Raw genomic sequence first — 59,717 nt, forward strand, 5'->3', positions numbered from 1 at the left:
GTTACTCTACCAATCCATTACAAATTTGATCTCAGGGGGAAGGATTAAAGGGGGGTGGGGGGGGGGGGGGGGGGGGGGGGGGGCGCATCTAGTGTAGATCAAGAAAGGTCGTCGACCATCCTGGAGGTTATAGACCATTTCCCGTCTTTCCTCTTCGATACAATCTCCTTAAAACATCTGACAGTCAGAAATGAACCAGCTGTGGCAAAAAAGACAATCTTAGGTTACCACTGAGACGTCAGTTTCTCCATCGGTTCCTAGCTACTAGCTGACCAGAGTGCGCAAACTCTGCAATATTTCAGACCAAAACGGTCAAAATCTTGCCTTTTTCAGAACAAAACGGTTAGAAAACCGTACCTTTTTGCGTCGACATACCTTTGTAGCCCCCTCTCGGGTGGGGGGCGGGGCACTCCTATATATGATATATATACCTATATGTACCGCTGTGAAGGGTATGGTTTTTAAGCAGTTTATTCTGGAATAGGGTCCCAGGGATAGGGATAGAAATCCGAGAGTTTTGGTCTAGAATAGAGTATCCGGCATTTGCCGGGAAAATGATCAGTGGTATGAAGAATGAAGTCCAGAATAGTAATAGAAACCCGGAAAAGAAAGAGGCTTTCCTAAACGTAAATATAATCATTGAGGCAACGTTGTTGTCAAATGGTTTTCCTTTATTAGTGATACAGTTCTAAAGAAAAGCAAGTCTAGGATAGGGCAGGGATTTTCGGTGTCTAGTTTGGTATAAGGTTGCAAAATCAGCTGAACATGGTCTGAGATACTCCCTGGGGGGAGTACTCCTCCCCCCAGGTGCAGTGATTTCTACGTACCACTGCATGAATTCTCACAACTTTCTTCAAAAGAAATGAATAGTAATCAGTGAGGAGATTTTAAAATTTTAGCGAAACTAAAGCGTCAAGCTAAAGTACAGTGATTTCCATCAATACCCATTAATATTCTTACCTTATTTCACCTCATGCCCAGTTTTTTCTCCGAGTGTACATTTTATGTACTTTTTTCAATTTGTATTCTCCATAACGGTCTTTAAATATTAGCTTAGGTAGTTTCTTTACTGGTTTACAGTATTTAACACTTTATATAAAATTCTCTTTTTTCCGCCTACCCATGTTAATAGCGATAGTATACACAGAAAAGGACACTTCGATTGGAGTTGAATACCTCAAAATGTATATGTAGCGCGCGTCCTTTCTTTCTCTTCGACTGAATATAATCAAGTTTACTGAAGCGTTTTTCCTGTTAGGAATTCATGTGATAAATTTCCTGTCAAACCCTGTGGCCTTACATGATAAAATCTTTTTTTCATGTTTTCCGGAACTTGAAATAAATTGATCGTATAATGACCTAACAAGTGAGGTAAACAACTTTTAAAATAGTCATCTCGTAGGTCAGGTTATACCATGCATATCAGACTGAGACATCGGAAACGAAAATATTTTATATCCCCTTCAAAATGACCCGGGCTCTGACAGCTGCGCGCAGAAAAGGAGACACATGGCAAAGGAAGTAAACCAAGTGGTGCAGACTTCCGCCCTGATCACACCAGGTAAAAAGAGTCAGTTTACTAAGTTAAAAAAGTTTGTAATCTATGACAAACTGATTAACAGATAGTTGAAGCCCAGATTTTGATTTTGATAAGCTGTGCTTAACAGGTTAACAAGTTTGAAACAAGTTTTAGTTTTGTTGTGTGAACGGACTTTGGCGGAAAGCTGAATTAATTTGTTAATTATTGTTCGTGATATAATAACAAAATTTGCGTTTTTGATTGATCCCCTGTACGAAAAAGGCTTAGGTGTCTAAGCCTTTTTCAAGGTTAGCTTATGTACAAGCTTGGACACAAACAGAGAAACATCTCTGTCCTCCTTGGGCTCTTTTAAATCGGTCAGTTTTGAATAGGAGTCGTAAAAATCGTAATAAGATCTTTCTTTTACTCATGCGAACCTGCTCCTAATTAAATTTATACTATTTTTTTTTACAATGAAAGCTTGAAAAGTGTTTTTCTAGTGTTCTTGTCACCTATTCCAATGACTGTGATAAAAATACTTTGCTATTTCTAATCACATCCTTCAACCATAGACAGAAGTAGTTGGAACGCTTACGCTAAAAAGATAAAAATGCGGACACTTGACGCTTAAACTTTCTCAATGACACATGCAAACTTTTTAAAAGTTCCCCCTCCCCCCTTTCAATGTTGAACCCATTGTGGCCAAGGATTGTCTCTGCAATATGTTCGGGAGCTCAACATTGAGAAGGGGAAGGGGGAGACAAGGAATTATTTTGGTAATCGTGCCAACACTTCTGACGATGGTTGTTGGTTCGTCCTCGTGCAACTGGAGTATGCAACGCAAGTATGATCACTTTACTTTAAAGGCGACTAAATGAGTACGAAGACTTGCAACAAAACTTATTATGAAATCCAATTCACTCGCAGCCTATCTAGGTCGTTTGATTAGCTTGGGTCTCAAAGAGATTTTCTAAAATTCTGAAAATCTAGAAAATAGATTTTCTAAATTTTTGTGCCTGAAAGGCTGAAGGACTGATATTTTTACGTTTTTGTTTTTTAATCGAATCAGAGCCATAGTTCTTTTAAGATAAAAGTAAATAAGTTCTATCATTCTTAATTTATATGTAATAGGATACATCCTCATAGTCTTTTTATTCGTTTGGCCATATTTTAGTTAGGAATATTACTATGTTCTGTACATGTAAAAACCTTGTTAATTATACCGATATGTAGTTTCATCCTTCTTAGTCTTAGGTGTAATTGACTATGTAATTGAGTTGAATAAAGAAGGAAAAACGTTTTTATACTAAAAGAGTTGATGGAGCTAAAGATAAAACGATTCTATATTTAATTGGATTGATTTGCAAAAAGCTAACCGTAATTACTTTTATTGGACAGCTACGTCATTCCTGCATTTAAATGGGTTCTTTTTTGCTGTTTCCCTACTGTTTGTACTGATCTCTGACATTTTTATTGGAATAACAAAGCTCAAATTGGATGACCGCCGTCGTATAATACTTAGCACTGAAAATACTCGGTTCTGATTGTTCCAAAGCAGTACAATTTAAATGCGCACCGAACATCTAGCAGCTACGAATGAGTGAAAACTTTATTTAAGTGTCAAAGCCTTATAGCCTGGAAAATAATACCATACTAATTAGGGGACACTGCTAAAAACTAAAAGCTACACTAATACTAAATATAAATACAATAAAAATATATATGAGTCATATAAAAATGTTATTATAATCTATGGTGTAAAAAATGTTAAAATCTAATAATAATGAATTGACTTGAGAGGCACTATGTGCACCATAGGATGCATCCCTTACAGCCGCTGTCCATTAAGGGAGTTATATCTTTTTTGCGAATACGGTTTGTGAAAGCCTGCAGTGTCTTGGCTGATCTGTCAGCCGTAGAAAGTTTTCCCCACATAGTTTGGGTCCTACATAACGCAAAGAGTGCTTTCCATAAGTAACAGTGTTCAAGAAGTCTTCAAGAAGTATCCCCCCCCCCCCCCCTGCATTCATCTAGACTCCGTTTATCACTTCCCGAACGTTTGTTAAGAAAATATGTTGAAAGGTGTGATTCGTTGGACTAAATATCATTACTAGGAAACTAGGACGGTGACTGTGCTGTTTTACGCAGTAAAGGCTTTACTAGTATATAAAGAAAACTTGAAAAGTCTAGCATCCTCGGGTGGATACCTTCAAATAAATTAACAATTCCGTCCAGATCAGCAGGCAAGTTGTACTTGATATGCAAAACCTTTGCAGGTTGCTATAGTAAACAAGCGAAAGCGAGCTTCTGTCTGTTCTTGTTGATGCTGTCTTCAGTTACAATTGTGTACGTAAACCTGCTTCCATTAAAACAACACAACGACACAGAGGGCTAAATGTGCACTATTGCAGTCCAGCATTATGCCTTTATGTCTGACAGATGTAAAAGCTGACTTCTAGTTAATTTATTCTCTTATTGTTAGCGGCTATTAGTTTTAGCGATTTTTTCTACGCAAGATTTAGCGACAGTTTTATTTAGCGATTTCTCGAAAAATTTAAAAGTTAGTAATATAGCAAAGATGGAAATAAAGGGGGGAGGGGGGGTGGGGCTTACTTAAATTTAACAAGTATTAAATTTGACCGAAACGAATTATAGCGTGAACTGAATTTAGCGATTTTCGCCCAATTTGCTAAAAACGCTAAAATAAGTAGCCGCTAAAAATAGTAATCTTAATGGAAAAATATCGTAAATTCGATCCGTTGCGTTTTTCACGTACGGTGCTCGATTTTCTAATTGTACCCTGTTTATTTCAGTATCCGAGCTACGACCTTCCCGATAAAGTTAGCAGTTTCCTGAATTTCCTCAGGGCTATTTAAAAGCTAAAACACCGAAGTTTTGTCTTCTATTGCCTCAATATTGACCTCTCAAAGGGGGTTCGTCCGAACCCCTCGAACACCCCTCCTACGCGCCTGCATTATTTTTATAAAAACTACGTGCACCAATAAATGAGGAGTCTAAACCACAACTCAGAGATTGATATGGGTAATACTGAGCTGACAGCTAAACATATGCTAAAAATAATTTGTGAAGGAGTTAAAATCGCAGCGTGCGACATTTTGGTGGTTATGGTTAACTAAATAGGCAAAGCAAAGTTTATAAAAGCTCACAAACGAATTCCTCCCTAAATACACTTTTATTGACTCTGACTATGCTGATAAATAAGATATCTAAGTCACAAACTAAGCTGACAATAAAAATAGAATTTGTTAAGAAGTTAACATAGCAAATAGGTTAAACGACGAGGCAGGACTAAAACCACTGTCAGAAGTATATGTAGTTTGAAGTGCTGAGAAACTGACGCAGGAATACCGAACTTGACTGTCTGTCGTATAGAGAAATGGTCTCATTGGTAACTATTGTTATAAAAGGTGTCTTGAGGCAAGAAACAGTCGCAAATATATCAGAAACGTTTTACTAGAACCTTCTTAATGACGGAAGCTTATAATTAAGGGATGATCGTAAGACACCTACAGAGTCAATAACACAAAGGCAAATAACTAGAGTATTAATTAAACAACAGCCTGCAAAGTTTACTTTGTGGAGATGCTTATGCTAAATTTAATTCTCGTTTCATGATGAAAGTCAAACACTGCAGTAGGGCTGAAAAATTATTTTTGTTAAAAAGATTTTCCTTTCATAATAGTTAATCTATTACAAAACATCTGTCTGGTGGGCCCTTAATTTGGGCACCATGCGAACTTTCGACTGCCGCCTCTGCTGGAGTCCTTTGTAATATTTCAATATAAATATACATTTTTGTCTTTATTTCACGCTATAAAACGCTCATAAGGAATTTGGACTTCAGGAGTTATTATTTTCTGCCTTAAACACAAATTCAAAGTTTTTAAAAATCTAATGAAAGTTAATGTGTTTTTTTCTTCAATATTTTAACTTGTTTCAGTTATAGATGTGAACAAAATAGTGAACTCTTCCATACGTTTACAGCTGTCTGTGTTAGGTCAATTAGTTTCTGGTAAGCTATACTTACAGCTAATTAAACAAATTTACAAAGTCCATTTTTGGTAAATCCTGTTTGATTTTAGTAAGCTCCCTGCTAACAACGTTGGCTTAAAAAGAAAAAAATTATGTGTTATCAAGATATTGCAGTTTGACTTTGAGTGAAATTGAGACTTTAGCTGGAAAACCTTGCTGATCCTTACGGAGTATTCTAACAGTCAGGAAAGGTAAAGTTTCCTAGTTCTTTATATTAATATATAAAGTTCTAAATTTACTTGTAAAACTAAAATTAATTTCACGGGATTCATTTTTGCTTTGAAATCGAGAACTTAAAATGTTAAACAGTTTGCATTGTTGACAACGCCTGCTATTATTCAAAATATTTACAGAAACTACAAATTTCACAAGCTCGTCGATGTCGAACGAAAGAAATATAAATTTCAGTGAGATGCGAGTTTTATTGAAGATTATTGCAGTGCGTAAATTATTTCTACGAAAAGTTGTGAAAAACTTGGCTATGGGGCAAGATATGGTAGATTTATTCTGACTAAAGACAAAACAGAACTGTAGTAATTTATTTCACTGAAATTAAGAAAAAAATTCAGCCAAGAAACTGAGTGAATTTACAATAAATAAAGTCAAAGGAACTTTTCTTTCTTTTTGTACTAAGAAGTAGTTAAATTCAAATTTAAATTCTCGAAAAGGTTACAATTTAAGAACTACACATTGCAGATTTCATTAATTGTGAAACCATCGAAAATGTCAAGCGCAAATGGTAGATGATAATATTGGTAAATTCTGTACAAAAATTAGAGAAGGACTTTTTTAAGAAGAAAATCTGAAGAGGAGAACAAAGGCATTTAAACGAATAGATGGAGCCGACCAAAAAGTAATAATAGTCTGGATGTGTGTGTATGATGTTAGAGAGAAGATAAACACTCCGAACACAAATTACAAAGATGCTATGGTTTGTAACTGAATGCTGCATTTGCCTTTTTGGAAAATATAGTTGTTGGTGTTTGGTTGTTGGGGGCCCCTCACCCCGGCAGGCTAGGAAAATAACAAAGCTTATAATTCCACTCCGAGCATTTCATTTCTCTTCACAATAGAGGATAATACATGGTTGCTTGGAGATATGAAATTTCTCTTCGGGTGTTTAACACGAGAAGAGAAATGTCATATCTCCAAGCAACCTGCATTATTTTGTTTATTTTATAAACCTACTAATAACGAGGTTTTTGACAATTTTCCGAAAATTTGCGACCATTTTCCGAAGATTTTAAAAATGTTGTCTGAAGGTCGTAGAATGTTTCCGAACATTTTACGAACTCTTCTAAAACATTTCCTAGGATTACCGAAGATTGCCGAGGAAGATCCGAAGATGTTTTGAATTAATATAAATAAACTTTGGCTCATTCAGCATAAACATGGCAAACTTGTCAGCAAACATGTCGAAATCGAAGCCAGACTGGGACAAAAAACTGATACTCTAAATAACAGCGAGAAAAGTACTCAGTTTTGGTCAACATTGCAAAAACCAAATTAATTACTGTAAGTTTCAATTCGAAAGTTAAAGATTGTTTAAAACATTTACTATTTCTGAAGCAGAGAAAAGTCAATTTAATATACATGGCGCCGACAAGCCCCATTTCCCTGTTTTCAAACACTTAGAAATTTTTTTGGTAAAGTTTCAAAACACTTCGTTAATCAGCAAGTTAAGGTTTCAATTCGCAAGTTAAAGATAGCTTAAAACATTTACAATTTCTGAAGCAGAGAAAAGTTAATTTAATATGCACGTATATATTTTTTCTCGTTTGGAATTTTCCGCATCCGAAAAAAGTTGCTTTGAAAAATGGCGCCGACAAGTCCGAATTTCCCTGTTTTGAAACACTTAGAATTTTTTTTGGTAAAGTTTCAAAACACTTCGTAAATCAGCAAGATACTAGTAAAATATTGAACATTGAACAGTGAAAGTTATAATATTATCTTTGACGTACTTCCCTATTTTCGCAAATTTCAATCGGTGCTGTGAGCATGCTTAGAAGCCTTCGTCAGCATCACGAAAAGGAGCAGGGAGGCAACACTTATTATTCTAACCCACTGCTCGCCAGAGCGATAAAGGTACTAATGGCTGTTCCAGACAGATGTGATTCTTTGGTTATCTTTTGTAGTTTATCGGTTTCGAAAGTAATGAAATTTGGTTGTGAAAGAAGTGCAACGGTACCCTTTTTATTTTAATAAAAGTGTTGCCGATGATAGCATCAACCGACGTGGTGTTTGGCAGATGAGTAATGAAAGAATTTCTCAGTTTTGATGAGCGGAAAATCTACCGGGAATATTTACGCCATTAGGGACCTTACGAAACCACGACGGCGACTGCAACGAGAACGTCGCCAAACAAAAGGTTTAATGAGCAGTGCAGTAGCTTAGCACGTGCAGTATCCATGTTGGTACATTTCTTTGTCGTTCTCTGCAAAACAACGACGTGAATAGCCAAATTCTGCGTCGTCTGGAGAAGGTGGACCACAAAGGCGAAATTTTCATGTTTCTAGTTTGAATTTAGTAATTCAGCTTGATATTACTTCTGACACCAACGAACGCACTTAATAAATTAGGATAGTTGCGAGATTGTTAAGTAAAATATAAATGCATTTTTTAGTCGACGTTGTCGTCAGAGTCGCCGTCGTGGTCTCGTAAGGTCCCTATTTTGGGCCTTTGTGGTGAAATGCCACCACATGGATTAAATCTAAATTTCACTCCAGATCATGGTATCATGGTGGGCAGTGGCACGTGCAGTGTAGAGATACTTCAAGGTCTAGAGTTGAAATAACCCTAAGAACGTTCAAATCGGTCTGTAAATTTTGTTGTCTTTGATCTTCACCAACTTCTCAGAACTGAGATAAAATGGAGGTGTGGCATTCTGTTTGAAGAATTCCTTTTTCGAACAGTTATGTAAAGGATTAATACGAAGAATAAGAAATCTTCAGCATTTGAGGACTCAGACTGTGTTCATATCATCGACACAACATGTTGTAAAGAGTTCCTGTATATACATATATATTGAAAACGGTGTCACCTATTTCAATATACCATGCATGGAATGGATTATCAATCTGCCTCAATATTTAATGCTAATTTTGTCACAGATATAGCTAGTAAAAGCTAAATTGCGGCTGAATTTGACGCCACACTATTTTGGAAGAGCGCTTTCAAATCGAATATAGACTGCCAAGTTACTTTGGGTGTGAAATAACGTCATACCACAGAGAATATATCTTGAAATTTGTTTTTCACGGCCGGTCATTATAAATACTTTACAAGGCGTTTTCTCTACGCGACAATTAAAAACACACAGCGTCGCGAACGCACTAGAACTTGTTTCTTATCATTTGGTTACCTTGTTATTTTCAGATCGGAGAAGCACCCCTACGAAGCAATTAAATTAATTTATGGAGTTTATTTTTTAAGCGATTTGCAAAAGATAAATAACCATTAGCTTATTTGAGTAGAATTAGACCCTTAATAGCCCGCGAAACAATTAACCATAAGATAACAGATTATTATTGGGTTTCTTTTATCTTTAAGAACTTATTATACTTTTGTTGTATGGTTTCAAACCGCTGTATCCTGTTAAATAATGCATGAACGATATCGTAGGCGTCTGTTATATACATAAATTGTATTTGAAGCCTAACTAAAGCACTTTCTTTACGATTAGAACCGAGCCAAGACCTGGAAGATCTGTTAATCTGCAGAAAAAGAAGGTTGGTCGAAATATTTTTCGTAGATTACATTCAAACGCACTTTTAAATACCTGGTTTACCCTCAAAGGATGCTGCATTTCCTCTATAACATCTTTAAGTAGTTTAACATGAATTTACTTTGCTTTTTTTTTTTATTGAAACTTCTTTCGGCATTTCTATCGTCAAGACCAAGAGACTGAAGGTCTTCAATGATAAAATCCATTTACTTTTGATTAAGTTTAATTAATAGTCCTTAATTTATAAACAGAAAAAGAGCTTTAAGGCAGCGGGCAAATTTATCAGAAGTATATTTTCATGGTGTTAAAGATCTTTAGCGGCAGATGACGATAAAGAACTAAGAAGAAGGACAAAGAAGGGAAAGTAAGGACGGATCACAACTGGAGTTTCTTTTGATTCGCGCGTTTTTACATAGCTTAAAAGTAACGGAAGTGTGAAAGCTTCTTCCATTACGGAAGTGAAATTCAGCGTGAATGTCTCGTAACAGTTGCCTTCCTGTCACGTTTTTTCACCAACTTATATCATTAAGTTTCCCCGTGAAATATGAATTCATTACAATTTATAAAAACAAAATGCTATTTGGATGTTCGTAGTTTACAATATACTTTTCACAATCGTCTTTTCATATTTTTTGTTTCAGTTGGGATAAACATTACATTTCTAAACACTCCTCTTTTCCCTTTGTGTAACAACGCTTTTGTTTTCGGTTTGAAACATATGGTTACGAACTGTAAACATAAAATTTAATCTGGATTTTTTTTTTAAGCTCGATGTACGGAAATATCCCTCAACAAAAAGCCAAAAACACTGAACTACGAGGCAATTGTCCTTCCGCAAATAATAAAATTAATTATTTATTTTTACAAAGTAAAAATGCTACACATGGGTAGAGATAGCAATCTTACAATAACTTTCGTCCTTCCATAATTAAGAATCGTAGATTTGTTAATTTTTTTTAAAAATATAACAGAATTTTTTTAAAAAATATATATATATAACAGAAAAATACTTTCACATCGTGTAATTCAGTTTATTTTGTTTTTCAACAGCCCGAAATGTGAAACCACAGTCATGTGCGTTACATAATTGAGAGAACAATTAATATTAAGTTTAAGATTAGCATATGATTTCGTTCTAGAATATCAAAGCATTGTCAAGCGGATAGGTGACAAAAATTCTCAATTATGAGAGGTTCCTCCCAGTGGTTTGATCTATCATGAAATTCTCAGAACTAATATTGAAATTTTTCTTGCAATCAGTAACAAAAAGTTATATGTTTGTAGCTCTATTGGGACGGCATGGAGACATCGCTAAAAAACAGAAAAAAAAGAAATTGTTATTATATATTTTTAGATCCATGATTCGAACCGAAGCAGATTATCGATTGTAGATTAACGTAAAACTCTGAGCAATTTTACAAAAAAATGAAATATATTGCTAGAGACTGAATTCCGGCAATTCAAACAGAAGTTAGTGTAGAATTAACCTAAGCCGTGTTCTGTTGGAAATCCGTGAATTTGATATGGTTCTTGCATTGTTTTTTATTCGGCGAAAGAACATAAACGCGCGTGCATTGCTATTTTAAGGTACAAAGTTTCTTTATTTTTGGTCCAAAAATACATAAAATTGTGGGTTTTGGACTGCAATCCCCTGGAGTTTGTACTAAAATGTTAAACTATTTGCCCTGGCTCGTAATTTCTATGAGCGACACAGTCAACGACTAACACCCTGAAATGGGTCCCTCTGCAGCTAACGGTCACATCCGCCATGCTGGAGGGCAAGCTACGCTCTGCGACATTCAAAACAAAGAAAAGTCAAGATTGACTGGTTGAAGTCGCTTTGTTTTGGACCTCCCAGCGCGTAGCCTCCAGCAATTTTTCTCTTGTAGCTGCAAAGGGTCCATTATAGTTGTCAAACTTTTTGCTCTCACCTTTTGCGTCTCTCTCTTTTACTACTGTTCGAGCCTGTAGACTACCACTCTTGCCGTCTATTGCTTATGATAGTAAAATGGCCTCGTGAAACTACAGCTATTTGACGCTATTGTATTGTTTCTCCACCACGCTCACCCCAGATTAACCAGTGCGTGATCAGCTTGTATTATCAACAGACGAAGGGCTCGTGTTGTATAGAACTGGTTCTTTTTGTCTTCTTTTCGCGTTATATTAAAAGAAAAACAACTCTCGCGTAACTCATTTAGCCGGAAAATGTATCGCCTTGAATTCCCTGGACACTGTACAAAATTTACATGTAACCTTTAAGTTACTTACCTGGGTAAATTGAAACTCTAGCTAATTTTACCAAGGTAAAATTCTACTGGGGAATCACGTTGTGTAGCCATGGCAAATGTTTTTCATGGGAGGAAGCTAAGTTGGACAAAACCGTGTTCGATGTAAATCCGATATACTGAAGTAAAATTAATTCAACTGTTGAATTCTTCACAGATGAGTAAACTATTGCTTCTGAGTATCCTGGCCTGCCTTGTGCTCCTGGCCTCCTCCAAGCCCACCCCTGATGAAACACTTGATGATGCAGTCGTCAGCAATGAGCGGCGTTCCCCTTGCGGTGCAGGAGGTTGCCAATTTCTCACAGGCGTCAAGTTTGGTGGAAGAAAATCAGGTGCACGAAGGAGGCCTGGAAAATACTACAACAACCGCTTCAGGAATTCCAGAGAGTAAGTATGAGGCATCTTTTACTTGCTTAGCTGCAAAATCCTAGGAAAAGATGTGTAGAAAAATTTTGTCGAGTGTGGAGTTGATTTGCGTTATTTTGTATATGTGTGCTTTCCGAATGGCTCTCCATTCAATTTCTCCTTATTAATAATTTCACAACCATTAAACAGAGGTGAAAGCAAAAAAGTTTATCAAAAGTGGGTTGACACCAATAGATTGCACTTTTTAGTTACATTTTTAGTTACACTTTTCCCGCACTCATCTTTGAAAGAGAAACGAAAGTTACGAGGAAGGAAAATGGCGGCGCGCGAAAACTGGAGGCGAGGTGGGCGAAGAAGACACTCCAGCTTTCGTGCTGCAGTTTCAGGTTCCTCGCTTTGTAATGCATGACGGGAAAGCAGGACTGGTGACGATTAAGAGATAGAAAAAAGCTAGCGTGTTTACATCTAGCTATGTTAACAAAATGCATTTGTTTTCTAACATTTTATGCAGAAAAACCAGCAAAATACAATGATGCATCATAATTACAATACCAATTGATTGCAAGGTGGGGAGGGAAGATATTGGCCAATATCAGAAGACAGCTCTGCAGTGAATGGCCACGCCCTCCGCCGCCCCTGACTTAGAGTGACGCTGGTACGACTTTCTTGAACAAGAGATCAGAAGGAGAAGCCAAGCAGCTCGTTGCGTGGTCCCCTGCATCCAAACTGTTTTTATAATTACAATGTTTACATAGGCCGGATACAAAACAAAACGACTGCGCAACCATCAGAGCGCGGGTTATACAAAGGAATCAGTCTAATTTCTCGAATCTTCAGGAAAATCCGAAATTAGCTCAAGAAATCGAGGGTAAAATTGCAGTGTTCGATTGAGAAAATAAATCCAAGGGAAAAGACTTTTGGTTCGAGTTATCGGAAGAGTTCGAGAAATAGAAGGTCCGAGAATTCGGATTCCACTGTATGATTTTCAATTTCAGTTCTAATTTGGAATCTTATCGTAATACAAATAATTATCTTATTTTTACCTATTACAAGAAACTTGACCACTCGTTTTTTTTTCCTTTCATATAGCTGGTTCGATCTTCCAGACGATGACTATTATGACAACGAATGAAGGACAACAAAATCCCATATTGCCTGCACGGGTTTCACTGTCACGTATTTAACACTGTAGAGTAGATCACTGTTATCTCACAGGAATAAGTGTACATTAAATATGCTGACTGTTCACTATGGTATTAGATTTCATTTCAAAGATAGAGGTGCTTGTTGTAATAAAAGCCAATAAAGATTGTCTTCAAGCGAGTTGTCCCTTTTTAATTTAACTATTTTCCAAGAGAGAGGAAAGCAATGGTCGTAGTTTTAAAAAAATTAAAAAAGGTTTTGATAAGTTTTAAAAAAATTCAATTTTTTGTGAAAACAAATACCCACCTTAACATTTCTGAATTCCAATTAAATCCGGAATACGAGGACCACACGTTTGTCAGTCGTACGATTAACATGAAAAAGTTGATTAAAACCAGTCTCTTGTCACTATCTGGGCTCCAAACAATAGTTTGTTTGGATCCGATCAGATGATATACTAAAATACGTGAAAATTAACGTTTTAAATCCACTATCTACGATAAAGGGAAATTCATACAAAATACTAAAAATGAAATGAGATTTCAGAAAGCAGTGATAGCAAACAATTTAGTATTATTGGAAGTCGATGAAACCAAAAAATCGATAGGCTTTCGCCATTCTAGGAAATTAAAAAATTTTGTTTGAAATAACTGAAAAGAGAGCGAGAAAATCTCATAAACAGAATATACTCCTTTTGTCCCACCACTTTCTTGCAGCTCATGTACTAATAAATTTCAAAGCATTTAAATTTGTTTTATCTCTAATTCATAACTAGCATTAATTGAGTCAGTGAATTAAAGCAGTGGGATTTTGAAAATAATTTTTGCTAACATGAATTTATAGAAAAAATAAAGAATCTTAACGTGTATTTCTGGAGAGGAAATTTTAGAGCTATTTTTAACCGGAACCGAGATACAACTCAACCTTTGAATATTTCTTGCTTTTCAGCAGACCTGTGTTGGTCTGAGTAAATTAATTATAAAATCGACTTAAAAGTTTGTCTGGAAAATTTCGGAGTTCTTTTATATCTAAACTGGTTTTCTTTGTAAAGATTACTTTTATTGTGAAAGATAAACAAAACGTTTTTCACCACAGAAATTTGAGCCCTTCAAAACGAAAAAGAAAATGCGGGAGAAATTTCAAGAAAATGTCTGTTTCAATTGTTTTTCAAAACTTCCTTTATGGACTTTGACCAACCAAGAGGTGACGCCTTCAAGCACGTTTCAGTTTATACCCTCTCAATATATAGAACATCAATTTTGGAACGATAGGTCCTTTAAATGAAATATACAGCGAATATCTGTCTAAACACGTCACGAATACTCGAGTTAACTTGATATTTATAGAAACGTCTTCCTTATCGAAACTGGAAGTGAATTGTCGATACACCGACAAATTAAGTTCACAGTTCGCAGTTAATGGTGTCATTTCTAATTTCCTGTAGCTTTTAGTTTACGCCTAAGGCACTGTAGTTTGAAATTACAGCCCATTAGAGGCGGTGCACGGATCTGTGGTCACTTCCCATTTTGCTACATATGAACAGGTGAACCACCGCTAAACGAAATTAACTGTTCGCTGTTAACCGATATTTTAGATGTTTATTAAATTAAGTCTTCGTTCGATAAACGTCTTAACATTTGGTTGGGATGTAAAGAGACGGTGAAAACATGCTCTATAAAAATGTGGGATGTGTGGTCACTTCCTATTTTGCTAATATGAACAGGTGAACCACCGCTAAACGAAATTAATTGTTCGCCGTTTTACGCTAATTTAGTTGCTCAATAAAATCTTCGTTCATAAAACGTTTCATCAGTTGTTTGAGATGTGAACAAACTAAGAGAACTTGTCTTATAACTGGCTATATTTATTTTCGCAGCGAGAGCCATATACACGTAAAAATCCCGCCTATAATATAAGTGCGTCATTGTTTTTTTTGTTTTTCGGCAAACATGCGAAAGCGTAGACCGTTGCGTTTATTAATTATGCAACTTGTTTTTCTCTTGTGGGTTGAAGCTCACGCAGATTATCTACTAGAAACAAAAAACAGATTTGCTGTTGGATAGCATAAAATAATACCAGCATCATGCGCCTAAAGTAATAGACGGCGATGGGATATTGTAAATGTTTGCGCATTGCAATCCCGAAATGTTACAATGTGCGTTGAATTAAAACGATTTCAAATATAATAAATTGTCTTTATGTTAAGGCAAAATATTTGTTTATATACCCAAGTAGTTAATCTTTTGAAGAAAGCGAATTTCAGGCTTGGTTGTGTAGTGGTTAGTTACAATACAAACCCGATTTCTCAAACCAACGGTACTCGAAACTTCTGAATTCTCGAGACAGTTTCGTTTCCTTTGGATAGTACTTCTTTGAAATTTTACCTCTTATTTCTCCAAGCAATTTCCTTTCCTCCTGGAAGTTTGAAAAGTCAGGATTCTACTGTACTGTATAAACCTGAACGCCGGTCTTAAGGAATGGCTACTTCCAAAATATTTTTTTGTGGTATCGAGGCTCTTCTCGTTTAACCGTGAAAACCCAACAAAGTGCTTTATACAGTCTGTGCGAATAATCAGGGCGTTTCTGTTATAAACGTGCCCTCCAATAATGATTTTATTCAAGGAGGAATTGGCTCAGTATAGCGAGTGCTCTAATCTAAATTTTACGAAACTGTTATGTTGTATCATTTAATTTTGTATCATTTATAGTTGAGAATTTGAGATAAAATGTTAGGGAAGTACGGCGTGGTGAAAATCGCCTGAAATCTCCATTTTTAAATCTTATATCCACTTTTACTTTTCTACAGGTTCTAAATTCCATTCTCGAAACTTTTGAAATCTTAACTAGTGCTTTGCAGATTTAATTCGACTTGATCAACAATTTATGCTTGATAAACAATTTAAATATTTTAGTATTTAAAGAAGACCCAATCAAAAGAAGCTGAACCAATGATCAATGAAGAAATTTGATGGAGTTATGTCGGCAATATGTAACAATCGTTAGCCACAGATTATACTTCCTTGAAGGGCAAATACTGACCAAATATTCCAAAGCATTATTAGAGTTTAGCGATCAATTAGCAGTAATCAATGAATTTTCGAGAGATCACGGCAGAATAGCGTGGTTCCTTTTCAAATAATTGAGCTGCGTGTCGTTTTAGTAAACAATATCTATATCATTTCATTTCCTGCATTAGCTGTTTTCGCCCGTTTAAGTTTTGCCTGGGGCTGATTAGGAACTTAACGTACCTTTTTACTTAAGATAAGTGTGAGGCAACAATTAAAACAAGTCAAATAATGATGGTTGAAAATATCTTATGAGGAAATCACCTTTGTCGATATTCCATTAAGTTATCCAGCCCCCGTATTGAGTAGATAATTAAATTTTGTAAACCAATGAAAACACACCGATTCGTCGAATCGTTTTAGTTAACATAGTTTACCGGTAAAAAGAGACGCTTCTCCATTTTGTGTCGTCTTCAAAAGCAATAATATAATAAAAAGGTCTTCAATGAAGAGGCGATACTAATTTCCGTTGCTGTAATCTATGCGGGAAGATTGTTTAAAGCCAGCTCAAAATGAACCGACGTTTATTGCTTGTTTTGGCACGCTGCTAGCTGCACCTCGGTTCAGTTTATCTTGGATCGCACATATTAACGTAAGTATGAAATGTAATTTGTTTAAACATAATGACCTTTAGCTTGCTAACTTCAAATGGAATTTAACTTCAATTTGTGTGTGCCGATTGATTTCGCCAAGATAATATTTCTTCAGAAGGTCTCTTAAGAGTTCGTTATACCCTCTTAATTAATTTTCAGACTGGCACTAAAACTGTTCATAAAAATGGCAAGGTCGAAACAGGGAAACAGATACTACATTTAATGTCTATATAGAACGGTTTTGCATTCGAATGACTTTAAAAGAAAACTTTTAAAGAACTTTTAAAGAAGAACTTTTAAAGATCGATGCTATTTCAGACAGGTGATTTAAAGCCATGACACTCGAAAAGGTTGCTTCGGATCAATGAATCTTAAAGATAACCGTGACTAATTTGGTAAAAAGGGTTTTTCTTATTCTAATCAGTAGATCAAGCTCAAAAAAGAAATTTCTAAGAAGAATTGTCGTTTTCATTATCGAAAATACAACGTTTGTGAGTTAAATAAAATAACAAGACGCCTCACCGCTGAGAGTTTCACCGAGCTATTTTGGCTTCTCCACAGGAGTTTACCGAGGTCTCTGGGAAAACTTTGACATAGAAAGATAGATAGAAACTTTATTTAAGTGTCAAAACCTTGTAGCCTTATATTTACATTCTATCTCTTGCCTTTGAAAAGACGTTATTAGTAATCATTTAGATCCCAAGTAATTTTCTGAAGCTTATTTTTTTTATCAAACCGACCAGGAAAAATAATACTGTATGGAGTTGTCGTACGAACAGCCATTTACAAAAAAGTTAAACGATTTAACCACTGAGGTGTACAATTTTCTTCATTTCAAGGCGAAAAACTGTTTTAACTACTTGTAATTGATACAGTAGTGAGTCGATAAATGATCGAGCGAAAATAACAGTTTCTCTTGATAAAGTGAAAAAACCGCCATTTTTCACACAGCTGACTTTTCGAGCATGAGCCCTTGGATGATACGGGACGTCTTTGGGGATTGTGAATTCTGCGAGTGTTAAAGGAGTTTTTCACGGATTTTAACAGGTTTTTGAACAGCCAAAATTTATATCTGTGTCGTAGGAAACCTAAAAATAATTGTGTCTATATTAGAGCATTGAAACTGTTAACAAGCGTCTTTGACTGCTGATGGCTGGGATGGAAATGGATTGCAACTTGAAAATTAAGGCTAAACTGTTCGAGTTGTTTCTGCGAGTCTTCAAAAAAATCCATATTTATAGTCGAAGTTTGATTTTCATCCACAAATTAAGGTTATAACTGCCTTTAGATGTTCAAAGGCTATGTTTTCCTTAGGCTAAGTTGTCTACCACTAATTTCAGAACAGCGTAGGCCAAAAACCCGCGAAATCCCAGTGATGTAGCTTTTTTCAATATACAGCACATGGCTTAATCAAGTTAGTATTTGAAAGCAAGGAGTGCTGGAAACAAGTATGCGACTTGCTAGCATGTCTCGTTTTGTTGAAAATCAGTGAAAATACTAGATGGATCGATAGATGGAGGAACAGTTTGCTACAGAGAATAAAATTTAATTACACTAGCAGGGGGTAAGGTATCTAAATTTATGTTGTAATGCGTCAGAGGTTTGTGATTTGATAAGGAAGGTCAAAACAACCCCGTCATTATGTCTATTTTAAGAAAAAAGCTAACAATTTGAGAACGTGTAGGATTGAGAATGAAATGAGTCTGGCGGATTCTAAACAGCTGAATATCAAGATAACTATATAATTAATGAACACAATTCGATTTCGTAAAACATATTGATTATCTGATTGGGTCTTCTTTAGAAAATTTAGTGGGGATTTTACAACGAAAAGTAGCCGGATGTTGATGACGTAATGACGAATGTGAGCAACATCATGCATTAAGCACAACATCATGCATTAAGCACGTGCGTTGAAGAAACTATACCGGAATAAACAGATAAACACGTTTAGGGCTGGTAGCCATAGCTAAAACTTCGCTTGCAGATTACCGTATTTACTCGAATAAGCGCCGCCTCCGATTAAGCGCCGCCCTCGAATAAGCGCCGCATTTGGGACAAAAAAGTTAATAAGCGTCGCCCCCGAATAAGCGCCGCAGTCCCGATGCGGCGCTTATTTGAGGAAATCCATTTGACGTAAAACAGCACAACAAAGCAACTCTAAAACAAACTTGGGCACTTCTTTTCATCAAAAGCGATGTGTTGCAGCTCAAAGTGATTGTTTTACCGCTTGCTCATTAGTTTTTTCTATCCAACATTCTTACAATACGTAGTCCTGTAAATGTTGTGAAGACCACGATCTTTGCCAGGACAAACAAGGGATAAATACTGACAATCAAAAGACGTTATTTTCAATTACTGTAAAAGATTAGATTCTTTGTGGCGTCCAAATTTAAAATAAGCGCCGCCCTCAAATAAGCGCCGCATTGAGGCAGTGAAAATTTAATAAACGCCGCGGCGCTTATTCGAGTAAATACGGTACTCTCTTAAATTTTAGGTGACCACCACATATTTTGATAACTAATTTTTTTTCTTTTAATTCTTGAAGGAATGTAAAAAAATTAACAAAATAATCAATATGGGAAGTTAAAAAAATTCCAATATTACCGTCCGCGTGGCATCGAACTATGACTCGGAATTCTGCTATATCAGTTCGAATCTTTCGGTAGTTAGTCGAGTACAAATTGATTGTTAAACAATTAGACTTACTTTAAGGAATGTTACCATTTGAATCAATTTAATAAATAGATCCAAATAAACAATATTTGGCAGAGAAAATTGCATTTCAGGGATTTATTTACAGGGGCGTGGCCAGCTTTTTGAAGAGTTGTTGGCCTGGCCATCCCCTTTTAATATGTTAAAAATTGCTGTTCTTTTTCATCTTGAAAGTGCATCAGCTTGATTTCTTTTCTATTATACACTTTCAAAATACAAGTATGCTGAAAATTTGAATGCCCCGGCCTACGGGTCTACAGGATGGCGGCTACGTCTCTGATTTGCAATATATTTCGAAGATTTTCGCGCGAAAGTCCTTAAGCGTAAGTTCAAAGTTTTAATGAGCTGTCATATTTAAGCTATAGGACCACGTTTCTGAAGCAAAGGAACCGACAAACGGAGAAATAAAATAGAAAAAGTCATATTATTGGGCAACTGAAACTCCAAGTTCATAATAAACAAAATGTTTTTACTTTATTATTGACTGTAAAGAAAACGATAAAGTATTTTTACTCGCTAGGAGAGGAGAACGAACGAAGCAATAAGCTATACTTTTCATATTGTTTGTAAGGGTCTGTGCAAACGAAACAGGCGTTTGTACGTATAAAGATACACAAAGATCGTCAAATTATCAAGTAGGCAGGGTAGGTTTTTGACAAAAATGTAGGAAAAAAACATTACTTCTTTTAATTTAAACTGCTTGAAGGCATGTGTCATGCGCGGTGGCCTTCCTAGCTAGCCTCAGGCATGTGTCATGCGCGGTGGCCTTCCTAGCTAGCCTCAGGCATGTGTCATGCGCGGTGGCCTTCCTAGCTAGCCTCAGGCATGTGTGCATGCGCGGTGGCCTTCCTAGCTAGCCTCAAGATTTATCTCAGAGACTTTGACTCAGGTCTGGGTTTAAACTTTGGTCGGGATCAACGTAGTGTGTTCTTGGACAAGACAGAGGAGTAAAAAACGTTACCAAGTATACTGGCTGTATAAGCTTGCCCGAGCAAGGGCAGGTCTGAAGGCAGACTGTACCTTAAAGGCATAGAACGGGGAATAAATCAAGGTAGCTAACTTCTACTTTTTTTCCAGGAAGATAAAATATGGGTGCCTGGCTGTTTGTCCTTCTAAGCATTTCTATAACGGTGGTAATCGTAACAGGGAGGCCGCAAGAAAACGAAAACACAAAACCTTGTTTAACATGGAAGTGTTCAGGAAAACGAGCTTTTGAAGACAGGGAAGAGCGCGAGAGACCATGCCTCGCCTGGGATTGCAAACGAGAAATGTTACTACGCAAAAAGTTTCTGAACGCGTTCAGAGGCGCTGAGTCCGCAAACAAGAAGTCCAGCGTAACTGAAGCAGAGGATAAACTGTGCCTCGCGTGGGAATGCAGGCGGAAGCGACGTGCACTGGTTGCTATGCCAACAGATGTTACACCGGAAGCACCCGCTGATGACATGCCTTGCCTCACAGGAGACTGTCGAGCTGGGAAAAGAAGCAACGAAGATTCCTCTTTGATGAAAAAACTCCGCTTCGCCCGTGCCAACCCTAACTCGAAAAATGACCCTGGCTGCCTCGCTTGGATGTGTAACAAAAAAGGATAAGCAGACTGCGAAATAGGTACGAGTGAAAAATAGCACTTTTAATGGATCTGAAATCACACGATTTGATTGTCATTGCATGGCAGGGCACTCAGTATACTGCAAACAGTCACTCATTTGCTCAAGAATACGTGGGACGAATCTCTTTTGTTTCATACATTCAAACTGTTTAAAAAAAAAACAAATAAGCGCTCCATCCCCAATAAGCGCCGTCCTCGTCCCCCCCCCCCCCCCCTTGAGTTCCCTAAACAAAATGAGCACCCAAGTCGCTAAATAGAATAACGGGCTTTCACTGTAGAAATTAGAAGCCCATCTGCTGTCGGCCTCTTTACATATCTGTTGAGTGTACTGTTTTTTTTTTTATGATCCACAGATATAAAGACAACTGACCTTGCTGACTACACCATTTTCAAATAATTCTGTTAAAATGTCGCTTGCAGACTATCCACCTCCACAAATGAGATTTGAGACCTTATTTACCACATAAGCAAGATATAAAGAGAAGAATGTAACTTCAGAAACCATAATGTAAATTGCTTGTTGTAAATTTGATCTATATTTAGTTTTTAGGTTTAAATTATTGAGAAAAACTTTTACTTGCACTTATATATAAATAAATTTTGAGTATAATAAAAGTCTGCTGGTTTGTTTTTATCAGGGGTTAGCCGTGAAGAAGGCGTGGGACTTGTAGGCGTAGGACTCAAGAAGCTAGAGTTGCTCTCGGCTATCGCCTTGAGCAACTCTTACGCTTCCTTTCGTGCTCTTCAAACTTCCCGCGTGCATCCATAACTCGATATACGCACGCTAAGCATGAACCAATTCTTAATTAGTTTAAAAACTAGCTGGGGGTATTGAGCATTTCTGTGTGTTGTCGTCATCAAAGAAGTATACAAAATAAACAATACTTGTACCAAAACACATGCCAATTGTTTTCCAACAATAGTTTGTGCAACATCAATTACTTGCCCAGGTATTCAGATTCCAGAAATAGTAAGCCAAGAATAATAGACTCATAGACAATCCGGAATAATCATGGTCGAGGTAAGCGTTATCTGGAAGGCTTCGGCTGATAACACTTACCGAGACCTTGATTATTCCGGATATCACAAAAACCGAATCTAATAATTGTTTTATTATACATTGTTTTTCTGGTGAAGATTATAATGACAAACGATTTCAACCGCGCCGGTTTCAAAACTTGTGCTTTTTCCGGTTTGTCGTCCTGCTTAATTCTGAATGCTTTTTCCTCAACAGTATTTCATGGAATAGTTCCTTCCCAATTTGTCAGTCATTTTGTGTTTTCTGAGAATTTATCGTCCAGCAATTTTTCAACTTAGGTCAAATTATTTCTCAGTAGAAGAAGCGAATAGACGAACTAACTATGAATTTCCTTCGCTGTTAGTGCCTGCCACATTGCTCTTGGAAATCATGCATTGCGCGCGCAACCTACAGATTAGTGAATTATCTGCAAGCAGATTATTCACTCATTTGTAGGTTGCGCGGATACCTAGAATTAGCTGTAGGCTCTTAGCCAATCAGAAGACGGATAGTGATTACAATGTATAATAATAGAAGAAATTTGCTTACGTTACGACTGTCATTTGCGAAATGTTTACGACACGACTTGAAAACTAGAGATTACATGTAGACGTAAGCCAGTTCTAGGTGTTGTTTTGAGGTTTTTTTGTTTAATGCGCACAATTGCGACAATCGTATTTTAGCGAACGAGCGCACTTTAATCGGGCGAGGGCCTTTGGTTCGAATCGGGAGAGGGAGAAGAAGTGTGTTGAATGAAAAGGTAGGGGGGGGGGGAGGACCTTTCTTTCCCCCTGCAACCCTCCCTGGCCTAGATCTCCCGTCTCCGCCCTCTACGCTCGCCTAACAAGAACACTTGCATTACAGGCTAGCGTAGTGAGTTTGCCGCATGCGACAAGTTGTAAACTGAAAATCGAGCTATATGACGATCTTATATGTGCACCTCAATCATTGTCTGATTGTTGCACGGACCGTGGAAGGATTAAAAGGCAATACCGCAATATTTTGATTTATGCCCCCTGGCTTACATTTGAAAATTTTTATAAGGCCTTTTTTGTGGACTCATTTCCCGGAGCATATTATGGATTGGGTGGGGAGGGGCTTGTTTGCGTAGGGAATCTTGTGTTTCAAACTGTGTATGGGTCTATGCTAGGAAGGAATGTTTAGGTCTGAAACATCTTAGGAGCATACCAGAATACCGCATGATAAAAGTCTTCCTCGATGTGAAACATAAAACAAGGGTTCTAGAGTTGGGCATACTGTTAGGACCTGAAATATACAAAACAAACTCTACAATAAGGAGCTCGTATTCAGAACAAGTTATATCTTTCTATGCTTAATCGAAATATAAGCCAATTGGAAATTCGCGAATTTGATTGCTTCTCGTACTGGAGACTAAATGCTATTCGCCGACAGACCACTATTGTGCGTGCGTGTGTTCCACAAAAGGAGAATTGACCAGTTATCGGTGATCGGGACTCCGGACAGGAATTGGTAATCAAAATAGTAATGAGTTAGTTCTTTCCAGACTAATGGCATAATTTTTTTATGCTGCGGACTTCCTGAAAGGCAACTGAGCAAAAATGAAACCCACGCGATCTTAGGTACACTTTGCCAGTGTGCAGCGCTGTGTAATCAGTTTGTTTAATTTATCATTTGTTCCTTCTTGGTCGAGATAACGTGTTGATGCCAGCTGTCTATCTAAAAAAGCACCTCTGAGCTGACGACGCACAAGGCAGAGTAATATTCAGCCTCAAACACGAGTAAGTATATTTCATCGCACTTCCAAACACTGAGAGAAAAGTATCTACGTATCACATTCATTCAATTGGATCCCGGAGTTCAGTTTTACAAAGCTCTACCCAAGTTGTATAACTTTTCCTGCGAGTGTTGAATGACGGAACAATACTTTGCCTTTCTAATAAACAGTTCAATTTACATCACTGATATTTAAGAGAAAAGGCTTTATATAAAAATGATAGCAATTGATCTTAACAGCTCATGAACAGAACAACACTGATATAGAAAAAGCGATATTGAAGGTCTTGATTTTACATGTAAAAAATTAAGGTTGGGAACTTGCTATTGAGGCTGCAAAAAGAATAACGAAATCAAAATGTACAATTTTAGATCAACAGGAAAGGAAAAACTCAATAATAAGAAATGTTAATTGAAGAAAATTATGACTTTAATAGAAAACGGATAGGTAGGCTAAACACATTTTCTCACGCTGAGAAATAAGCTCTACGATTTTTTTGTCGATAACAGGCTCTGCAGACCATCAAATTGCTTGATAAATATTCTCTTAGGTGATGTAACCTTTTTAACATTGTTTAAGTTTCACTACCTTTGCTATTATATCTCTCTATACAGTTTTTGACGGGATTAAAATTGCTTTAGCCATTATTAATATTTTAGGTTTTTACCTGCTCAAGAAGATTCGAAGATTTAATCAAAATTTCATGCGTGTGATTTTCAATGGCGATGTTGATGTCGAATTTTAACATGGTTTTATTTCTCATGTATTGTTATTACTAAAAGATGAGCAAATTTATTTTTCTTAATGCAGAAAACGTAATACAGAAAACTGTTTGATATACTATAATGTTAAAGTTTTCGAGAAAAACTTTTTCAACGAGAGAGCATTCCATCTGTACAGACGATATCTACCGGAAAGTGCGAAGATTAAAAATTATATATATCTTTAAAAAATGTTTATATTAAACTACAACCATTTAAAAATAATTTCTCCAAAGTGATTACACATTTCCGTGGAGGTTGGCTTCAATGCAAGCACTTTTACAAACGTTTGTTAAGAAAACGCAAGTTTTCAACTTCCAACATTCACCGTACAAATGACCCTGTTACAATCACACGATCTTTAAGATGTTAAAAACAATATAAATGCATCATTTGTTGCAGTTAAAGAATTAGAATGTTAAACACTGCTCAAAACCCGTTAGGAAATCTATACCTCCAACTGTTTTGTTAAAATCGTCTCTTTTCAATTTGAGGGTTTGGATCACAGCATGAAAATCTACGTCCTTGTTAATATCGACCCTAAATGAAATGTGTGGCCACTTAAATCGTTATAGCAAGCGGCGATTGGCTAATTTCCGTTAGATTAATTATATCTCGTTTAACATAATAAAAGTAGCTTACAAGAGAAAAATCTTGTTCAGAATCCGGCGTCCTGCTTGAAAGGAAGGAGCTAACAGAAGACTGAAGAGGGAAAGATTTTTAGCAACAAAGATAAGGCATGTTTATTTTGTCTAAGGCTATTCATCTGTTTCTTCCTAGAGTTCTTTTCAGTACTTTCTTTTATTCAGCTAACATTCTAAAAACTCTCTAATTGATTTCTTTATCTTTTTACGTACTTTAACACAATCTGGGAGCGGCCATGATGTTCTTTGTTCTTTTTAAAATCCAATGGAAAGAAAATACGCCTCAAATCATAGCATTATCTTATTCTTTTCGTCACGACGCATTCTTACAATTTTGCGACTAAATTTCAGTGCCTAATACATTTATCAACATAAAGAAAACTTAACCAGTTTTGATCCAGAACTACACACATATAGTTAGTTATGTAGGGGTTTCGTTTACACAGTCATCCACATCCACCATCCGGCCGAGATGTTTATTTCAGTAAAGGCCATCGTGAGCGCAGCGAACGAGTGTAATATTGTTCTTGTCACGAGAGCCAACGTGTAATGCTTTTTTTTATTATATAGACCAAAACGAAAGAAGTGGCGAAAGCACAAACCTCTTATATGAATTATATGTAAACTCTTGCACCTCTTGCAAGAAACTCCTTGAGTTCTCTTTAAGTCACTGAGTGATGTGAAGTTTTCCTCTTCATGTTTGTATTTTCCTGCTCCTTGGGGAACGATTTTAAGTCTTCACTCGCCGTCTTTCAACAGGCGTTTGGTAAAGTTTGGCAGCCGTGCAATGGCGCGAAATGACGTCATCGATATCCTCACTAGTGAGGATATGGAAAATACGCCACTACGGTCCTGGATGTAATTTCGTATGAATTTTATCAGTAGTAGTAGTACTCGATTTTCCAGTAAAACACTCGCGTCTCTATAATAAACGTTGCTTTCCATTTATTTAGCTCACCTTCTATAAATAAATATATAAAACTTGTTATCCGTAGATGTCACATCGCAGGCTTCAAGCCCTATTTGTTGCCCTCCTACTTCTGGTGATGATTTCTGCATCCATGTCACTTCCAGCTGATTATGAGCCTGGGTACGACAGTTATCAGCCACGTGATTACAGTAACGATAAAAGAGATCCACCACATGGGGTCCGCCATGGAAAGCGAGGCTACCAAGCTGACTCTGCTTACGTGTACGGCGCGGACAGAGAACAAAGGCGAAAAGTACCAGATAGCTACTATGAACCAATCAGCGCGTAGCATTGACTCTGAGATGAAATTGTGTAGCATGAGTAGGATGTAGATTCATTCAATACAGAAATAAAACTATTATATTAAATGCGTTTTCTTGTCGAGTGATCTTTAGTGTGTTCCGTGATGGTGTCGTAAAAGGTGCGAGGGAGGGGAGGGAGAGGGTGTTGGTTGACAAGCAATAACTATTGGGCTTGATTTACTCCATCCCTAAACAATAACCTATTGCAATCCGACGACGCCTAAACTATGTATCGGAACTCATCCCTTTTTAGCCCCGGTATTGAGTAAACACAGTTTTGTCAATCAGTAAAAGCACAGCAAGATGTTAACTCGTCAATCCAACTAGTTTACCGGTGAAAAGGCGAAGATTTTCTAATCTATATTCAGTAATCGCTGAAATAATAAATGATCTTCAAAGAACTTGCGACATTTGCTGTAGTCAATGTGTGACTACGCCTAGTCTCTCAGTCTTTTACCAAGTTTTTCTCTGGTGCAAAAAGAAAGCGAATCTCAGTAGGGGTCAAAAAAGCTTGAGCCACGCCCAGATTGGTCTCCGTTAGGGGTTTGATTCAAAATTTCCGACGAGCATCCCCGTCAGTTTCATATCGAAGTTCCCCCCCACCCCGCCGACAAGTTCTTGTGGCTGTTTCCGAGGTACCACCTTCTATACATACTCAATGTCATTTAGGGCCTGTTTACAAGCAGGTAGGGTAACCCTAGGTGCTAGGGTTACCCTAGCAAGAGGGTTAGAAGATAGCCCGGTTTACAAGCAAAATTTGCAGGTAGGGTAACCCTACTTACCCGGGTCAACTTACACCGGTTACGCTTCAGTTAACCTTGTAAAATTTTGTCGTTAGAAACTGTTATTCGAAAATAATTCCGTTCCAGTGCAAAAATACGACAAATTGTGAATGAACACGATGTTTCTTGGTCACAATTCGCTGTTTTTGTCGGTATTTTTAAACATATTTAGCTTTTTGGAGCCAAAATAAAGTTGTCCCGGGTAGGCGAGTTATCCCTAGCAGAGCGTTTACAAGGCGCTAGGGTTACCCTAGCAGCGGCAGCTAGGGTACCCTAGCTGCTAGAGTAACCCTAGCGCCTTGTAAACACGTCGATGAAAAAAAGAAGAAATGTGGGAGCGCTAGGGTAACCCTAGGTGCTAGGGTAACCCTATGTGCTAGGGTTACCCGCCTGCTTGTAAACAGGCCCTTAAATCGATAAATGGGCCTTTTGCAGCCACCGATCACATAGCACAAAATCCACCTTGCTTGGAGAGCAAGCTACGCACTGGGACATTCAACACAAAGAATAGTCAAACTTGACTGGTTAAAGTCGCTTTATTCTAAACGTCCCAGCGCGTGGCTTGCTCCCCCGCATGGCGGATTATGTACCATGGGACCGTTAGCTGCAAAGGCCTCATTAATATTCGAAGCCCACAGGGTGTAGGCAGGCACTGAAATGGGAGGTCTAATCTCACCACCCACAACGCGCGAAAAACTGTGGTGTGCTCAATTCAAAATCACTGAGGTCTCCCCTCCAAACAGTAAGGTAAAGGTAAAGTCCGCGCGAGCCTAGTGGCCCATACCGCCGGAGCTTGTCCCGTTTTCTGAAGCATTTAGCGACTAGGAGTGTTTCTACTTCCCCCTAGATGGATTGCTAGTCAATCGTAGGGTTTCCCCCAGCATTACATTCGCCGGTACCCATTTATACACCTGGGTGGAGAGAGGCACTACAGGTACACTCTTTTTTTTTTTATAAGAATACAGTTTTTCCGACCCAGGCTGAATATTCTTATTTTTCTGCCGATTTTAGGCTGAAAATATTCTTATGAACATTCTTAGAAAATACCGTTTGACATTTCCGTTTTAGCAAGTATTGGGTAATCAACTACAACAACAACAATTTATTGAGGTATTTCCATAAAAAAATACATGGCATTACCTACTTACACTTGAGAAATTTCAAAGATATATAACATAGCATCAGAAACAAAACAAAAATGCGATTTTATCATTTGGAAAATAAAGTTTCATGTCTAAGAGACATTGCTTGAAAAAAACAATTAGGGTGTCCAGATCTGTATCGTGTTACATTGTGCACATGTACCATTACTTTTCTTTGCAGCCTGGCCGTTTCGGCTTTAAAAAAAGCATTCCTCACAGAGATAAAATGAAAATACCTGATTTTGTTTCAACTAAAACTATTATTCTTTTCCAAAATCTCAGCCTCGGGTTTATTCTTAAAATATTCTTAAAAATTCGCAAATTTCAGCCTCGATATTCTTATGAACTAGATTCTTATAAAATAAAAAGAGTGTATGGGAGTGAAGTATCTTGCCCAAGAACACAACACAGTGACCCCGGCCAGGGCTCGAACCCGGACCGCTCGATCCGGAGTCCGGCTTGATAACCATTAGGCCATCGCGTCTCCCTCAACAGTTAACATTCACTTTATTTTCCTCTGGGGTTTGCTCTCGTTTGTCGCCAAATGTACTTTGGTTTACGGCGATAATTAACGACAACCAACAAACAAATAACCTGAAACAAATTAGAACCAACAGTCACTTTATTTCGACTTATATTTACATTTCTACTTGAGGAAGTTGGATCGGCTACAAGATACAAAAATAACTCGAAGAAATGTAATATTTACAACCTTGACATTTACGTTCAATAATTATAATACGTTGTAATTCAAATACAGATTACATGTACGACTTGCTTATACATTGTACGTTGCCATAGAAACCAAACATCTCTCCCAATCCCTTGAGGTCCCATACTGATGACCCAACTCTACAAAGATCATTGTGATTGGTTGTTACCTGCACATGACCAATTTTAACGAAAGTAACAGCCAATTACAGACTACAGTGGATGGAGGGAGGGGTGGTCTTTAAATTTTTATCTTTTTAATATTTTCTACGTTTTTGTTGCTTTTTTTTTATTAAAAACGAGAGTTAGTTTATCAGTATGGAATTTTTCAAATCAAATTTAAGTCACCTCCACTCACAACGGGTATGGAATGAAAACCTCACAAGAGATGTTTGCTTTCTCAGACTAGCTAAATAAGTAGACTGGTTTTGAAGTAATTTAACTTAACACTGAGATGCAAAACCCAAGGGTATTTCTGTCGTTTAAGTCCAGTATTGTCTAAAAAAATTACTAATAAAAGCATGAATCCTTTTAGCCCTGGGGATGAATAGAAGCTTTTTAGGATATCTGGACAAAGTAAAGAAGTCAATTTTCGAGAGTAAAGGACACTAGTTTGATTGAGATATCAAATTCTCTAAAACAACCTATGTACAGATTCACAAAGGAGAATTCTGATGTTACACCCAGAGCTGAAAGATGTAAGACTGACCAAGATTACTGTATTTCTTCCGAATTTTACTGTAGCTACAATAGTTACTTAGTTAATTAATTGATTTTAATTTATTTAGTTATTTTGTTTAAATAAAGTTGTAATGTGCAGTTCCGGGAAAAATCCATACCACCTCATGGAAGGTCATTGGAAATTCTAAAGGCCGGGGTGGGGGGCCTCTAAGGCCAAAACTTTTAAATGAAAGTATGGGGCTTAACTGGAATTTTCGAAGGTGGGTGGGGGGGGGGAGGGTTCAAACCAAAAAAAAATTCATGGGAGGGGTATGGAAATTTTATGGAACAACGCAATTTAGTTAGAACAGCGTTTTTGAATACAACATCAATACATATTCAGCCAAGCAGGCTATGAAAGCAAAAACATTGAACACCAAACTAAAACTTGAACTATGAAAAAGTAAGTAAAATTAAAGGCTTTCACAAACAGGTGAGATGTGTTGAACTTTTACGTCCATTGTTAGGCCTATCCAGCAGGCTGGCTTATTTCAATCTACAGCATAATCTTTTGTGATTTTTCATAAACGACTACAACATTGGCTCCATTATTAGACTTAATTGCACTCAACTCAACACCACTATCCATTCAACCACACGCCAATCAGGTTGCACTAAAACCAACCCATCACAAAACTTGATGGATTCATCCATATTAACTAATCAAATACAGTTTCAGATACGACCCGGTTTCAAAGTGTTTACATGAAACATATCCTAGCAAGCGCTGCACTCTGTGCGAGGTTTGTCATGTTTACTCTTTGCGATGCAGTCAATTTGTGGCAAAACACTTGACCGTTTTCAAATCGATGTCTTTTTGCCGTTTACACGGCTAATGAAACCATATCGTTTTGAAAACGCTCCACTTTTGAGAGCGTTTTCAAAATGATCCGGTTTCAGTTGTGTCTCTATCGGTGCCAAAGCGATGCAGTTACAAATTAAACCGCATCCTTGTAAACACCATTTTCATGAGGATGAGTAAACATGAAAAACCAGAACAAGTGATACTTTTCAACTCTGTTTTCCCCTACACAAGCCTCCTACACCATCACCTCCTGTGTGTTGGTTTGACTTTCTATGGGAGGGGTCATGTCAACCTACACTAAGTTGTCACAACTCAGTAGCAACACCCCCCCCCCACACACACACACACACACACCCTCCATGGAAATACATGACAAAAATCACCCATAATTATAAGCATCTTGCCATCATGGCCAACCAGAGTTTCTTTCAGTTTCTTTTACTTTGTACATGACCTGACTTCATGCAACAACCCTCCGACCATCAAGAATGAATAAAATCTAATATTTGTCTTCACAACATCAAACAGGTACTGGTCATACATAGTAAGGAGATTTTTGGATTTACTGGCATAGTTAGTTACACACTTTTAAGTATTACAACACGAAATGCATGTATGATAACCAAAAAAAAAACATGTGACAATTTGCGATGATGTTCAAAAGGTTTAAAATATATAAGCCATGTTTGGCTTACCGGTAATTCTATTTTGGTTAAGTTTTCTTCTAAAAAAATTGTCTAAACAAGGCTGAATGCTAGACCTGTATCTATCATGCCAAGTTAATTTTTCTTCCATTTTTTTCTTTTCAGAAATAAGCTCCTTCTGGGGCCTATGCTGTACAACTTAATTGTTGTATTATTGCAGAATTAAAGTTGGCTTGTTGTGTTTCTTACTCCTCAAATTACACAAAATTAAGATATCTCAGATATCCACTTAAGATTCTAGCTCCTTTTTTTTTTTGCTAAGTTTACATGTACTTTGTACTACAATTCGTACAGGCTTCCAAGCCCAAACTACGTTAAAATTAAAAAGCAAATTCTTGATAACTTGCTGGGAGAGCTCACACTTGCAACTTATACTTTAACTAAAATTTCACACTTACTGTCAGTCACTTGAACTGGACATGCTACTTTAATGCATGATTGATCTGTTATGTACTTAAAACTACCATGCTATTAATTTCATGCATTGCTTTGCACTTGCAACAAGGGTCATAACAACCCTTGTTAAGATAAGCCTTTTAAGACCACTACCAATTTAAGGAGACTGCAGCCCCTTTGTAGTTTAGGGCACTTATTGTATAGGAAACATGACCAATATCATTGTGAGCTTAACTAGCTATAGGGACATATGTAGTGCTTTGGTCCAGAAATCTGCCATTAAAAGACAGACACGAAATGACAGCATGGGGATACCAAAATGGCCCCTCGTCCACTGAGCAGCACTGAGAAACAGCAAGAATCTGCATAAAGCAGAAATGCCATTACATGCTTAGTACTGAAACATCTATTTAAAGTGAAGAGGGGCCATGATTAAATATTCTCTGGGCCTTCTTGTGGAACATCCTTGACTAAGATAATACGATTAAATGCTCTGAGACGTTTCCAGAGCTGTACATACACTTTACACTGTACGTACATGAAGACCAAACCGCCTGTGAATCCAATAGCTACAACCACTAGCTTGGTCCAGAAAGGCCAGTCTAACTGCCCCTCCCTGATTTCCTCTGCAGTTCGCTCTATTAGAACCCACAATGACCACACCACACATGTGATAGCGATCACATGAAATGACACAGAACACAGGATCTTACGGCGCTCACTTCTTGTCATGTCCAGAGCTTTCCACTAAAAGAAACAAGGCAAGCATTGAGCAAATGGCAAACGGCTTTCAAAAAAGGACAACTTGGCTAGGGTCCCAAAACTCATAGATTTTGCTATTAACACCAATGCACATGCAATGAAAGATGGCAAGTTTGGCTCAGTGCTTCTTGGCTTCAGCTTTCTTTAATTGTTTTAACTGGCTTATTTTAAATTTATAGTTTTTCCTACATTTTGCTGCCCAATGGTTCTTACAACGAAACTGTTTTTACAAATAACTTTTTTGAAGTTCTTTAAGATTCTGAAAATTCAGGGAAAACCCCTGAACCTCCAATCTTCTTCAGACAGGTTTGTTTAGTCTTTGTAAGCCCTTTAATAAATTCTTTATTGACCAATTTTTAATTCAAGATGATGGAATATTGGCCTCCTTTTTCTTGTACTCACGTGCCTAACAACTGGGTCTCAATCCATAAACAAGCCGAAAAAGTACTTGGCCAATATCCTGCCACCTTGACCTTGTGCTTGGTCAAAAAATTACTATCAAAATCACTAGAGCACTAAAATGAATTTGCTAAATTTTATCTGGTGTAGCCTCAATGTAAATTTAAAAAAATTATCGCAAGGACACTATTTTTTAATTATGAAAGCCAACAAAAAGCTTCGTGATTTTCGGAAACTTTCTACTGCAAAACAGCATGGAACACTTTAAAATTAAACCTGCTTTTCTTTAAGGTTGAATACATTTCATGAGTTTTCTGACCCTGTTACCTCAATAGTGTTATTTTTGTTCTAACAAATTCTAAAAAAAATGACATGGCCATGGAATGACCGTTAAAAATCACATAAACGCTAACAAGACACTTGCAAACACGAACTACATGACAATTTTTTCAGATCATGTGTTACATGTAAGAATCCTACCGCTTCGAGTTCAAATTTCTTACGGCAGATTTAGCACTCTAGAGGTTTTGATAGTACTGTATGTCCAGAGTAGCGCTAAACCAAGAACTCTTTTCCACAAGCTCTGTAAGATTTTGACCATGACAGAAATAAAAAACGGTAGAACTGGTTCCATTATTCATCCACTATGGACAATTAATTGTAACTGCAAATGGGCTCTCCAATGCTTATGCAGGGCATCAAATTGCACCTAAATAATTGCTTTCTATCTTTGCTCTTTGTTTTGTATTGAAGTTTACAAGGCAAAATGGCTCAGCTCGAGATGTTTAAATCCATAGATGAAGTCAAAAACATCGCCAAACGACTGTGAAACATCGTGTAGTCTTCGATGCATACGTAGCATGTGCCCCTATTTTGATACGGTCAGCTGTGTCCTTTGGTATTTCATGTAATGTCACCAAAAGTCTTCCCAGTTCTTTTGCACAAAAAGTCATTCGAGATTGAAATAAATGCAAATGTGATGAAAATAATTTATTTTAAAGGGTCTATCTAGTAAAATGACAGAATGAGAAGTGTTTTACTTCTTTTTTAAAAAACAAATGGCAACCAAATATACAGTGTACCATTTTGGTATATTATTTAGGAGCCAAGTGGCTACTGGGAAAAAAGTTAATTTTACGCCCTATTGTGCAGTTTGCATACCCTTACCTTTGTGATAGGCTTCATCTTGGATTCCATGCGAAACTCATATTTACACAGTTCACATTTCTTAGTGTCTGAGCTCTTAATCCATCTCTGAAGACAGCTCTGATGTACATACTGCAAAGAGCCAGCACACACGCAAGGAGAAATCAGAGGCTGGTCTGGTTCTGCCTCACAGTGGCATATTCTACAGATTTCCATTGAAGATGTCATTGAAGTCATTGATATGCTCTTCTTGGCTGGTGTTTTAGGCTTGTCGTTGCTGTTTTCCGTGGTTGGTGTTGTTGTCACTTGCCCGTCTGAAGTTTTTGGTTTGGAATTCTGTGAGTTATAAAATATAAAGTATGTAAAATAATCAGCAAATTTTATGATCATTCATATCCTTAAAATTAATTCACCAAAAGGGATTTAAATAAAAAAGCATACTGGAATTGCAAGATACCTATCCAACTAATTTTAACTATGGAACTACATGTACTCTTAACAACTACTTTCATCTCAAGTTATTTTTTCATTGACTCAAAAGAACTTCATGTATCTTAGTTCTTCATGTTCAGCACTCCATACAAAAATAACTGTGCAAATATTAAGTAAAATAATAATTGTAGAAACGTTACCCGTAAAATTCCCAAGCTCCAGGATTATAACACCTTTCAACTATTTTATTCACCTAAATTCCTATGAACAATACTATTTTTTTCTAAATTTGATGCGCAATTCTTTCAGCCAATTCTTTCCTAGCTAGAAAAATCGATCCCTATTAATTTTATGTAATAAAATAATAAAAAATGCCATTCAGTTAAGGTCCACAGAGATGTGTGTAGCTGCATTTGAAATTTGCCAGTCCCTGATTGTTCAAAGGTGGATATAACGCTATCCACTGGATAAATCACTATCCAGTGATACATGTTAACAGAGCTAAACCAACCCTCCAAGTTTATTTTTTTCCTTAGTGGCCATTTGGCCTACTACTCAAGTTTTGGTCGCCAGTGAAAAATTTTAGTCGCCATATTAAGCTGATCCTTTCAATCATTCCTCTCAATTTTAGTCGCCAGGCTGGCGACCTTGGTTCAAATTTAGTCGCCAGCTGCAAAATTTTAGTCGCCATGGCGACTAAAATGGTTTTAACTTGGAGGGTTGTAAACTGTAATATCCACTGGATAATGAATTATCTGTTGGATAACATTATCCACCCTAGGCTGATTAACTGGGCCCAGAGTGAAAGGGTTAAATAAATTTTCACTGCTTTGTATGAAAGTTAGAAAAGGAGTTTTCTTCTTGTTTTGAGCTAATTCTTTTCGAGGAAATAAATCAATTCTGCACTTACAAGATAGAAGGAACTTAGTATTACATTGTGCATCCTTACTGCACATAATTTTATGTTTGATTAACGTGCACACACAAACAAAATGGTAGCTTTTTCTCTAACTAAAGCGGCTTGGCCCATGAGGGAGATAAATTGATGTTTTCTCGTAAAGCATGGTAACTTATATTTTTATTGCATAAGTTAGTTGCACTAATTGTCCTCTTTGAGTTAGAAAATTTAAAAAAATGTTCAGAAGGAAAAAGAGATATGGCTGAAAGCATGCACAAAACTGTTACTCAAGGAAGCGACCTTAAAAACAATGACACGAGGAACGTTTTGATTCAATGTTGTTTGGATGTGTGATTTTTACCCAAAAGTTATAATTATTACATTGTTTCTTATGCTAGGGACTTTCTACCTATCAAGTTTTTTAATAAGTAATTACTTTAATGAAGTTTGCTTTCAGCTACCGTAAAATATAATATGGACCAAATATTAAACTTGCGTGATTAATACCAAAACGGGCATAAATGGGGTGAGATTCGCCCATCATATTTCTTTTGTGAGCATGGCAACATCTTTTTCATTGTATTTTCGAAACAGTTCTTGGTAGGGAACATTCAGGTAAAGTTTCAAAAATTGTTCAACAACTTTTATTTCTGAGGAATCACTATCACCTTAACTTTGATGAATGCTTTTCGTGCAATTTTTGGAATTTGAAATAACTTTTGTTGCCCTCTAACAAAATTGAATCTATATAGGTCCCTGGCAGGGAACAGATTTTCAAAATACTGCAGTTGTCATTGAAGTGTCATTTCTCAGCAACTTCAACACATTAGCGATAGCTGTCTGATACTACTTGAAATGTAAGAATATAATTGAAGAGCGGCGGGAATAAACGGCCCCTGGACTTTCTGACTAAATCGAACATTATCGAAACAGCTCCAAATTGCGCATGCAGGTTTGTTTACGTGTGCTTAACAATGTCCTGTCTTTCATTTCACTGGTCTTTGTTTCGTTTTTGAAAAATTACACATGCAAAAAGACAAGGTTTTTGCTCGCGCGGCTTCTTTTGTCTTTTCTTTTACAAACGATAAACAAAGGAAACCTTTTGTTTCTCAAAACGATGAAGTCAGCTAAAGTTTTGGGATTACAGGCCTAGCCCAAACCCCTTAGCTTAACCCTAGCGAAAAAAGCTTAACCCTTAACCCCAAGGGTTAGGGTTAGGGTCTGACGCTAGGGTTTCATTTCAAATTTAGGGTTAAAAAGCTAAACCCAAGTTTAAGGGTTAGGGTTAGCGTTAGCGTTTCAAGCGGCTAGCTTTCACTGCAGTCTGCTTGCGGTTAGCTTCTTTTTGTTGTTTCGGGCAAGACTATTGCAATCTGTTACCGTTAGCTGTAATTTTGAGGTGAAAGTGAAATAAAGACTGATTGTTGATTGAATACGTTTGCTCGTGTTGTCACATTATACTAGTTTTGCTTTCAGTTAAGTGCCGCCGGCTTGCTCTCACTTCTATCTCCACTCCTTACATCATCACACATCTACAAAATCCCGCGAAAACAAGATAAACTAAGGCACGAATCGATTGATTGATTGATTTATTGATTGATGAATATTTAATGAGGCACAAAAAAGAATTTTTTAAAGTCTAAAACCAGGTCACTTCTCGGCAACTTTGTCGCGGCAGAACCCAAGCGGACCCTGTAAAACTCGCGTTGACGAAGTTCCCGGCAAGAAACCTCTTGTTTTAGGCCTTCTATGCGGCCAGGCTCAAACTACCTTGTTTGCAACGTTTTTTCCGAAGCGCTAAACAGCGCTGTTGTACAAAACAAAGGCAGAAACATCACTCAGTTCTTCGAGCGATGCTGTAAACTTACGGGTATTCAGACTTAATGATGTCCTTCAACCACCTGGCAGCCGCAATCGAGCTAAAACTATAAACTTTTCCGTTTTACTTTCACAGACACGCCATTTCGCTTAATTCAAACTCTTCCGCCTCTAACATGTGACCTTACGTCACAATGCAGTATCCAGTCCTACGCTACTCAAATCAACAAAAGACATGCGCAGCGAGTCAATGATGCTTGTTAAATGGTTTCTCGTCTTCCGTAGACGCTTAGAAAACCCTACAGGGAAAGATGTACACGCGATGCGTTGGAAAACTCAGACTGCTAGCTGACTGGGAGCACGTAAGCTTGCAAAATGCCTTTTTTTTGCATACATAATTTCTGAAAAACGAAGAAAAGACCAGCCGAATGCAACACAGGACAGTGTTTAGCACATGTAAACAAACCTGCATGCGCAATTTGGAGCTGTTTCGATAATGTTCGATTTAGTAAGAAAGTCCAGGGGCCGTTTATTCCCGCCGCTCTTCAATTATTTGCAGTTCAGAGAATACACTGTACTTCTGATTGCATTGTGCCTTGAGCACAGGTGGAGTTTTTAACATGCAAATATTATGGGATTATGGAAAAGATTCAAGGATAATCCACAGAGTAAAAGTTCTACTTCTAATTGTGCTAAAATTTACTGTATAAAATGCATTCAGAAAAGAAAAAAAAAACAATGAACATTGTATTACTGCAGTGTTCTATAACAGCAACACTTTTAAAGACAATTCAAATTGAAATGCAAAAAAAAAATCATTGAATGCTTGGGGCTGGGTTGTATTATTTTACCAGGAACCGAGCAGATAATTTTCTCAAGTATAGGAATATATTTTAACAATCTATGTGTAATATTGTACATTGAAGAAAACCATAGCTTACTGTGAGTGCTTCATCTTAATCAAGGATCATTTCTTGCATCTCATAAAATTGTATCATTAATATAGAGGTTGGTAGAGGATTTATTTTATGATCTGTGAAAGGCCTTGTTTTTCTTTCCATGAATTGTGAAATGGCTATTTCTTTTCTTGTGAAATGTACATGATTCGGTTACATAGCTGTGAACTGTGGATTGCCTTTTTTTTCAGGAGAATTGCAAAATGACTTTTTTTCTCACGAAATGTGACTGCACACCATGATTCTTTCTTCCTTCCAAAAAAAACATCCAGTAAATGTTTAAAAACAGGACTATGTGCGGGAAATTGTGTGACCAGTGCATGACCGTGACTGATCGCCATTTTGGGCCCCACGTCACTCTACACCAATAGGTGATTTAACACCTTTTATTTTGTTTCATGAAATGGCAGACTTATTTTGCGTGAAACGTGAAATGGTCATTTTATTTTTTTGTGAAACATGATCTATTGTAGACCCCCCTTTACGACCCTCAACAGTCCAAGAGGTACTGTACATGTACAAGCTGAAGGTATACATGTAACAAAACTGAGTATGGAGTTAGTACTAACAAGGGAAATTCTTAAATGAATTTGCAGGTGAAGTCCTAAAGACACCTCAAGAGTTATGACACTGGAAAATACTGGACTTATAATATTAATGTCCACCCTAATTCAATTGAATTTGATTGACATCCATGATTTATTTTTTACCACGTTTATATTTGACTAAGTTGCCAAAATCGAAATTTGGATGAGACCTCGGTTGAGACAGAATTAAATTTTGTTTTCAGTGACTTTTGGTGAAAAATTTTAACAAGTTTTGACCAGGCTGGACAAGTGCCAAATTAAAGAGCACGTGAAATACTTGGGAGCCTGAGGTGTGAAATAATTATCTAAAACGTAGCTGATAAAAATATATTTTTTCGTAGTCAAGAAAAAACAAAACAGCATAATTGTCACAGATATAAAAGAGATATTGTTCTTCATTTTTATGTTGCAACAGCAATGTTTGCTACAGATCATGTTTGTAACAATTTGATAGCAAAATTATACAAGACCAGCTCTGGGTTTGCAGTTTATAATTAATTGACTGAACCTCTGTGTTCCAAAGTGCAAACAAAGTGCTATGATCTCTGGATGAATCTGGGAATACGTAACACTTCGTGATTCAACTTCGAACTTTACTCACAATAACAACAACCCAAGCGCAGGGGGGAGAAAGATACTCTACAGGTACACGTATGTACATGTACGTGTTCTAAACTCGTCAACAACAACTAAATACAGCTTTAGAGTAACATATAAGGTAGTGAAAAAGTTCAGGTTTACAAGAAGCACGATGTATTGAGCACTGTAATTATAAATAATGAAGGAAAACCCCAAAGATATTACCCACACGAAAGACAGTCGTGTCGAAACAAATCGCTACAAATTTAAAGTTTTCAGACTTGTAGTCTCAAGATTATTATGATCGCCTTCTACCAAAACATTTGCGACTGAAATAGCGCACGTCAGTTTTTGCGATGTAATTAGAAGCTTTAGAAGACGGCGTTTAAAGCTAATCATCCCCATTCTGAGATTTTCTGAAGCTACGAAATCATTTACTTTTTTCCTGAAAATCGCCCGGAAACTTGGTGCGAGACTGTCTAAGCTCATTTCTACACGAACTTTCTGTGAAATTCGGTCGTCCACGGAAGACGTTCTTGTCAAAGGATATAGCAACCACGACGGAAAGAATATTACTTTTGCTTTGACACGAGCAAAATAAGAACAAGGAAAAAAATCAGAGGGCTTTATATGTAAAAACAAACGAAGGTCGAAGAAACTAATTTTAATAACGCTCGTAGCTTGCTGTGAAAAATAAATTGTGCCATGTACATGTAGTTTAACTTTAAATAAGTGAAACAACGAGACTACTTCAGCTGAAAGTGAAATTCGCACTGTCTGGTAATATGCACCTTAATCCATGTGCTCCTAATGAAAAGCAATTTTTATAGTAATGGCTGCGAAAACGCCATTTTCCAGCATATTCTTTGGAAATTTAATCGTGCTATCTGTAGTGTCCTACTAGATAAACAAATGCCAAACGCGTAAAAAGGTCGAGGCAAATTTTGGCCGCTGAAAATCTGACAATCCGCCTTTCCAAACTCGATTTAATATCTAAAGCTGCGTTTTAATTAAGGTGAACTTACTTTTCTATCCTTGTTGTTCGTCTGTTGAAGAGTCACTGGGTTCACGACTATCTGCTGTACGGGCATCGTTTTCGGGTCTCGGAACACCAACATTGAACGTTCAGTTCAACCTTCCCTTCACCCAAGACACCATAAATTTCTTCGCCTGCACTCCATTGAACCTACAGCTCTTTTTTGTTGCGAAATAAAGCGTAGAACCTAGAAGGAGAAGCGTATACAGAACAGTAGAGTCTACGACGACTTAGGTGAAACAAGATGGCGGATATGTGGAACCCAAGAAAAGCTGTCAGGAGCGACTGAAATAACATTGTGACGTCGAGTAATATCTGCGACCTGATTGGTCAATTTGCTGATATGTTTAGAAATGAGATTCGGCTCAGCATTCGAGCCAACGCAAACAGGGAAAATATTTGACGAACATCCTGTCTGCAAAGCTTGAGACACGCTTTTAATATTCAAAGGCTGCCAAGCTTGACAAATCTGTCTCTGTGAGATGTTCTTGTTGCTCAGAACGCTCAAATTTTCGCAACAATCGAGATTTGTCGATGGAAAGTTCGATTCGTTTATCGTGACCGTCCGTTGAATACGCCTCGATATTGCACCTGTTCGGACCTTTTCCGTAATATTTCAAAGGTCCTGTCAATTTCAAAGCCTTTGACCGACAATTTTCAATAATTTTAATATCTCGCAGTCTCATTCATTTTTTCACCTATCGATACAAAGGAAAAATTGAAAACAAAAACAAAACAAAACTTTGCAATTCAATCGAACAGGAAAAGTTTTTACGACTTCTGAAATCGGCTCGAAATCATTAAGAGTAATAATAACAAATACGTATTCATACCTAAAATTATTATAAAATATGGATTCAATTTCACTGCGCACCATGCTTGTCAGTTTGAAAAAACATTTTAAACACGGAAATTGTATTTGGTTTTAAGTGAGAGCCAAGCATGATGCAGCATAGTATAATTAGTTGCGATATTGTACATGTAGTGCAGTGCATGTCTAAACTATTCCCTCCCGACCCCTTACAGAGTCGAAAAACAGAAGAATTTATAATATCACGGAAAACTAAATATAAGCCATTCAAATATAAGCCATTCTGAGCAATTGCTGGGCTATAAAAATTAACATTACACACAGAGATAAACAGAAATTGTTTTGCATGTCCTGCGAAAGCGAAAATGCAATTGCAGACGAACAGGAACAATATATAAATGTTTGACAAAGCCAGCACAAAACACAATGTTTTGTGGTTTAGTGGTTTAGCGTATTCACACTAAAAAAAGTTAACCGTGAATTCAATTAAGTTTTCCTCGGCCTTTGGGAAATACTTAACTCTACAAACAAAGAGAACTAAAGCCTAAACTCCGCACTGAGGGTTAAAGTAACACCCCACTTAGCGTTTGATTATGAAAATTGTGAAATTAATAAACCTCGGCAGGCGTTTCATAAAACAATTTTAAACCACGTTTGAAACAAATTTGAAACAATTTAAACCTTGCATGGTTCTTTTATATGGTCCGTGGCAAACCAAACGAGTACAAGAGAAGGAAAGGGTCGTCTTTAATTCTTTTTCTTTAATTCTAGAAAGTTAGATAACCGCTAGTGGCTATTTGGAGCCAATTACGTGTTTTTATTCCAATCTTGTAGCTCTCTTTCATCGTTTTACCGTAATAAATTGAACAGGCGCCGGAAAAATTTGATTTTCACCAGGGGTTAGCACTTGAAATTAACAATCAGCCAAGTTTTTCCCATTTACTCATACTTTCAAGACAACATGATAAAGAGATTCCTTTGGATGTCGTTTGCATACTAATTAGAAACTGAAAGGCATTCAGCCCACTTTCACGCCCACAGCTTGTCTAACGACTTTTTAAAACGCTTCTTTGCAAAACGTCAGCCATCATTTAGCTTTATTCCTTAGAGCATATTCATGGATATTGGAACCTCCTTCATAAATGTTTGCAGCATACCAAAAGTTAAACCGCAATTCATTCGTAACTGGTCGATGCAAGACACAACTCCTTTCATTCATTCGTTCCGGCGTATTCATGTATCAAGCCCCGCGTGTTTCCCACGTGAGGACGAGAAAATAATGAATTAATAATGTTAAGCAGACTTCTGACAAGAACAAGAAAGCTATCAACTGGAGAATATGACATTCAAAGAAATTTAAGGCAATCATTACGGACAATTCATGAATGAGAACCAATCAGAATGCGGCATTCGTATGAGGACGGAAATAACTAGGGGAAATATTTGAATATTTGCTCGGTCAATAAACTTGCAATGGTGAAAATATTAAAGTCGCCAATTATTTCTCTGATTACCCACTATTCTCCCAAAAATATCCATCTTTATGGAACATTCACAATCAATTTCTAAATATTTTTTTCCAATTTTAGCCGGACTTCAGAGTATTTTCGGAAAATGTCCAAAGATTTTCCACCATTTTCCTTGCTGTAGCTTTTTTATTATTTTTTGTACAAAATAACAGATAGTATGTTAAACAAATGAACATCAATGTGCCACTTTCTATGTTAAGAGGTAGTTTTAGTCCAATCAGGGCCAGCGTTTTATGTTGATTTTTTCATTACAATAAATTATTAGTTGCTTTATGACGTGAGTAAGAACGCTGTTTATTTGGTTAGAAGTGTTTGATTCAAACGAATACCTCGTCTATATTACTCTTTCCCGGGTAACTTAAAAATCTATGTTAAAAATTGTTAAAATATCTCACACTGCTGCTTTATGTAATGTTCTTGCCATTTTATGTTCCTTTGTTAGGGCCTTATTATAAAATCACTCCTCGTATTTAACTGAATGTGACAAGTTCCCCTCGAAACATGGACAAATAAAAAACAAAATTTTGACGCATGAAGTTAAAAACACCCCTCTGTAACAGACCTGGTGACACCTGATTTTCCACCAGGTTTTCAACACAAAATCGACCAGGGCAGTCAAAAATCCACCAGGTTGATTACTTTTTTTCACCAGGGAGGGCGATGATATATTAAATCTAACTAATTATTGATGCAAACTCTGTGAGCCAGTATGCAATAAACTTAGCGGAGTTATCGTGCACAATTTTCCGCACCGATGTCGTCTAAGGGCTGTAGATGACACCGTCGTTTTTTTTTTCGCATTGTACGCCGGCAAACAACTGAAGTAACATACTCTTTGTATCCTGCTCTTACACGGAGAAAAGTGGCGAAGGAGAAACGGCAAACGGGCCGTTTTGAGATCCCCGTGAGTTCTTTGTATCGAACAGTGAATTTCCGCCACTAGATCCGCAATGAGTCAAATTTAGCAAATAATTGTCGCAATGAGCCAACGAGTCGCCCTACTATTGACATGGTTAGTTCACCCTTGGACTAGACTTGCCTACAAGTCGAGCTCAGCAAGCGCAAAGAGAGAAGAGCACGCAGAGCGCGGAAACGAGAAACGAGAAGCGAACGACTTTTAAAAAGTCTACCCTTGGGCTTGAAGCAGTCGCCGGGGTTATATTCCTAAAATCCTCTGAAATTCTCACATGCACGTTTTTGTCCATCAGGGTATCAAACAAGGCACGCAATGCTCGCAGAAGCGATGACGAACAGAAGAACAAATTCCGCCAATAACCTTATGATATAAGGTTAGGTGATGGACTGACATCATCGCCTGAAAATAATTACACTTCCTTTTGATGCATGTTACTTTTTCAGTTCTTAGCAGGCCTGCAGGCAGGATTTGAAACGACGGTTCTGAAAGATGCAAACGACGAAACGACGGATCTGAAAGATGCAATCGTGTGAACGCCGAAGATGTAAGCTACTATGGGAGCTCTTCCGCTCACTTCCCTCGCGTGATCCTTCTCGAGAGCCTATTCACAGGCTAGCTACTCGGGTTCCAGGAGACATGCCTCCCCGTGAAATTTTGAAAAAAATAGACAGGCTGAAATCACATTTCGTGCGTTTTAAAGGGAGTTTCATATGCAAATAGGCACCTAAACGTAAACTTAAAAAACCACGATTATTTCTAGACCTTTTCAGTTAAAATCAAAGCGTCTTATTTTTGGAAGGGAAACTGGACGCGCTTCACCAGGCAATCAACCTTACACTCGACGAATTACACCTGCCAAAACATACATTAACGACTAAAAATTCCTAAACTGCGCGTCGAAGGACTTTTAGGCCTAGTTCAGACATCGTGCTCCTGCCGTGCCGAACTAAATTCAAGGAATTAAGTTCGACAAAAGCACGGCAGAAGCACGGCGTCTGAATCAAACTTTTGAATTGAGTTCGGCAAAGCAATTTAGTTCGACACGGCATGTCGTGCCGCACGACTCTGGCACGGCAGCGGTTCAAACGTCGTGCTTTTGCCGCACCAAACCAAATTCATAAATTATATTAATGTATTTTGGCGGGATTACGTTCCCGCGAGGAGTTACGAGGAGACCCGAGAATAATTCTCCATTACGGAGTATGCGCACAACCTCGTTCCCAGGGTCTTCTCCGTTTTAACCGCCATTTTGAAAACGGAGAAGACCCTGGTGACGATGTTTTAACATCGTCACCAGTTGCATACTTAAAAGTATGCAAATTGAATTTTATTCTTGCCAGACGGCAAAAACCATGGCGGCCAGCCAAAGGAATACAATGAATATTTTTCTGCTAAAAAGCACGTCGAGGATGTTTCATTCAACAAAGTAGAAGACACTAATGACAGGGAGCAGGGCGAAGAAGAAGCCAGCGGGTCTGAATCCGAAATAAGCAAGGTTTCGAAAACTAGTCGGGCAAACAAACAAACATTCGTCGTACTCGCTAAAGGAATTTTTTTTTTCTGTTGCTTTTCTTTGAGTTTTTGCTGCAATTTGGAAAACGGCGCCATTTTTGTTGGATCACCGCTGACTAAATGTTACGTAGATTCAGTACTCCTGAATTTGGCACGACTCTGGCACGACGTCTGAATCAGAGTCGTGCTTTTGCCGTGCTACAGTCGAACCTAATTACAATTTAGTTCGGCACGGCAGGAGCACGATGTCTGAACTAGGCCTTAGAAAGTCTAGGTAAGCGTTAATTCAGCCAGATATTCGATAGTTTTTCAAAGAAATTGGGAGATTTTTTCGTGGGATTATAATATTTTCTCGACTCCCTAGTTTGAACGTATATCTAGCCCTGCTAATCTGAATACAAGTTAAATTACTTTTCCAGAAGGTAAATGGCATAAATATTTATTATCAAAAGAGCTAGCATCAAGAGACAGAATCAGCGCCTCTCCACTCGCGAGTGCACCAAGATATATTCGCGCGTTCCCCAAGGTGAGCCTGCTCGCAGGCTAAAGACAGGTCCAGAGGCTGCCTAGCACGGGCGCACCTAAATTTAAACTGTGGCATCCGTTTACTTTTTAAGTTGAAAAATGTTCAATATGACGGCCCTTATTCGTTGATCCATTTTTAGAAGGTCAAAGCATAAAAAATCTAGTCCTTCGTCTTGTTTATTATGGCGCGCCGGGACGAAGGTCGACCTCTCGCGACTTCGTCACTCGATCTCGCGACTTCGTCGCTCGCACAAAAAAGCGGCCTAAAAGGCTCGCTTCGCTCGCTTATTCACTGTGAAAACTCGTAAGGTCGACTTGTGGCAAGTCTACCTCTCAAACTGCTCGAGGCTGCTTAATCGAAGGGAAAAAGCCGCTTAATACTCACCAAGAATTATGTGGGTCAGGCTGATTATGCTCTGCGTAGTTATTCGATAAAACGCTGTAAAAAGCCGGGTCAAAAATACTTCCACACATTTATCTTGGGCCGCGCGCGCTGTTCAAATCGCTCAGCTCTGAATCATTCACAAGCTCGTAATACATACAGTAAAAGAAACATATCTGTTTTGTCTCTTCAGTGACGTGCATGTCAGCAGAACAAGCGACGAAAAACAATAGTAAAAGTTAACAATTACTTTTTGCTATATTTACATCGAGTTATAGTCAATTATTAAATTATCTTTTTGCTGCGCGTCGTTTTTTTTTGTTTGTTTATTTAAGCCAGCAGAAAGATTTTGGTTGATTTTTTCCTGACCAGGTAAACAAAATTCTTCACCGGGGAGAAAAAAATCGACCAGGGATTTTTCAGATAATCACCAGGTACCAGGGAGGTCAAATTTCCACCAGGGAGGGCTAAATAACCCACCAGGTCGGGTTCCACCAGGTCTGTTACAGAGGGGTGTTTAAAATTTTATTAGCTCAGCTGTAAAAGCGATTTCTTGTAATCATCGAAAGATGATAAAAAACTTATAATTTACACACAACCACTCAAAGCTTTTAAAAAGCTTGTAACATTAACTGGATTCGTTGACTATTTTGAGGCCTGTTTTTAGCTGTTCAAAAGTTCCTTCCATCTTCAATGATTTGTTGGTAAATCGCTGGACACAATGAAGTGTCATGGACAAATGAAAATCATTTACACTGGGATGTGTATCATCATGGTGTTAAAATTTGTCAGTCCAACTCCACTTTTTATCTCAAGGACGGAGCAGATGGAAAGCAGTAGCATTGATTGTAAGAATACCGATTATTAACTTAGATCTGGGCTAGGCTAAGTGGCAGAGGGCAGGAAAGGGGGACAGGGGGGAGGGGGTTTTGGTAACAAGATCCTTTGTTTTTGTGCCCTCCACGAAGGATACATCTACGCCTGCCCACTTTTGATCTTGCTAGGCTAGAGATGTATGAATTTGGGGGAGTAAGAATTTGGTGCGTAGTTGTATTCTGTAAGCACTATAATCGATCCTCACAGAGCATTATGTAGCCTTTAAAGAAACCGGAGCGGGGGGGGGGGGGGGGCGTGGGGGTTTAAAATAAAGTCAAGCCAGGTTCAAAGTTTAATTAGTCACTCGAATATAAGGTGAGGGGAGGGGGAAGGTAGACTTTTTATTTCAAATGTAATGTAGCTTTCATAAGCTGGTACTTAAACCGACGTACAAAAAAGCACACTTAAAGTGTCTATCCAGCCTACAGGTTTTCTGTGGTTTTCGTATCTCTTTAATGCATAAACAAGTATCCTAAAAGAAATTTTTGGATTCCGCCACTTTTTCGCTGCAAAATCGAGCTTTAAAGTTCCCGCTTCGGCCACGCCCAAAGAAGTTGACCGCGTGATCGAGGATTGGTGATGAGTGACGTCATATCAGGAACCGCTCGAAGCGTTTGCATTTGTTTATTTGCTTGACAGCCACAACATAAGGTTTGTTTTTCCCAAGAATTCTTCGAGTTTGGATGGAATACTCACAAGACAGCGATTTCTTATCTGAAGAAGACGTGACTAGCAGTTCATCTGATTCGAACGAAGAGATCGAGTCCGAAGAACTCGAATCGTTCGCTTGCACTGCAGTAGAAGATAAGAGTAACAAAGAAGAACGCGCTTACTCTCAAGAACCTCTAGCGGACGATGCATGGATAGAAGAATATAATCGAGAGAAGCAACTTATTGAAGAGAGGGAACGAAAATTACAAAACCAGCTTAACAGAGTCGTGGAATTAGACACATACCGGTATATAGATACTTTTTCCTAACACTCACTCCGCGCGTTAAATTTGCATTTTGTACGCAAATTCACTCCAGAAAGCGTCGCGAAACCTACAATGACGGACGGAAATCGATCTGCATTCTCAGGCTGTATACCTTTTAATTTTCATTACAGATGTGAAACGAAAATGGAAACAATATAACGAATAGACTGTAAGCACTCTTATTCCCGAAAATTGCCCTTGACACTCACACAACGCATTGACTTGAAAGTGGTATGCTTGTTAGTTTTGAATCGCGTCGCGTCGGTAGATTTGCGTATGTTGCAAATAAATGTGCCCTTAGTTGATACGCAAAAGATTAATATTAATAAACATGTTTATTACTTTTATTAGTCCTTCTTATAACAGCTTATAAAAATACGAGCTACTTTAGTCCTTCTTGTTACAGCCTAATAAAAAAAAACAAGCGACTTTTCACGCGTTTAGGAATGCCGACAACACGCGCTTATGATAAGTGCGACTGATTGTCTCAAAAACGATTAACAGACAGTCATAACCTATCGATTTTTTTTAACTTTTATAACTTAGAAAAACTTTTCTTTTCATCGTGACAATGCTTACTTTAGGCTGTGAAAGCTTTGATAGACTTTTCAAAGCACGTTGAAGAACTGTCTGGACACTATTCCAAAACTCAAAAATTTACTGTGCACAAATTCGCACGCGTACTACGTATACCCTAGGGAAATGTCACGTGGCAGTAGTACGGATGTAACAATTAGAAATCATTCCGACTAGATGCACTCTCTCTCTACTGAGAGCATGCACTGAATGGATTTCCCTGCTAAAAGATACACCGTAATACATCTCACCATAGACCCTTTGCATTAATGGCGCCCAAATTTGAATAACAATACTATGTACATCCTTAGCCTCGTGTGGGTGTTTTTAGACAAAGGATTTTTTACGTGAACGTGTTATTCAAATGAAGACGCCATTTATGCAAAGGGTCTATTGACCAAGTAAATAACTCTTCAAATACATAACAGAAGGGGGAGGGGAGGGGACGGGTGGCAGGGTTTAAGAGGTCTACCCTTTTTTGTGCCCTCCATGAAGGATTGATCTTCGCCAGCCGACATCTGATCTTGTTAGGCTCGAGATTGGATCTAGTTGAGGAAAAAGCGTTTAGTACACAAATGTGTTCTGTGAGGTGTAACCTCCTTTCAGAGCACCGTAAAACCTTAAATAGAAAATAAATTGTAAACAAGAAAATTGAGAAGCTTGAGAAGCTTAAAATCGGGCGCTTTGCCTTGAAAGGCAGGGTTCAGTACAGCAGAAACCACGAAGCAGTTACTTAAGTAGCACTCAGTCCGATTGTGTTTGTGTAAGTCACAGGGCTTGCATGAGCTGTATTAGTGTGCATAATATAATATCTAGAACGTTGTCGAGATTGCATTATTACTTAATGACATGATGGTTTCAATTTATAAATGTATCTCACACAATACAAATAAACGATTGAAGTAGACGACTAGACAATGTAAAGTTTTAAGACTTAGCAAAGTGCAGTGTATTGGTAATACTGTAAGGTGCGGTTTCACCTGAAGGCCGTGTGCTTTTCGGTATTTTCCAGGCATTGCACTTTGATGGGACAGTACTACAACTGTTTACCGGGGAACTACTATTGTCAAGAAAATGATCACAACTTGTTGATGAATGATTGAACATTTGTTTCATACCATTACTGTAATAGCAATTGATGAAGGCTTTTAGTCCTGAACCAAAGTATAAGGACTGGGAAATACTGAAACCCATTATCAGCCACCTTAAACGGAAATATCTTGTTGGTGTTTCAAGGAATCCAAGGAAACTTCACTCATCCCATGTATCTATGTATTGCGGTATTTTGTAATTTTTTGAGTGATTTTTGGGGATGTTTGGCAGGTTTTAAAAGAATTAGTAAAATTTAGACAACTAAGAAATATTGAAAATTTAATGTGAATTTAACCTTGGAATTTGAAGTTAGAAATTGGCAGACGGACACCAAACAGTCCCGTGACATCCTGGAGTGTTTTTGCATGGGGGTCAACTGTGTGATGATGTTTCCATTTTTTTCTTCAATCCCCACTGATAAAGAACTGATGTTGGTGTTATGTTGGTGTTATCACATGTCAAGCCTTTAACAAGGTATGAAAGAACACAAGAATTTAAATTATTCTGGTGCGCGCTCAATTTTTGCGTAACTCAAATTTTTGTTACTCAAATTCCTGATGGATTCTGTCTTAAACTGTTACGAGCTTAGTATTTCCAAATTATTGCATGTCAATGTAAGGCAAGACAAGACATGCCTTGGTTCTTATGTAATTCTCTTAAAAACACATAAGATATTGACTATAATTTTGTCTGTGCGATGGCAATTCACAGTGGGGTGGTCTTGATGTGTCTTTAACTTGTAGACTGGACTGGACTAGTAAAACGCGGACTAGTAAAACGCGGACTTGTAAAACGCCTCTAGACACTTCGAGTTCCTTGGCCACAATCATCTTACGGCTCTCTTCAATACATAATGTCTCAAAAAAACAGTAACCTCAGAAAGAAGTCAGAAGCAAATAAGGTCGAAAGACCGAATTTTAACATATATATAACGGCAAATGTTCTAATGTCACGAACGTAGGAGTCGTGTAGGCCCGTCACCTTTATTTACCACATACTGCCCCCAAATTAAAACAGTACCCTCAGAAAGAAGTCAGAAGCAAATAAGGTCGAAAGACCGAATTTAAACATTTAACGGCAAATATTCTAATGTCACGAACGTAGGAGTCGTGTAGGCCCGTCACCTTTATTTACGATTGACTGTTGATTTCTGGACGGGCCCCGTTCTACCTCGTGCGAGCAATACAAACGACTGCACTCAACAGACGTCAAGAAGTGGAAAGAAAGAAACATATGCACACAACTCATAGCATCAATCCCGTTGTTTTAGTAGGGGTTTGCAGAACGAACATGTGCTATACTGCAAAAACATCTCCACGCTAAAACAGACCATAGAGTGCTCAAAAAAGCTAGAAATATGCCGTCGAAGAAACACACAAGAGCTTCAAACACAAATTGTTTCGCTCGCTAAACCGTTTAGTTTTATCCGATTTACAAGCGCTTGTTTTACAAGTCCGCGTTCTACAAGTCCGTGCTTAACAAGCCCTCGTTTTACAAGTCCGCGTTTTACAAGTCCGCGTTTTACTAGTCCTCGTTTTACAAGTCCGCGTTTTACTAGTCCGCGTTTTACTAGTCCTCCTTTTACAAGTCCGCGTTTTACCTGAGTCCGCGTTTTACTAGTCCGCGTTTTACAAGTCCGCGTTTTACTAGTCCGCGTTATACTAGTCCGCGTTTTACAAGTCCGCGTTTTACTAGTCCGCGTTTTACTAGTCCGCGTTTTACTAGTCCAGTCCAGTCCTCGAAATACAGTATGCCAAAACTCCCCGCCCTCTAAAGATAAGTCCTTGACGGTTCTTGTCGTTTTTCGGTGCCTATTCATCTTCGGCATCTTTCTCATTCACCTCTCGTTCTGTCCTGTGTCTGTCATCACACGAAAGAAAAGCTGATTCTCAAAAAATCTGCCACAAAAGGAAATTGACAAAAACAATATGAAAACCATATATCGAAAGTTTCTTATTCTAAAATTTTATCATACGTCTTAATTCAGAGCTACAAAGAAGTTCCTCCTTTTGAGTTATTGATACTGTTCTTACAGTACCTCTTTCCACTAGCGAAATTTTACAAAATTCCTTCGCGGCGAAAAGGTAGCGCGAATCCAGAACAGACTCCAATCGAGAGTGGGTTAATTCTAGATTACTATTAATTAATTATTACAACATTCATTTTTAAAATAGTTTCCCAAGCCGACTAAGCTAACTAAACGTCGAGTGTATCTTTCAGTAAACAAAACATGCCGTTATGACGCCGGAAATCCAGCTCACGCATACTATACCCCGTGACTCACGCAAACCTCCGACTTACGTGCTACTACAGTCATTCCTTTCTAAACATTTTTTTTTACCACCACCGTACCTTTCTACCCAAAAAACTCATGAAACCGCCCGGTTTTAACCTGTTTTAACCTTTCAAAAATTAGAGCGTTCGAAACTAAATAAGATCCGTAATCACAAACAACATACAGCCGTTTACCAGCACTCTTTAAAACTCCTGAAACCCTTCAAAATCAGGCAAAATAAATCTTTGAAATAACCTTTTTATTCAGTTCTATAAAATGCCTTTCATACACTACTGTCAAACAAAAATTTCAATTTCCTCAAAGTTTCAAGACAAAAGAATAACAAATATTTCGTGCACAATGTAATTTGATTAAGCCAACATTATCACGTCTAAAAATACTTCAAGCAATTCAGTGAAAACCCGTTTTTTTTTCGTATCAACGAAAACCACTTTCGAATAATCAATACATGAAAATAACAATAAGATCAAAAGGAAGAAAGGAACCTTTCTAATTATTTGAAGACTTTCAAAGCCGTGATATTATGCATCCAATCCGCGTTAAAATTTAATTACAACAAAATCCAAGTTCTCATTTTGAATTCCATTTTTTTCAGTTGATACCTTTATCCAACTTGTGAAAAATTCCATTCAAGTTCCTATTAATACTGTACATTCCCAATGTTTTGCTCAGGTCTTCAGAAGCGTCTTACTAACCAAATCTAAAATAATTCCAAAACATGCTGTACAAACATTCTACTCTTTGTGACAAACGACTTGACGACCAATTGTTCAGAAATGAAAATCGACACAGTTCTTGCTAAATAAAAAAAAAGTTTTACGGCGGAGTCAGGCTCAAAAAATATACCGCAAGATCACACCCCCATTCATAGTCAGAAACCAGCAAACCATCTAGTTTGCTAAAAAAAAACACTGCGTGACATCAATGACGTTACCTTTTTCATTTACAAAAATAACTTTAACTTGTCAAAGTAAGTGCAATTTCACAATGGTGAATATCAGTACAGTATGGGGCCGGGTCCAGTTCTCGGCCACTTTGTGTTTAACGCGTTTTTTCACACTCCAGTTGAATCAAAAGAAAAAGGTATTTCCTTCAAACGATAGACTGATTCATGTGCTTTAAGTATCTTGAGTTTGATCGTTCAATTCGATATAGAAAGCTCACACGTCGAGTTTACGCGGAGGTAGTTGTTTGTTTACGGCTCCAAATTCATGGATGTAGTTAAATTCGTATTTTATCCAAAAGCCCCCACCATACGAGCTAATTTTTGGCATGTGAAACGTAGAATAATTCAGCTTTCTGCTTTAGTTAACTTTTCGTTGAACCGTTGTATTTTTTGGTCTTAATTTACTTCGAAATTTTTTCTTGCGACGTTTGCGTATTTGCCAGTTCTCGGCCACCCTGCTCGCTATCACAGCTTAGCGCTTGGTTTTTAATATAATTTCATCTGCTGCTGCCAGAATGAAAGAAATAAATGTTTTAAAAATAAAGTTCAATCTTATCTCTAAGTTTTGAGCTGACTCTTGTCTTGTCTACTATTTCTACAACACCTAAATCTTTCAAAACCTTTTCACTGCAAAATAAACCATCTATAAAATGCACGGGTCACACAATGCGGTTTTGCCAGAACCTGCACATAGGCAACTAGGCGCGTTAAAATCCTTCTTTTCTAAAGTAAAACAAAGCATCATAAAAATAATTTGGGATCGATATAGTATAAATAGGTTTACAGAGTGATTTTATTACTGTGAAAATTAATTGAGCATTTTTTTACAGATAATTACGCACAAGCTTTTTAGTGGCCGAGAACTGGGCCAAGGTGGCCGAGAACTGGGCCCACAAATGGAGCTTTTATTTTTATTATTGCTCGGGAAAATTAATTTTTGACCGGTCGATAGCTTTACACCAAAAAGCTGAATAATGTAGCTAGCTCTGGGAGAAATTTCAAGTTCCTGCGGTTCTTCTGAGGTAAGAAATACAAGTTTATGTCAAAAGTGGCCGAGAACTGGGCCAAGGTGGCCGAGAACTGGGCCCACAAATGGAGCTTTTATTTTTATTATTGCTCGGGCAAATTAATTTTTGACCGGTCGATAGCTTTACACCAAAAAGCTGAATAATGTAGCTAGCTCTGGGAGAAATTTCAAGTTCCTGCGGTTCTTCTGAGGTAAGAAATACAAGTTTACGTCAAAAGTGGCCGAGAACTGGGCCCCATACTGTACTTTGCCCCGTAAGCTTTTTTCTCTGTCCTTCCGCCGAAGCAAAAAAACACAACCTGATTACACATTAACCCAAAAGTCGACCAAGTGTGCCTGCAACGATTTCCTGTCAAAACTAAAATGAAAACCATTGCGGTATGCGTCACCCGTAGCGGTTTTGTAGCAACCCCAAGCTATCCCCGTCTTTTTGGCCGCGCCAGGAGACTACGCTCTAGGACGACCAAAGGGTAAACTATAAATCGGCCACGCCCGATTAATAATAATGCAAGTGTACACACAGCATTTCTCTTAAACTCCATGCACCATCAAAGGGGTTGTTCCTTCAATTTTTCTTGTTCTCAAAATATTGAATTTCGAACTATTGATATATTCAGCTTAGATTGGAATGTCGGAAACGTATCCTGATACTTCTGAATGTAAAGATACCCTCAACTTGTCGGCAAATGAGGCCCATCCCCATCGGAGTTACAAGCCGCACAAAACCCCTTACGAAGTTGTGTAAGCCCAGGATTATAATCGAGATTCAACAGCATTCATGAGTGAGAAGCAAAATGTCCCTATATATTCCCTGGGGTGCCACCATACCTGCAAACACACTGTCGCGGTATTTGCAATTGGCAAAATAAAATCTTATTTAGTCCAGAAAAAGCTTAAAGGCAACATACCATGTTACCTCGAGTAACTTATCTCAGTAATGTTTACTCTTAATTAAATAACCCAGCTTCTTCTGCATTCTTTTTAAACAACGAGGATATTCTCAATTTACACATCCTTCAGGAAGACAAGTTTTCTTGGGCGGGGTGGTTGATTACTGATACTGCCACAGTCAAAGTGGTGTTTCTTGCAAGGTGCGGACCTTGGTCGGGGAATTCATGGTATTTTTTTTTCTAATCATAGACGCAATTTCTCTAGGTGCAGTGCGAGCATGCAGTGACACCACAAAGCAGTGTTTCTAATTGAAATCGACAAAATGTGACTTTTGTCAATCGAATTCGAAGGACCTCTTTGTGCTAAATACGTTGCTCCGGCGCTCCCGCCACGGACTTTTGAGGAATAGTTCATGGGCTGGATGATTTAAACATGACCGTAGGAATAGCGGAGGCGGCGTGGGCCCGTCTATCCCCATTTATTTACTTTACAACTGTGGAAAATAATTGTGGTTTCCACAAATTCATATCTGGACTCCGAGCAACGCACTTGACCAATTTATCCGCCGTTTTAAGACCCACGGCCGAGCTGTTGTTTTATCAATGGTGTTAATTGTGGCCACCGATATCAGTAGCCCTCACTTACGGAAATTTTGTTTCATTTGTTTTTCAAATTGACAATCTAAATAATTAAAACGACGGCATTTTAGGCAGTAGCTGTGATTTTAGAATTTTGGTGACGTCACATGCAAAGGCCATCAGTGATTTGCACAGGTGCGCTTTTCGAGCGCTTTCGCCATTCCCATCATGTGACAAGCTGTCGATGGGTGTCATCTTGGTCAGTGGAGTTGCTATGCAATGTTTATTGACAATCAAGTTTAAAAACCGCTGACCCGGAATTCAAATTTTTTCCTGGGGATCATGCAAGGTTACAATTGCTCTCGGAAACGTATTTTTAAAGTATTATATAGTTTTTTGTATTTTTTTTACAAATTTTAAAATACAGCGGAATCATTGCAAAATCGTTTTTTTTTTATAAATTTATTGTCTTGGATAATTTGAATGATGGTTAGTCAAAAAAAGGAAAATCAGCCGCAAGTTTATGGGCGAGTGAATTTTCCTAGACGAAGCATTGGTGAATTTTTAATCTTATCATTTATACATTTTTTATGACGTACGTGTAAACTGGTCAAATACATCGATTTAAAATCAGACAGCTAAACTGATTGTTTGATTGATTGATTGACCGATTGACTGATCATTGATTGATTGATTGATTGATTGATTGATTGATCGGCCATTCTTCAGTTAATTAAAAAGTTTTCAGCCAATCGGAGGGCATGTCGTATCGTGGTGCCTTATGAAGTAATGGCCTGCCTTTTATGGCAGTCTTTGATTGACATTAGCACCAACTGAAAAAGTTCGAACTTTTGATCGGTTGGAAATGAACTTATTCCTTTCTGGGTGATGGATGCAAGGAATTTAATTCCAGTTTTTTTCATACTGTTGCTATAACAATTTTCACACCGTTTCATATCCGTTTGTCACATCACATTATAAACCTTTTGCAATAAATAAACACCTCGCAACTTGATCGACAGTTTGGACAAATGAACAAAAGAATAAACACGACGTTTTGAACCATCAAGAAAAGGTATGTTAACTCAGCTGTATAAACGATTTCTGAAGCCATCAAAAGATCATACAAAATCACCACAGACAGTGTAGAAGCTTGGGCTGCCTTGTTGTTATATTGGATCGGGTTACCATCAAAATTGCCCTCAATCTTGAATAATTTGTTGGGAAATCGCTGATTACCATGACGTTGCACAGAATGCAGGTTATTTGTATTGGAATATGTTTCATCCCGTTACTAAAATTCATCACACCGAGTCCAGTTTCATCATGGCCGAGGCAGATGGACAGCGATGAGAAGGCTGTAATCAACGGAGAAAAACCGAAACCCTCAATTCCTCCTTGGGCTAAGGCTAAAGGACGGGGTAAATTTAAATATTGCTTTTTCATGATTATGCTCGACTTAACAGTCAAAACACATTAGTTTTGCCTTTGATATTATCATTGAGGTAAATAATCGTAAAAATAATATACATTTATAGGCACTACATGGAGCACTTGAAATAATTTTAAACTTAAGAAGCTGAAATGACTATCTTTACACGACAGGACAGCGAGACATTGAGGAAGCAACTAATTTTATTTCAGTGCACAGAAAGCGCTCTTCCGTTTTTCTATATTCGAATTGTGAATGGTTTGGTAAGCCAGCGACTGAAATAGATTGTTAGGTAACTGATTGAGGTACAGACGTAAAACTGTTGGGACAGCTCGATAAAATACTGCTAGGGCAATCTGAATTGGACTAGTTTTCATTTGAGGAGTAGAAGAGATACTCTTATTTCCTGCGGGGGGTGGGGGGGGGGATTCTATAGAGGACTATACAGGTAGGCTCCGCACGAAAGGGCTACCTTTTTCAGACTGTTGGTATATATAAAGGTAGGGATTTCAAGATTTGGCGTGTACAAAAAAGAGGATAAACTGTCATTTAGGTATTTAAGGGACCTTTTGCACTATCGCTTCTTTAAGTACGTGGAAGGGGTACCATTTTACTGTTAAAGGTATTCTGATGGGTTACTTTTCTGTCGAAAATGGTATATGAACGAGTAAAAGCTTAGACATCGGTGAAGAGCCTCCCCGTATAAACATTTTTCGAGTACCGCCCCCCCCCCCCTCTCCTGCACTTATTAAATAAGCCTGATTTTAATTTGATCGCCAGCGATCGCTCAGTTGCGAGAAACATCGAAAAAACGATCTCAGAGTGGAAATTATTTAATTTACGCATAGTTTAGTCAGTTCGTGGATGTCTTGTGTCCTAGACCGAACTAAAATTTATTCGGATAAGTGTTGGTTTCTGTGGAAGTAGGGAGAAAACCTCTCCTTGCAATGTAAGAATGGTCAACAGACTCAACCAGATCTTGGGTTGGTGTCCTTACAACCGGAGATAGCTGGAGAATTCGATGAAAAGCCATATGTGATGAGAAAAGTTTGAGAAACAACAACAAATAAAAGTGCAATATGTCGTCGAAACGACCCCCCAACCATTACAAGAAACTAAAGCTGGGCAAAGCTAACGACCAAGACTAAAGTTTGAACCAAGTATACAGAGTGACTACAGCGAGAGGCGCACCCTTCACTCTCGTGATAGCCCACTGAGAATGGGACTGAATTCTTGTCTTTCCGTTAAAACAGTAACAACGAAAAGACCAGGTTGGAATTCATTCGTGGTTTCAAATGGTCCTCCTGAGAAAAAAATCATCAAACTTGTTGACACAACCATAAATATTCAAAGTCTTGTTGTCGTTGCGCGAATCGACAAGACAAGACATCAAATATACGACTCAATAGTGAATTCTGGCAGCCCTTTTGACGATCAATACGATGTTCAATTTTTTTGGCAAATGCAAACCTAACTCATAAACTTGTTAAGGCAAATTAGTTATACAATTTATAACATCATTGGGAGCCTTTGTGAAAAACACATGTTTAATACAGACATACATGGAGTCTGAAAACTGTCGTGAAATTTGAACAGCTTCAGTAAACTCAACCAAATCTGTCAAAACCTCAGCCGAAAATAAAGTTGATTTTAATTTCAGTCTAATACAATGGAAAGTTCATGAGGCAGTCGTCACCCCATAAGTAAGTTTAGTGGCTGGCAGCGAACGTTTAATCGCAAAGAATATGTTGACCTATGTTAGTTCTAATTCAAGTCACACAACAAGTCGATTTGTCAGAGTTACCATAACTTTAAAGTCTGTGGGTGAAACACCAGTGTGTGACCATCCAAATAAAAAAATACCTGTTGAATAGCACTTTCATGTGGTGCTGTTAGTTATTATACCTAATCGTACCTTTTTGGTACGCTTCGGCGGCATATCAGGCGAGTTTGGTCGAGCCATGGTTCGTATTTTGGCGAGACGCAGTCGAGCCAAAATACCCATGGCGAGACCAAACGAGCCTGATATGCCGCCGAAGCGTACCAAAAAGGTACTATTAGGTATTTACCGTACCCAAATTCAGCCAAAAATCCGGTGATATTATTCGCTCTTTCGAAGCCATGCTTGCCAGACACGTAGTGCAAAATGTGTTGACCTGCTTGTATTGATACTTTTTTGGTGTTCAACACTTTTATCAAGTCCTCTTCTCACATTTTTTTACTCGTTTGTTTGGAGTTTCATTCCCTAAATTTTCAAAATCCAAATTGAGCGAAAAATTTGGAAACTCCGACTCCATTGTTTCAGTGTGAATGTTTCAGTACTCGTCGGCAAACATCGCGCAATTTGGCGTCGCGCTCAAGTTTAGTTTTGGCGGGAAAGTTTTTCTCATTTTACGACCGGTAAGCACCAGCTAATTTAAAATACTCGTTTCTGTTTTATTGGGTAAACCTCTTTTCAATTCATAGTACGGAAACACTACTTTAATTCAAAGTGACCGTGATATGGTGGCATATCAGGTCAGTGACTTGATATCGTAGGATATCAGGACAGTAGATCGCGCTTCTGATTGGCTACTTGCGAATTTGGGTACGGTAATACTGTAAAAGATGGTTCTGACTTTAAGGTCTGTGATCAAATCCTAGTTCCTACCATACTAAGCAGTCATGACTACAAGTGGTACCGTAGCCTGCGTGGCATGCTCTCGGGGAGGGGGGAGGGGTGGGGGTTGCCACGTAGGCTAGTGGGGATACATTTCTCCGAATCAGTGAGCGTGGGCGTTTCCTTCTTGGAAGTGAAACAGTTTAACAGTTTTTTTTATAAAACTGAAACAGTCTAAACAATTTCCAAACCTTGCCCAGGGGTGATTTTTCTATCTAACAGTCAATCCTTTTACTTTTAAAAAGTTAACTCTTGTATTGACGTTTCTGTGCAACTGTTGTTTCATAGATAAGTTCGAG

The 59,717-nt window shown here is 37.9% G+C and overlaps 3 protein-coding genes and 2 long non-coding RNA genes across 6 annotated transcripts in view; 4 read left to right on the top strand and 1 right to left on the bottom strand.

The window, feature by feature from the left end:
• Window positions 1-5,625: 5,625 nt before the first annotated feature.
• Window positions 5,626-13,266, top strand: LOC144653005 (uncharacterized). Of its 2 annotated transcripts, XR_013570649.1 has the most exons (4): window positions 5,626-5,763; window positions 9,255-9,300; window positions 11,739-11,968; window positions 13,037-13,266. It is a non-coding gene; the product is annotated as an uncharacterized LOC144653005 (long non-coding RNA). The 2 variants fall into 2 exon arrangements; XR_013570650.1 differs by lacking the exon at window positions 9,255-9,300 and having other exon boundaries at window positions 5,657-5,763.
• Window positions 13,267-16,538: 3,272 nt separating this feature from the next.
• On the top strand, window positions 16,539-21,684 carry LOC144653006 (uncharacterized). Its single transcript, XM_078512901.1, has 3 exons — window positions 16,539-16,747; window positions 20,541-21,068; window positions 21,423-21,684. The coding sequence occupies exon 2, from the start codon at window positions 20,552-20,554 to the stop codon at window positions 21,050-21,052; it is 501 nt and encodes a 166-aa protein (XP_078369027.1). The 5' UTR covers window positions 16,539-16,747; window positions 20,541-20,551; the 3' UTR covers window positions 21,053-21,068; window positions 21,423-21,684.
• Window positions 21,685-25,260: 3,576 nt separating this feature from the next.
• On the top strand, window positions 25,261-26,590 carry LOC144654515 (uncharacterized). Its single transcript, XR_013570925.1, has 2 exons — window positions 25,261-25,341; window positions 26,244-26,590. It is a non-coding gene; the product is annotated as an uncharacterized LOC144654515 (long non-coding RNA).
• Window positions 26,591-29,048: 2,458 nt separating this feature from the next.
• LOC144653007 (E3 ubiquitin-protein ligase MARCHF8-like) lies at window positions 29,049-40,662 on the bottom strand. The gene is made up of 3 exons (XM_078512902.1): window positions 40,383-40,662; window positions 34,109-34,423; window positions 29,049-32,527 (listed from the first exon to the last, which is right to left on the bottom strand). The coding sequence occupies exons 1-3, from the start codon at window positions 40,473-40,475 to the stop codon at window positions 32,213-32,215; spliced, it is 723 nt and encodes a 240-aa protein (XP_078369028.1). The 5' UTR covers window positions 40,476-40,662; the 3' UTR covers window positions 29,049-32,212.
• Window positions 40,663-56,456: 15,794 nt separating this feature from the next.
• The window catches only part of LOC144653009 (blastula protease 10-like), an 8,861-nt gene continuing 5,600 nt past the window's right edge, over window positions 56,457-59,717 (top strand). Inside the window, exons 1-2 of the mRNA XM_078512904.1 lie at window positions 56,457-56,748; window positions 59,707-59,717. The exon at window positions 59,707-59,717 is cut by the window's right edge and continues 154 nt beyond it. Of these exons, the coding sequence (XP_078369030.1) occupies window positions 56,568-56,748; window positions 59,707-59,717 (192 nt within the window). The 5' untranslated portion in view covers window positions 56,457-56,567. The remainder of the gene's footprint in view (window positions 56,749-59,706) is intronic.

Source organism: Oculina patagonica, chromosome 5 (genome assembly GCF_052425735.1).
Source record: "Oculina patagonica isolate OP01 chromosome 5, crgOcupat, whole genome shotgun sequence".
Taxonomy (NCBI): domain Eukaryota; kingdom Metazoa; phylum Cnidaria; class Anthozoa; order Scleractinia; family Oculinidae; genus Oculina; species Oculina patagonica.

Coding starts and splice junctions, on each gene's coding strand:
- LOC144653007 (XM_078512902.1), bottom strand. CDS start 40,475: ATGTTGGTGTTCCGAGACCCGAAAACGATGCCCGTACAGCAGATAGTC. Junction 34,424..40,382: donor CGAACAACAAGGATAGAAAA/GTAAGTTCACCT, acceptor TATAACTCACAG/AATTCCAAACCAAAAACTTC. Junction 32,528..34,108: donor AGATGAAGCCTATCACAAAG/GTAAGGGTATGC, acceptor TGTTTCTTTTAG/TGGAAAGCTCTGGACATGAC.
- LOC144653006 (XM_078512901.1), top strand. CDS start 20,552: ATGGGTGCCTGGCTGTTTGTCCTTCTAAGCATTTCTATAACGGTGGTA.